Source organism: Strongylocentrotus purpuratus, unplaced genomic scaffold, assembly GCF_000002235.5.
Source record: "Strongylocentrotus purpuratus isolate Spur 01 unplaced genomic scaffold, Spur_5.0 spur5_scaffold_1, whole genome shotgun sequence".
Taxonomy (NCBI): domain Eukaryota; kingdom Metazoa; phylum Echinodermata; class Echinoidea; order Camarodonta; family Strongylocentrotidae; genus Strongylocentrotus; species Strongylocentrotus purpuratus.
The window spans coordinates 2,918,205-2,970,153 of NW_022145594.1; the positions used below are offsets into that span (position 1 = coordinate 2,918,205).

At 37.8% G+C, this 51,949-nt stretch overlaps 3 protein-coding genes and 1 long non-coding RNA gene across 4 annotated transcripts in view; all 4 read right to left on the reverse strand.

Moving 5' to 3' along the window:
• Window positions 1-10,541, reverse strand: part of LOC105440324 (protein NLRC5-like) — a 12,888-nt gene extending 2,347 nt beyond the window's left edge. Inside the window, exons 1-4 of the mRNA XM_030977726.1 lie at window positions 10,369-10,541; window positions 6,399-6,564; window positions 4,925-5,214; window positions 360-2,068 (exon numbers count right to left, since the gene is read on the reverse strand). Of these exons, the coding sequence (XP_030833586.1) occupies window positions 360-2,068; window positions 4,925-5,214; window positions 6,399-6,490 (2,091 nt within the window). The 5' untranslated portion in view covers window positions 6,491-6,564; window positions 10,369-10,541. The remainder of the gene's footprint in view (window positions 1-359; window positions 2,069-4,924; window positions 5,215-6,398; window positions 6,565-10,368) is intronic.
• A 10,594-nt stretch (window positions 10,542-21,135) lies between these two features.
• On the reverse strand, window positions 21,136-28,442 carry LOC105440325. Its single transcript, XR_004062569.1, has 3 exons — window positions 28,282-28,442; window positions 22,374-22,471; window positions 21,136-21,805 (listed from the first exon to the last, which is right to left on the reverse strand). It is a non-coding gene; the product is annotated as an uncharacterized LOC105440325 (long non-coding RNA).
• Window positions 28,443-43,577: 15,135 nt separating this feature from the next.
• On the reverse strand, window positions 43,578-49,123 carry LOC115920937 (protein NLRC5-like). Its single transcript, XM_030977729.1, has 3 exons — window positions 47,386-49,123; window positions 44,083-44,241; window positions 43,578-43,595 (listed from the first exon to the last, which is right to left on the reverse strand). Exons 1-3 carry the CDS (start codon window positions 49,078-49,080, stop codon window positions 43,578-43,580), a joined length of 1,872 nt encoding a protein of 623 aa, XP_030833589.1. The 5' UTR covers window positions 49,081-49,123.
• A 471-nt stretch (window positions 49,124-49,594) lies between these two features.
• On the reverse strand, window positions 49,595-51,706 carry LOC115920938. The gene is made up of 2 exons (XM_030977730.1): window positions 51,366-51,706; window positions 49,595-49,925 (listed from the first exon to the last, which is right to left on the reverse strand). The coding sequence occupies exons 1-2, from the start codon at window positions 51,542-51,544 to the stop codon at window positions 49,595-49,597; spliced, it is 510 nt and encodes a 169-aa protein (XP_030833590.1). The 5' UTR covers window positions 51,545-51,706.
• Between the last annotated feature and the right edge of the window lie 243 nt (window positions 51,707-51,949).

Genomic DNA, 51,949 nt, shown 5'->3' on the forward strand with positions numbered 1-51,949 from the left:
TCTACAATACTTAGTTTTCCAGGAACCTATAATATACAGGCACTGCTTTTTAATAGGTACCTCACATTCTAATTAATCTATTATATAAATTGAGAATCATTGAGACGTGCTCATTTATACTACATGTATTGTATAATTTTTTATTTAAATGTATGTCCATATTTTTGGGTAAAATGTGGAACAATAAAAACTTGAACTCAAAAACTTGAACTTGAACAAGTTTAACAATTGTTACTGTTTAAACCTCCTTGATGCATCCTTCCATAGTTATATTCTTGTCCTGTAAGAAAATTGCAAAAAGATGTAATGTAAGAAAATGGATGAACTGATTTTGTTTATCAAACTATGATCAAACTTACCACATGTGGTCCAACGAATGCATAACCAGCTACAGTGTGTGCTGTCATGTTTTTGTTTATGGTCAGCTTAATCTCCTCTGATGAAACTCTGTCCCTCACCAGGGCTGCTACATCTGGGTCCTGACTCTCAAAGGCTACATCAACAATGAAATCTATCTGTTCATGTGAAGCCCCTCTGTCCATGTATTTATCCTGAAGCATAGACTTCATTACATGGGTGGCAATACTTTTGTTCTGTGACACAGTGAAGTACAGGAGATACCTAAACCTCTCCTTCCATGGCAGCACTACTTGCTCAATCAGCCTGTTGAATTCATTATGATCTGATTCATACAGGGAAGCAAGATGGACTCCAGCCATGTACTCCTGAAACAGTTTGTGAGGGAAGAAGACTGGCAATTGCACATAAGAATTTCCCTGATGTATGTCCATGCTAGTGGTAATTCTGTCCTCCTGGGACAAAATCCCAACCCTACAGGCAGTGTCCTTGGATTCTGGGCATATTTTGAAATCATCTTCACCGAAAACCAAGGTATTTTCTAGCAGACCATTGAGGGCCTGTTTGGCAATTGGTCCAAGGAGCTCATTAATTTTTTTCAAAGAGGCAAGAAGTGAGGGGCTGCCTACTTTCTTCACCTCTTTCTGAGCATAATGTTCTTTTAGAAAGGCAATCATTGTTTTGAATATTTGAGAAAAAGTTTTCAGTGATTTCATTTCCCTTAGTTTTTGCTCACCAAGTTCTTTCCACATAAGACACAACATGGCTACATATATAGGATAGTGGGCCATGTTTTCAGATATGACATCATTCTCACGGGTGAACTGGAAAAGCTGATTTGCTTTATCCTCATTCTTTGGAAAGTATTTGTGAATGTAAGCTGACAAATTCTCTCTGTTGAAACCCTCAACATGAATGAATGTGTAGAGCTTCATTAGATCACCATCTGATCTAATCTCTACTGCTCTCCAAGGGCGAGTGGTAACCAAGACAGGGCAAGAGGCAAGTTGATCCGAACAAAGAATATCTACAAGTCCTATATCACCAGTCTCAGATGAGCTTCCATATGCCTCTGGAGAGTTGACACTTGGCTGTGATGGCTGAAGTTGCATTTGATCTGTAGACTGTGATTCACAAGATTTTGGCTTCATGATTTCGCCACTGACTTCGTCTAGCCCATCGAATGCGATGAATACCCTTTCAGGATTCGACTGGATATACTCAGTAATCTGAGAAACCGTTGCTGGATTGTTTTTGGCCAGATAAGACTTTACAATCTTGCCAATAGTATGTTGCTTAAATTCACGTAGAGGAACAATCAAGACCCACACAAAGTGACTGAAATACATCCCTTCAATCCAATCCCAGGCAATCTTAGCACAAAATGTAGTTTTTCCAGCCCCTGCCTCTCCCTGAACCATGATCCGCTTGGGGAACTCTCCATTGACTTTGAGATCAAGAAAATTGTTGTAATCTAATATTTGCTTGCCAGTTCCATCCTCTTCTTCCAATACAAGATTTGCGTATAGTTTTTCAAAACCCACAAGAGAAGAAGGCTTGAGAGGATCAGCTCTGATCTTACAGAGAGTTGACCTGTACTTGAACTTGAAATCATTTGCACACCGCTCAACCAGTTCAGGAGAAAGTGGTGTGTTCTGAGATTCAGCTGAAGGAGGTTTGTTCTGTGATTCGAGCAGTCTTGATGGCCCTCCTAAAGATACATAGATAATTCATATTAGCATGATTACATATAAACATATTTTGATACATCTGAAAGTATTGTTAAAGCCCGAGGCTAATAGTGTGACCTACGACTAGGTGCATTTACTCAAAGACACAAAGTCCTACATGTTTGTCTGAATTTGACTTGTATGAAGTCATGAAGTCAATTATGCAACCGTGGGCAGATGCATAATTAGAGTTATCATAATGAAATGATCAATGCAAAATAATATAATTTGTTTGTAGAACATGTAAACATAAAGAAAGCTGACAAACATTAAAATTCTGCTGTCACTCAAAGAACTTGTACTATACTGGTGTACAGAAAATATCTAAGATTAACAAAGTTAAATTAGTAACTTATAAAAACATTCATGGGGCCTGATAAAATTTGACACTTCTGTAAATTGTAGCAAATGTATAGAACACAGAGCAACACTTTCTCTATGACCCCATTCTCACTCACTATGAAAGTGGTCTTAGTTAGACCGCTCCAGAGGAACGGGTCTTGAGGAACGGTTTGCGAGCGTTCACACTCCGAGCAGTTTTTTATGGCTCAAACCGCTCCACGAGTCAAAGTGGTCTTGTTGCTATGGCAGCTCAGGTCAGCAGTTCAATTTTTTCGCGCGCGGAATACAAACCGTATGTACCGTACTACATGTTTCGCACGTACGGAACGTCACTAGCTCACTTCCGTTCAAAGTACGCTTCCGTTCACATTGCACGTTAGAGCGGTCCAAACCGCTCTTAATAAGACCCGTTCCTCAAGACCACCTCGGAAGGTGGTCTTCTGGAGCGGTCCAGAAGTCCACTTCCTGGACCACTTTGACCGTTCTCACTCACCTAAGAACCGCTCCTGAGGAACGGGTCTTAGTTAGACCGCTCCAACGAAGTGAGTGAGAACGGGGTCTATGATAAAAACTCATTTCACTTTTATGCATGGTTTCTATATCTTCAGCAAGAATACATGTAGGGCTGGGAATTTTGGGAATAGTTTTAATTTGGGTACCCGCCACCGTCGTCGTCACCAGAAAAGCGGCGCCTATCATCTCGCTTTTTGCTACGCAGGCGAGACAAAAACTGGGGTGAAAATAGAAAGAAAACACACAAGCCGCCATTTTGATTCATGCAGGATGAATGGCCTTACTGCGAGGTACTTGCATGTGTATATATTGTTTATGTTGATCACGAGGCGGATAGAATCCACTCTACTGCCCTCTGCGGTAAAAAGCAGTATAACAGTGGATTCGAGCGTAGTGATTAAATATGTTCAGCAGGCCCCTTCACTCCTCAAATATCACTATTTATGTGGCATTTCTTGGATAACTATTGAATTCTTTATCCGAGTTATGATCTACTTACGGTATAATTTTGAGTAGTTGTATCTTTCCCAGTGTGATCTCGTAGTTTTGAAAGATTTCTTCGTAAGATCATGTATATTTGTTTGAGTTTGTTTCGGCACACATTACAGCTAATTTAAGTGTACTGCGCATCTTTCCGTGACTAGTCCGAACTTGTCCTGCATTAACAGCAAGGAGTATCTAAATTGTTGTGATTACTAAGTAATTATCAGCCTTTAAACTAAGCATGCGATGTTAAGAATAAGAGAAAAAAAATCATTTTGTCTTTAGTTCATCATTTGATCAGTATTTCATGAAGAATTTTTTTTTAGAAAGCTGTTTTATTTATTATTATTTTTAGTCTGATTATTAAATCCTGCGTGAATCAAAATGGCGGCTTGAATGTTCTCTTTCTACTTTTACACCAGATTTTGACAATTAGAGGCAAGATATTAGCACTATATAAGCATCACCAAACATGGATGAAAATAAAGTCAATTGTTAAATATATACCGCCGATCTGAGCCGAAGTATGCATGTGTTCATTTATTTGATTGATAAATAAGGTCACTTTTAGTTTACGGGGCATATTTTTCATTGCAATCAAATTATCTGTTTGTTTGATTGTTTTTATTTTTTATATTTTTGATAATGCATTTCTCTTAAAGATACTATGTCCCTTTTGCAGCCAACATCAAATTCTGTAGAACTTTGCAGGAATTATGAATATGTCATGTATGTCCTATCTGTGAAATTGAATCGTTAGCAGTGTCCTAATATTCAAATTATGCAAGGAAACCCGTTTACTTGCTAGACTTCACTGTCAGACACTATTGAGTGACTGACTGGCTTTTTTTTTCTTTGGTAATAACATCCATGAAATGAGCTGTAAAGGGTACATGAGCACAGTGTCTACATCAATAACCCACTTCTTGTAATGGCCAAAATTAAACTGATTGAATCTTTGCGCAGCATAAAACATACGACCATTCGGTACAATGGTCTGAAAATCGGACTATTACTTACTGGCTCTATAGCTCTGAAGTCGATTTGACAACTAATAGTCGTTATTTTCCCACTTAAAGACATTTTCAACCCCCCTTTTTTAGGGAAGCTCTAAATTAGTATTATACTTCAAATGCCGTTGGAATTAACCTTTTCATTTTTTGGCCTGCAAATGGGACATAGTACCTTTAAAGGGTGGTAATATAGGGGATCAACCTTGACAGGCCAATGGCCTTTGTTGATTCCTCGCATCCACCACCTTCCATCCTTCTTTCACAGTACCATGTCAATGAATGTCTTTATATTTATATTGTTTAATTTATACTGATTTGTTGGTATATCTTTTGATGTATTTTTAAAGGGATGTGAAATAAAATTGAATTGAATTGAATTTTGGGAAAGGCATATCTAATTTGTTGACTCAGGACCCAAGGATCTTGGGCGTGGCCGGGTACCCGGTTTTGAGTCCCAGCCCTAAGCAAGAATTAGTATCTGTTTACCTGTGCTGTTAGGAATTAGAGGCTCATTGAGTAATCTGTCTGACAGGCCACCCAAGTCAATCTCTCGTAGTTTGTCTGCCAAAAGCTGCCGTTTGTTTGAGTGTGGTGGTTGCTGCTTGACATTCCATTTCATGAATACATCAAAAAATGCGTTGGTATGGCTATTTGACTTCTGAAACAGGATGTTCTCTAGCTGAGCATAAGGGAAACCTAGAGATGTCCCTACAGCGTTGTAGTAAGATGGTTGGATAGCCTGGGCCAGCTGCAGGAACTCCATGTCACTGACATTACTGTAAAATGAATAATAAATCAATTGAGTATGATAGGATATTAGTTAGAGAGCATCCTATTGCCTGAGAAGTTATCATGTGATACTCAACAATTTGTATTACATACGTGCTTGAGCATGCAATATATAACAGCCTAGGAATATCAGAATATAATGCCTGTGATATTAACAATTGAAACATAGTGCCCCAAGTTGCAGGTCAGGGCAATATTGTTCTGACAAGGGTAATTATTCGAAAAAAGCAGAGTTCGTCAGTAAATACAATAATGACGATGATGATAAAATAATAATGAGAAGAAAAGGATTACTATACCACTTGTCAAAATAATAATAATGTTTACATTTTTTTACATGTATTATCATTACTACAATAGATGATGATGATTATTATTATTATTATTATTATTATTATTTTTACAACTATCATCATCATCATCATCATCATTATTGTTATAATTCTCATTACTATTACCTTCATCATCAACATATGATAATATGTATCATGCATAATATATGTAATCATTATGTTTGTTCGATAACATGATGATTTCAAGTGTCACTGCATTGACTCATTCATGACAATTGACCACATTGAGTGGTTTGCCTTGTTTAAGAAGGTTGAGTTTTCGAAAAGGTGACAAAAAATTGTGAGCTTTTTCACACTTTTTATGTTAATTGTGGAAGAGTATCATAGAACGAAATCTTCCCTGAAAAAGACAGCTCTTCAATTGCCCTCATTTGTTTTAAATGACAAATATTTTGTTTTTGACCACATGCACTTTCCTGCCACCATGTTTGTGGAGTCACAAATACACATTTCTGTGTCAAGCTACTAGTGCATGTGACTTTTAGCAAGACTGGGAAAATTATAATTTTGACAACTCCAACACCTCACAGTAAACACCAATACTTATGTGCTACATGATCAACCTTTCCAATCGCTTCCACACTGTTGCCCTTGCAATGTAATCGCGTAACTATAGGTCCCTGTTTCATAAAAATTGTTATCAATCACAAATGATAAATTTCTATGACATTTCTGATCTCACAAGAGCAGATCAAATGCCACAATTTTAGTAGCTTATAACAGTTATTGTAACTTGTTATTGATAACAAGGTTTATGAAACAGGACCCAGAATTCAACTTCATTGTTAACCCTGAAGGTGCTACTAGTATGTGCATACCTTACTGCAGTGTTAGGACCTGGATTGGTTTCAACGTCACCGGATCTCATCAAGAGGATCAGGAGCAGATAGAGAAGGCAGAATCCATCCATGGTGTAAGATGTCCTTTGCACTCTACAGAGATTTAGTCCTCTGGAAAATGGTGATATGACACAGGCGACAATATCTGAAAACAATATATAAAAGTATAGATATTACGTACATAAAACAGATGGAATAACTATCCTTCAGAGTTTCAATTCACTACATCTATAATAATAATACGAGAAGCTCCATGGGTCCGATTGTGGGCGGTCCGATGACGTATTTCGCGTCGAAACGCGTCGATCTGCGTCACCTAACGAGGCTCCGGGCTCGACGTCGGGAGAGCTATCTCCTCCCGGACGACTGGTCGAGGGGGGACGGGACCCGACCCGGGGGACGAGGAATTCTTTTCTACGTGGACTCGGCCGGTTTTTTTACCCATTCTGTCCCGCCATCGACCGGGAAATCGTAAAAAAACGATGTGACACGCTCATGAATATTATGCATGACCTGTTGCATGCATGCATGAGCCTCGAACTGTTTCAATCCATTGCCCCTAAAAAATTGTTTTTATTCTAATTTGATATTATTTTTACTAAAAATATTCAACAAATTACGAATGTGTTATTATTCTGTTTATACAGTCAATAACAATTTGATAAAACGGAGATATACAATCACGCAAAAGCAACGACCTAGCTAAGGCTAGCTTATACTTTTGAGCAGCACGGTCCGACCTCGATCTATATGAATTGTCTGCCAAAATCAGAAATAAACATTTTGTGTTTGATTTTTTAGCAAATACATGATACGATAATAACAAATTATGGTGTTATATTTTTACAATCCTGATTAGATTTATATTGAAAGTTTCAATAGCGTAAATGGCAACCGATCAAAGGTAGGTACGTACGTACCATCTCTATACATGCATGGGCTTCGGCTGTTCTGTACATGCATTGTTCTAACAAGTGTGTGCGGGGTACGTACATGATAATGCTCAACATGACACACAAAAAGCGCTATTCATCTTCGCGTGTATGTATTAAACGTGTGTGCACGTGTGTTCATGTTCTACATTGCATTGTGCAGCGCATGTATACTATAGCGACTTTCATTCAACGTACTGATAGTTATACCTCGACTTGGTGAACCTCTTCTCGATTAAATAAAAGCACCTTAGACTACTCATTAATAATTGTTCGATAACACAAGTTTATTTTCTGCTTCAAACGCCCGCTTGCAGCTGATTTAAATAAGTAAAATTGTCTTATTACATTACATAACAGATTTCAGATTTCATGCAGCACCTAGACCAACATAATATATTTATAACTAACTCCATGCAAGGAGCTCAGCCGCCGCAAGCGTCAGCGAAGCTACCTGGGGTTACTGTATAACCATGGAGTTAACTCCATGGTATAACGTTATCATAAGATCATCAACGTGACAAAGGCGAAAAAAAGAGATGAGGGTCGGGTAGGGCAAAACATCGGGGCAAGCCAAATTCTGCCACCAAAATCTAATATGCATCTACATCAGTCTGCAGACTACAATTTTTGCATTTAGAAACTGAAGGGAATAAAAAAAAAAATGCCCTTGGCCTTGGTATTTGGTTAACTCTGATTATTAATAGAAACATTACTTCTCATGAGTTTAACTTCCGAGTCCGAATTCTAACGTTAAAGAAGAAGAGATCTACTTTTATTTTAATTAATCTAATATATTATTGATTCCACAATAATTGATTGATTGATTTCTATTCGACAAGCTTCCAACATACAACAATAAACAATAATAACAGATCAAAAATAAGTCAGCTTGAACAGGATAACCCACGAAAGCTCGAGAGCTTATTTCCAGTGGGGTCCCTTACAGACATGTATAAAATTAAAGATAAACTCCAGTTCTGGTAAAAAAAGAAAATTAATTCTCACAGAATCAAACGAAACTTACACTGAATGTTCAAGATTACAAATAAATGACATGTGCCAAACAATTTTGGAAGAAAATGTAAACTGGCTGAGTAATGAGCATAGAAAGACAAGGAAATCAAGGTAGTACCAGCCCCGACACCATTGTGTTGTCCCATATATAGCTTTCTGTGTCAGTGCTTGCTACTTTACCAAGACTCGGTCAAATTTATTATGATTTTGATGACTCCAGAACCTTGCAGTGCACACCAATACTTACATGCTACATGATCAACTGTTTCTGATCCTTTCCACACCTTTTCTTTCACAATGCAATCGCATTACCAGTACTAAAGTTTATCTTTAATAAGTTAAAATAGTAATATTTACAGAATTAAAGAATTAATCTATTCTAAGTAAACTAAAACTACATTTCCATTAATATAGTTGGATCTAAGTATGTAATGTTAACTTATGCATATTCACTTTTTACATAAAAGCAGTGAAGGGATGTTCCTTTGTCTACCTGAGGAACTGTTTATTTTGTCCGCTTTCTTTGTCAGTCATATTCATAGTGTCTGTTTTTTAATGACATCTGCAGCCGAAATTTGTGCGCCTATCTCCTTCTAAACCGTCCCCTTGGGGTACCGGTGCACGGTGCCATCAGCCGCCGGAGAGTCTACTCTATATCAAATTGGCTATGCTCCGCCCGATGTCCACCTCCGGGTGCCTTTACTTCAACGCCACAAACTTTTTCGCCCACGCCTCCTGAAACCCGTCCTTTGGAAGGAATGGCTGGGACCAGCCAAGAAGTTGTGCCTTGCAGGGTTAATATTCAAGAATTGCTGTATTTGGGCAGAAAACAATGATTTGGTGATTTTTGTTTTTGTAGTAGACAATCAGGGCACCCAGGTTTCTTTCCCAGCATGCAATGAGCATCATCATGTACTGCACCATATTTATAGAGATCCCAGGAGTGTATTCAAGGCTCCTCGGCCCAGCGGTGGCAAGAAGAGGCACAGGAATATGGAATCAAATTAATGCATAAATCTTTGTTAAGTGCCTCGTTACTAATTATTTCATTCACCCGTTACAAATAATTTTATTTCAATAATCAGAATGTGAATTACAAACATTAGTTCTGACGTGTTGCTACATGTAGGTAGGACAAATATTATTTCTTGTCCTAACTAACAACATGGAATACATGCAATTTGCATTCTGACTATCACTATGAACATGACGGACAAAGAAAGCGGACAAAATTTACAGTTCCTCATTCTACCTTCAACAATTGCTGTGGTAGACAAAGGGACATCCCTTCACTGCTATTAAGTAAAAGTAAGTAGCACGTACAGGTGAATATACATGTGACACCTGTTCTACACATTTTACATAATTAATTGTAGTGAAGGGATGTTCCTTTGTGTAGAATATGAGGAACTGTAGGGTCTATATTTTGTCTGCTTTCTTTGTCTGCTATGCATAGACCATACAATTATTTGTAACAGGTGAATGAAATGCTTCTAACAAAGATTTATGCATTAAATTTGCTTCCATTTAGGCCTAGATCTAGATCTAGATCTAATACGAAAAAATTGAGAAATTCTAAAAATAGATATTTGATGACGTCACACTTCACCACTCTCTATATACTATAACACAAGGAACAAGGTCAGTATAGATCTAGATCTATAGACTTTTTTCTAGGTCTATGTAGATCAATGTACATGAGAGTCACAACCCTTGCACGTTAAGAACCCATTGCACTAGGCCTATTCGTATAAGAGTAGATCTAACAAGTTAGGGGGAAACCCCGATGTAATGGTCCACTTACTCCCCTTGAAGTTAGACCTGGAAGCTTGGCAGCTGGAGACGGCTTTCTTCCAGAAGCTTTGGTATTCAAGGTATATTCATACCCCAACCAGGCCGAGTATACGGCATCTGCAAGAATCTTCAGTATTGAAGGAGGCAGATTATCTTGAAGAAGAAGAAGAAGAAGAAGAATGTAAATACATCACATGTACACTAACTTTGACCTTGTTTCACTTCAGCTCAGTCTGATTATGTTTGCAAAGGCAGCATTTCGTCGACAGACTTCAATCTATATCTACTGCAACTGAAGAAAGATCCTAAAATTTACTAAGATCAATCACTGAATCGAACTCGAAAGCTAAGCGAGGTGGCGTGGCAGTACTGTACAGGACGTGCACATGTGCACAAATCTGGCAGAAAAATGGCGACTGTACAGTATAGTTCGGTGGGTCACTGAGCGCGCGATGGGAATCCCCGGCTCTTTTCAGCAATGTTGTTGTTGGGGTTTAGATGGCGCTCTTCAATCTTGACAGATTATCTGCGCCACGGCGTTCCTTTTTTAATGCAGCATGTTCATCTTTTCGAACTTGATCTCATGGCTCACTTTTACTGGGGGGGGGGGGGGGGGGGGGGGGGTCTGTCTTTCCAGACTTCTGTTTTCGAGTCATGACTTGGCTCACCTGTCTCAGCGAAGTGCTACTGTGCAAGATTAATTATATTTAATTTCCCTTCACCATTAGTCGTGCAATTTAATCATAAGGATGTAGATTCTTAACCTTATGATTTTAATACTGATGATATTCAAACATTTCAATTTCAACAACAACAACAACAACTTTTCAGCAAGATATCTTCTACGCCTGCGCGGGTACACAGCTATAAAAGTATAGACAGTTCATTTCAGTTTGGTCTTCAGCTAGTGTGGTGTAGAACAACGCTGTAAATCACAATTATCATTGTTGTAATCATTATTGTTGCATCATATCAATTCCTTCGCGCTCCTTTTGGGAGATCAACCGACCCGCGCGCATTTTATATTACATGACATATGGTAAAATTCTCGACATCTTTTTACACTTTTCTTTACCATTAAAAATCGAAATTGAGAATAATATCCTCAATCGAGATATGAGAAGAAGGAAACATTTCCTTTACATTCCATGTAAAACCATGCCCTTACTTGAAAAAAAACCTCCGTCACTTTGACGTTGAACTTTACAATCCATTTAAAAAAAATTACTCTCTCATACACAATGTCAATGGATCGGTCGCACTGTGCTCGATTGCCATTCAATAAACCAATCTTTAACTTTGCAGCAACGCGTTTTGCGTCAAATTTGTAAATCCTCAATCACAGACAATGACATATGATACGTAAGCTTTTCATACATATAAATTTCATTTTGATTGATTCATTTTTAGCTCCGTCAATTTTCATGTCAAATCATGCTTCATGTCCCATTTTAGAAGCCCGACCCAGGGTTTTGTGCCAGCTAGCCCTGTATGCATGTACGTAATGTTATGCATACACATATAACTGAACATGCATAAGTACAGTACATGTACACGCAGCGCAGCGCGTACCAGCGCACTGCACTACATTTCATTGGGTCAGTACCATTATGAAAATAGGGGAACAATGAGTGGGATGGGTTTAGTGCCGTCACAATAAACTTGCGCATTACACGCGTACGTATAATTAGAGCAATTTATGCACCCCCAAGAAATAATGAATACAGCCCGACCTCTCTACACACAGAACTGCACAGATACCGCACAGTCCGGTCAAGGCGGTACGCGTAGCGTTAAACTGCCAAATTTACAGAAATTGTGAGGAGCGCTTTTGCTATGAAAGGAATTGATATGGATCTATAACCTACAAAAATTCTCTTTCATCAGAGCACTTCATCTGCACCGTCTCATACTAGGCTAGCTTTCCTTTTGTCTTTTCCTTTTTTTTTAGCTATAGATTGAAATCGGTCATTAGTAAGACAGTTTTCAGGGTCTCCAATAATAATTGTTGTCATGTCAGTGGCGGATCCAGGGGCGATTCGGCCATGCACTCCTTTTCGGCGGCCTGAAAAGGGGAAAGAGAGCGACGGAAGAAAAAAATAGAAAAGAAGGTTAAGAGGAGACTTGAAGAGATGAAAATGAAAGAGAGGTATAAAGAGAGAGAGAGAGAGAGAGACAGAGACAGAAAGAGAGGTATAAAGAGAGAGTGAGAGAGAGACAGAGAGAGGGAGGGAGAGAGAGAGAGAGAGAGAAATTAAATTTAAAAAAAACAAAACATACCCTATATGTAACGGGTCAGCAACGTATTGGATGGGATAGATACCCCACTCCATCGCAAGCTATTCGTAATGCATACGTAAATGTATAAATCAATGGCGGATCGAGGGATAGGGGTCGAATAGGCCGCGGCCCCATTTTTTTTTATCGCGGCCTTAAAGAGGGAAAAAAGAAAATCAGAGGGCGACGGAAGATAGAGGAGGAAAAGGAGAGATAGAGAGAGAGAGTGTGTGAGAGAGAATGAGAGAGAGAGAGAGAGAAAGAGTGAAAGAGAGAGTGAGAGAGAGGGAGAGAGAGAGAGGGAGAGAGAGAGAGAAATATTATTCAATTGAAAAAACCAAAAAACATTATATACCTCACTTAAGTAATCCAGCCATCTGATTGGTCGAAATTGCATTCATAAACTTCAACTGTTCCTGTAAAATTCCCGGTAACCATGCATAAAACATTTAATATTTTTAATAACCATGGTTATTAAAAAAATAGGTCAGCCTCCATGGTTACCCCATAGGTTTACATGTTAAAAAATGGTTTGAGCGATCGAGGATACCGTATGTGTGCGAAGGATTGGTCGGTAATTTCAATACAATTGAATCTCGATCGATCTTACCGACAATTTTATCTTGCATTGTTGACATGAAGACGAAAATAAACTTCCAAAAACAAAAAAACAACATCTGCCGATAGATCTTGATCTAAGTTCGTGCCAATATGCATTGCAAAAGTAAAAGAAGGGTCCGTTTAATGGAGCTTTTGCGAAGCATTCATCACGCCGAAGCCGGTTTCAATCCATTTTAATGTATATATTGTACAAAACTGTCAAGCACGTGAACAGCGCGTGATGGACGAGTGGTGTAAGGCGTTGGTGTATGTTTCATCACTCATTGTACGCAAGGGTTCGACTCTCACCTTCGACAAAAAAAAAAATTATTTATTATTTTTTATTTTTTAGTCTATTTTTTTTCGGCATATAAAAGTATTAATGACTGCTTTAATATTCGAGAAATAGTTGTTTTTATACGCTCTCGGGAAGGTTACAATTGGGCTATTCCCCTCGGCACGCCTCGGGTAATAGCACAATTCTAACCTTCCCTTGAGCTTATAAAAACAACTATTTCTCTCAAAGCAGTCATTAATACTATATTCTATACCACGGATTGGATGGGATGGATACCCCACCCCATCGCAAACATATGAAAACCTTTATTCTATAAAATTGTCCTTAAGGGAGTGTGAGTGAGAAAGAGAAATGATTTCAAATGAGATAAACTATAAGGGGCAGTGCAAATTCCAAGGAATATGAGAGTTTAGAGGCGGGTCTGGGTCTCCGGCTGGGGCTCTGCATGCCCTTGCGAGCCGAAAAGGGGCCCTGAAGCATGCCATTGGACCCCATCAGTAATAATAGAAGTGATACCCAAAATTCACAAGACAACAGCCGCTACTGTCACAAGCATTATGATAGTTGGCATCTGCATTTATCTTGATTCTTTGATTTACCTCCATTTTCAATTTTAAAATTATGTATATGTATTTAAGTTTGTTTTTGTATTTCAGTTGTCACATTTTATGTAAATCAACTTTATTTTATATCATTATTGTTAATTGTAGATTTTGTATTTGATTTTCAATAAATGCAGAAACATCTGCTTAAAAATGCTTTGTTGTATAAAACTGTCGTTAGGAGAGAGTGTGTGTTATTATCGCTCAAGACGGCTTACTAAAGGTTTCGAATTGCTAAAACTCGAGAACGTCTGAGGGATTCGCCCCCAGGACCCCCTCCCCCTGACTGGGGCCCTTAATTAAGAAGTGCCCTTGGACCCCACTTCTAAGGCGCCTAAAAATGGAAAGGGGTTAAGAAAGAGCGACGGGTGAAAAGGGATAATAGAAAGAGAAGAGAAGAGAGAGGGAGGGGAAAAGTAGGGATAAACCGAGATAGATATAGAGACAGGGAGACAGAGAGAGGGGAGAGAGAAAGAGAGAGAGAGAGAGATGGGGAGAGAAAAGAGAGAGAACAGGAAATACAAATATTAAACCTAAATTTACACATTCAGATTTCTGTTGAGTTTGCTGGACATGGGCCTACAAAGACTTCGGAGGAAAATAGAACTGTTACAGTACGAAAAGCAGTATTTAATCTAATTTATACACAATAGTTTTTTTACGAGAGAAAGAGAGATGATTTCTAAAATGAAAAGATAAAGGCTATGTTAATTCTAAGGAGAAAAGAACAATTTCTATCACTTTTGACGGCCATCTTTAAGGTTCTACAATCACTTTTAAAAACTGAAGAACTTCGGGGCTCCCTAGCAAAGGCTCGATCTGCCCCGGTATGGACTCTAAGGCGGGCCCCTGGACCCCAAAACAACCTTTTGTTCTCTAAAATTGTTGTTAGGAGAGAGTGTGTGTTTCTATCGCTCAAGACGGGTATCTTGAATGTTCTGAATAGCTAAAACTTAAGAGCGTCCGTGGGCTCCGCCCCTGGACCCCCGGGCTTGCCTCTGCAAGCTGACGGGGCCCTAAAACAGGTCTGTGGACCTCATCCGTATAAGTGGTTCCCAAGAAAAAACCTTCCTTCTATCAACTTGTCTTTAAGAGAGCATATAAAACACCCTTTTCAGTTTTAATGAACAGTAAGTCTCAGAAATAGGTGTTTATTGTTTGCCGGAACTACTGGGTTTTTTTGGAAAAAAATAATGATGGGGAATAAACTTAAGTGCTAGTTACTTTGTTTAGTTGCATAATGAATTGAAGTATTCATCAGTGCACTCTTAAAAAAAGCTAGTAGGTGTCTTGAGACTATACGCATTGGTTCTAAATAGAAACATATTAAAAGCGGTTCTAAAGGGGTTTGGGCTCAACCCCCACCCCTCCCCTAAGTTATCTTTCTGGTGGCAAGAGGCCTCATCCGCCCCTATGAAAAGATAGCCGTATATGCCCATGGCCGAGCTGCTCTTCTTCTTCTTCCAATTGTTCTGTTAATCTTCAAAGGGCTATGCAGCCTATATATCGTAGATTTATAGAAAGGTTACCAGTTAGTGAAATTTTCTATGAATAAAACCATTACAAAAATGCGTTTTTGAGGGTTAATGATGGAAGAAGAAATATAATGCTCATTGACAATGCCACTGGCCGCTTCTCTGTCTTTTCTAATGTTTTCTATCTCCCTTTCTATTTCTTTCTCTTTCACTATCTTTTACTCCAACCCCTCCCCCTCTCTCTTCCTGTATGTATTTTATCGATCTCTAATAATCTTTCTTACCCCCCCCCCCCTTCTCTCTCTCTCATTCCTCCACTATTCCGTTTATTTCTGTCCCGGTATGATTGTGTCTCCCTCATTTCTGCCGCCCCCCCCCCCCGATCCCCGCCCCTCTCTCTCACTTTCTTTCCGTCTCTATCGATCTATCTCTATTTCTATTATTTCTTAGTCTCTCAGCATGCATCCCTAGTATAATTAATTATATATCTATATATATATATATATATATATATATATATATTACCATCCCTTCCTTCTTTTATCCATTTATTTTTGTATCCGACATCTCTCTCTCTCTCTCTCTCTAATCCCCTTAATCTTCTATTCATTTTTTCTCCTGGTATCAGTCTCTCACTATTTTGTTCTCTCTCTCTCTCTCACTAAATTCCTCAGTCTACTCCCCTTTCCTCTCAGTCTATTTCAATAATAGATTTTTCGTATCTCTCTGTATCACCCTATTACCGTTTCTCCTGCTCGTTCTCTCTCAACCCCCACCCCCTCTCCCCATCATTCATCCCCATTATCACTCATTGCTACATGCATGCAGGTATCTCTCTCTCTCTATTTGCACCCCCACACCCCCCCCCCTCTTCCTTCATCATCCTTCTTCGTATCTCTCAACATTGCTCCCCCCCCCCCGCTCTATCTCCTTTGTGATCCTCCTCTCCTTTCTCTCTCTCTTTCTCTCACCATTTATCTATCTTCTCATTCAGTCTCCCTCCAAAGTCATCTAGCTATCACCGTTTCCCATGCTCTGTCCAAGGCTGCTTTCTTTTCAATACCCACTTTATAAAAAAACTACCCTCTCACTCATGTTTTTAAGTTTTCTAAGCATCTCGCTTTTCTGCACCTCTTTTTTGTTGTCTCTCTTACTCACTATAAAATAGTGTATCTGTTTCTCTCACCCCCCCCCCCCTCTCTCTCTCTCCTAGATTTCACATCAGACAAAGAGATCAGAGATACAGAAGGTATAGTTAAATCTTCCTTTTTTATTCAACTTATAATCATGACTTCTTTTGAAACAAGTATAGGTATAAGTATATAATTCATTGTCCATATCAGGAAATTTGATTTCCGCTGGTTGGTACAAGTAATACAACATACACATAATGAAACAAAATACATACATAACATACACAAATAGTTATATCGTCATCCTTACAATCAATTCCATCAGAAAGGTTGATAACAAAATGAGCTCACATTATTTGTCATCATAATTATTATCATCAGTATCGTTATTGTCATCATTGATAGTAGTTACTTACCTACTTACTTAATACTGCATCGTATTACTTATCCAATATCATTTATCAATATATTACATTCAGTGCCATTGATATAGTGTGGCTAGATCATGTTGTGTTCAGACAATCCAGTACATTATTATTTTGTGGCATAATTGATTATTGATAATTTAGATACAGTATGAAATCTATGTATTGGCAATGTATGTGCACAAGTAGGAATTTTAGCAAAGATACAGGGGAGAGAAGATAAAGAGAGATAGAGAAGAGAGAGAGAGAGAGATGGAGAGAGAGAGAGAGAGAGATGGAGAGAGAGAGAGAGAGAGGGGGAGGGGGAGGGGGAAAGAGAAAGTAGGGGGATATAGAACAAGAGAACGAGTAAACAGAGAGAGAGGGAGAGATGACAAATCTGTACTATTGGACATTTACAAGGTTACTTCATGATGGTGTAACTCGTCTTGCTTTGGAGTTAAACAGATGGATAAACAATAGACTTAGGGACAAAGGATTGTCTGAAACATCCCAGAAACATGCCCATTGAGTTTGCGGTGCACACAGGTGTGTTCCTGATCAGTTTACACTCAGTGGATGCGAGCTTGGGTCCTGCATTATCTGTATCACTTTTAGAAGGACATTATTCTGGTACAGATCTTCGATTGATGGTAAATCCACTGCAGCTATGATGCATTTCACTACCTTTCTTGGACGTTCTAACATATTCCTGGTATCAGTCAGATTAGGTTGAAGCGTAATACACTTTGTATCAGGGACTTAAAGAACAATGCAATCAAAATAATACACATCAATTATGAAGTATAAAATATTGGTGCAGCAGATATAGATTGCTAACCTACATCTATCAAAAATAGTTACATGTATTCAACCACTTTGACATTTTGATGAAAGTACTTGTAGCCTTCATCATTTTTTCTGAGAATGTAGGAAAACATGTGCTAGAATTTATGGACAAAAACAAGCAACAATGTATATCTAACCAAATGACAAAGGAAATTATCATATTATTACATCTTCATTCAGTAATCACATTTGCATAGATTAACAATCCGTACATATATATATATAAATTATGTACATGTATATGAACTGAAAAAATACAAAAATTCCTGAGCTATATTATAATTCACTGAGGCCATAGGCTGAGGTTGAAATAAAACGGCAAGAGGGGAATACTGAATTAGGAGATGAATACATATAACATTAAAGAATGAAATGCATGCAATATTGGTTATAAAAAATTGTTGGTATTTGCGAACCTTTGGTGTCGGACCATCTTGATTACTTTCAGGTTGCCTTCGCGTCACAATGCAAACAATGGATAACGCTAAGAGAACTAGAAGAGATGTGCGCAATCTAATTCACTATTTGCACGCGTTCTATCATAAAAAATAAGGTTGTCATCTTGCAAAATTGTGCGAATGCATGTATAAAAACATTTTGATTGTCACATGACACTGTTTCAGCTAATAGGATAGTCACTAAAAAATACACAATCATCAAACTACAACTTTATCAAAATGTTGAAATATCTACAGCATTGCAAACTTCATTTCAGTTATTCATAATTAACTACCATAGAAAGACCTGTTTAGTACATCCTTTTGAATGAACAAATCTGGATAAACTCGCAGATCCGAGCGATTCACATTGTCTATTATGAAGATCCGAGCGGATTATAAAAATGACATCACTTAATCAGAAGAGAACAGTGATCAAAAGGCAAGGTAACAGAATGCTCATGAGAGTACTATTTATGTTTGTATCTGATAAGCCAATCAGGAATGCAAACTTACTAAAATATAAAACTTATTTACAAGGCAAGTTTGGCAAACATATACAAGTTCAAAATATACATGTATGATACCATCGCATAATCATAATGGAATAATGCGAAGAAAAGCCTGGAATATATATCACCAACATTATTGAAATGCAGAACTGGATACAATTAGAATAAACATGTATGGTATGGTTTTAGCAGCATATTTACATATACACTGGAATGATATAGAAAAACTTGGTAAATATTTCCTCAATTAGATTTATTATATAGTACTGGTGGATGTAGCCTACATGTAGTTATAACTTGTATAAACAGTTATCCATGGCAAATCAAATATTACACTGATAACTCAGGCATGTTACATTAACAAAAGAGACAAGTATCTTAATAGTATAGCAGCGTATTTACATGTACAGTGGTATGACAATAAAAAAATCCAGGAAAATATTTCCTCAACTGAATTTATCATAATGCTGGTGAATGTAGCTAAACATGTACAAACAATAATCCATTTCAAATTAAATATTACACTGATAACTCAGGCATGTTTCATTGAAAAAAGAGACAAGTATCTTAATATAGTATAGCAGCATATTTAAATATACACTGGAGTGATGTAAATAGAATGCAGGAAACTATCTCTTCAACTGGATTTATTGTTAAGTTCTGGTGAATGTAGATAAACATATACAAACAATGATCTATGTGAAATTAAATATTACACTGATAACTCAGGCATGGTACGTTGACAAAGAGATATGTATCTTACAATTATAGCAGCATATTAACATATACACTGGAGTGATGTAAAGAAAGTCCTGGAAATATATTTCCTTAAATGAATTTTAGAATCTAGAAGTGGATGTATTTCTAAATTTAAAACAACAATCAATGTCGGATAAAATGTTACACTGATTACTCTGGCCTATGACATTCCACCCTTACCAGACAAAGCTAGTTCTCAAGTATACCAAGTTCTATCAAGTTTGCTGACATGATAACTAGAGCAATATAGCTCTTAACATCCGAGTCATTTCTGGTAATTAATTCACAAGTTCATTCAGATTCTACTTAATTATATTTGTTTTGAACATGTGTGCAATGGCATTGACAAATACAGTGAAATTTTAATAAGGCAATTTGAAATATTATATACATAACCTCATAACTCACTTTGGGAAAGTTGAGTTTTATTTCATACATTGCATACAAATCACCAAAAACAAATTGGTTAAACATCCTTGACAATTAAGGCATTAATCTACATTTGCCACTCTCCACCCAGGTACACATCAGCACACGATATGCCAAAGTGCTACATATTCAGCCGCCTAGGACCATTGTAATAATGTTTGAGTGTCATATGGTATAATGGCATGTGTACTATATCAGAAGCCATTGCTATTATCATTATAACAACTAGTTGTTGTCACCTTCTATACATGATCATAGCCAAGTCAAAAATGATTCCTATTTGGAGTATTTTCAAAACGTTTTCCACACAACATGGTCCCTTTCTGCAAAAAGTTTAATCTCAACCTCTTTTCCCCCAAAACGGTCAGTGTGGAGCCCTGTATCATTATATACACAAAGTCAAGATGAAGTGTTGCCACTGGGAAACTGTCTTACTCTACCGATATCATAGCAACTAGACCTCATACTTTGATTGCTTCTCTGGCATTTCAGGATCATCCTGTGGAGCTCTTGACTGAGTAGAAGGAACTTGCCTCTTGCAGGGCCTGCTCCGACTGCAGCTTCCCTCTCTGTGTGTCTGAGAGTATTGACATAGAGTATCTGATGTACTGCCAACATGCTGTTGAGAGTGGTCTGATGAAGGTAATGTCCATCTTGGGTAGTGTACATCACCCATGGGTTGCTGTTGAGGGTGGTCTGATAAAGGTAATGTCCATCTTGGGTAGTGTACATCACCCATGGGTTGCTGTTGAGGGTGGTCTGATAAAGGTAATGTTCTTCTTGGATAGTGTACATCACCCATGGGTTGATGTTGAGGGTGGTCTGATGAAGGTAATGTCCTTCTTGGAGAGTGTACATCACCCATGGGTTGCTGTTGAGGGTGGTCTGATGGTGGTAATGTTCTTCTTGGATAGTGTACATCACCCATGGGTTGCTGTTGAAGGTGGTATGATGGTGGTAATGTCCTTCTTGGAGAGTGTACATCACCCATGGGTTGCTGTTGAGGGTGGTCTGATGAAGGTAATGTTCTTCTTGGATAGTGTACATCAAACATGGGTTGCTGTTGAGAGTGGTCTGATGGTGGTAATGCCCTTCTTTGAGAGTGTACATCACCCATGGGTTGCTGTTGAGGGTGGTCTGATGAAGGTAATGTCCTTCTTTGAGAGTGTACATCACCCATGGATTGCTGTTGAGGTTGATCTGATGGTGGTAATGTCCTTCTTGGATAGTATACATCACCCATGGGTTGCTGTTGAGGGTGGTCTCTACCACTACTGCTTGTACTTTGGATTGGGAACAAAAAGTTGGTGGAATGTGATACCTGACTGGAAAAAGCTGGTCTACTTGTTCTTTCCCATGCAATTGGTGGATAATGGGAAGCTGAATGGAATCCTGTAGTGGATTGATTTTTACTAGGCGGAGGTCGGCTAGATCCTGACCGCTCTACAATCATTGGTTGATATGGTGCATCTGAAATGTGCCGTCTCGACATGGCAGGTTGATGATATCCAGAGACTGGAGGGTTACACGAAAGAGCAGAGCTGGATGGAGTGGCATGGGAGGATCGAGTGTAGGGATCCTGACTTGACCAAGGCATGACGGTATGTGTAGCACCTGTGCTCTCATGAACTGACGGTTGATACTGTTTTGGTGAAAGGTACCCTGCAAACATGGTAGGTTCATCATGTCTTGAGACTGGAGGGTTAGGAGATTGAGCAGAACTTGACATAGTGGGATGGTAGGTAGGATTGTAAGAAGCCTCTCTAAACCCAGGACTGCAATAATAACCACTGAATGGCTCAATTGGAGCAGGGGTGTGGTACGCAGCAGACATGCCTGATAGAAGATTGGAAAAATGGCGAAGTGACCTGAAATAAGGTTGATAAAGACAGTAATGAATGATGGTAAACAGAGTAACGTTTGAGTTGGCCAAGTCGGCTGAGCTATAAAGGAAACATATTTTTTCTTACTATTTGTTTGCAAGATGAGAAATAAAAAATCAACTATTATTGGTCTTATTGAAAGTACTAGTCTCAAGAAACATTTTGATCAGTGACTGAAGAAGAAAAAATAAATAAAAGAGACTTCAGCCCCCCTTCCCCCCCCCCCTCAAAAAAACAACAACAACATATGTATACAGTATATATAATGAACACAAAAATCAACAAAATTTAGGTTGACTGATTTCAATTTACAGTTGGAAATTTGTTCAATAAAGCTGTTTCTAAATATTCAGTACTGTAAGACATCTTCTTCTTTCTTTTTAAAGGTAAACAGTATCACTTTATCACATGCTCCCTGAAGAAGTATCAGCAATGCAGCTTTTCTTAGTATTCTACTAGAGGCTCTTAATTATTTATATATCGCACTATTCATGAAAAGTCTACATGCTGTTACCTGAATCTTAATTTTGTTTATCACATATACTGTACTGACCTTTGCAAACATGTGAGGGTGTCAAGAAATGAGTTCAAGTCATCTTGAGCATCTCCATTGAACCTGAAGTTTCCCTTCCTGATCTGAGGAAAACAACCCTGTAAAACGTAATAGCAAAATTGCTTGTAAACCTTGTATCAGTTTCAAGTAAGTGGATCTATTTCATTCTGGCATGTTATATTTTCTTGGGGAATACACACTCAACAGGTGAAGTTAATGAACATCCCTTAAACAGAATGTATGGAGAATTAAAAAAAGCTAAGAGTACCCGGTAAGACAAATTATGCACAAGAGATTTACATTAGTACTGGTAGTAGTATCCACTATATCAGTAGTAGTGGAATATGGTATCGGCAACAAGTAAATCCAAATCAACTACCCGTTAGACAAATCTTTCCACTTTTTCATACTATTAGGGGATACTTGGTACTTGGTTGGGTAATCCCTTTGGCAGCTCACTCAGGAAGCTATACTGGGATGGTAGGTGAGGCAAGTGACTACAAGGAGTGTCATGAATTGCTGGAATGGTGTGTGGACAAAGCACTTGTCAATTTACAGTAAAATATGCTAAGTCCAGTGCAAGTAAAAACCAAGCTAGTAAGCTTATATGATGTGAGAACCAACGGGGGGCTGCATCATTCTGATGGAGGGTAGAGCAGCCTCCTTGAAGTTGGTTATTCCTGTTGCATTGACTGCTGAGCCTGGCAGATGGTTCCAGATCCTTATTGCTCTTGGGTAGTATGAGAACTTGAAGGAGTCGATAGTTGCAACAGGAATTACATACTTCAGGTTGTGGTCATGTCTTCCGAAGTATGTAGCAGGGATAACAATAGTTGGTGCAGGTATGGGGACAAGTCGGTGATGGATCTTGTAGAGAAGGGTGCATTGGTCGAGGATTCGACGTGTGTGAAGCGTGTCCCACCCTAGAGCTGCCACAAGAGCTGATGGTGATGTGGTGTATCTGTAGTCACGGTACACAAAGCGAGCCGCTGTTCTTTGTACTTGCTCTAGCATTTTTGTGACCGTGACGCTGTGTGGGTTCCAAGCCTCCGAGGCATACTCCAATTGGGGGCGCACTAAGGCTGTGTAGGCCCTGGACTTTACATCCCTGGTACAGGGTGAGAGAGTCCTGCGAAGAAGACCTAGAGTACGGCTTGCTTTATGCCGGATGGTTTGGCAGTGCTTGTTCCAACGGAGATCAGCAGCAACCGTTACTCCAAGGTACTTGTACTCTTTCACTCTCGGAATCAGTCCATTTGACAGGTGGTATTCTCGGATGCTGGGAGTACGCTTCCGTGTGATGGTGAGGATAGCGCACTTTTTCACGTTGAAGTCCATCATCCAGTTTGAAGACCACCTGGACAGCTGTTGGAGATCGTCCTTTAGGATTTGATGGTCCTCAGGGCATCGAATCTCACGATAGAGGGTGCTGTCATCTGCGAAGAGACGCATTGTGGACTGGATGTTGTCTTGGATATCGTTGATATACAACAGAGCAGAAGAGCATTATGTTTAAGATTCAACCCTAAAATGGCTTGGGTTGGTGGAAGCTGTCTACTTTCTTGTAAGTAATGTGTTTGAGAATAATTTATTTCCAAGATCTGTCCTGACTTAATAGCCTAGAATCTTGTTGCGTCTTATTTTTTTGTAAGCAAGGTAGCCCAGCTTGCGAAGGAAACCTGAACATGCGCACTCGGGAAGGAAACCTGCGCATGCGCACATGGTAACCGTTAGGCCAAATAAAAAAAACAACATGTTTAGCGTACTGTTTTTTTGAAAAATAAGAAACAGGAGGCCCTTTTTTTTTTCTTTCAAAATGGCCGCTCAAAATGGCCACTCGGTACATTTTCCCTGACAGTCAGGCTATTTTTCAAGATGGCCGCCGACAATTTTTAATGATATTTTTTAATCAGAAATAGATCCATTTTAGCAGTGCTTTTCATGTTTTGTTTTGTTTTTTGTTTTTAATTAAAAAAAAAAAAAATAGGAGGCGACCACCAAAAGGAAACGGGCGGGGACGCTAAACATGTATATTTTTCGTAATGGCCTTAGGGTTAGTGATAGGGTTATAATAATCATGCAAACCCACCTTTCATCAACCCATCGTTAGCTCAATTGGTAGGGACAGGGTCATAAAACATAGGAGTTGTGGGTTCGAATCTCAGTTTTTATTCAGTTTTATTTATTGCCTTTATAAATAGTGAGTCAAAGCAATAAATAAGAAGAGCACTGAGCTTCTCATCCGAAAACTGCCATTCCAGCGTCTAGTGCGTGAGATTGCACAGGACTTCAAGACAGAGCTACTTGTATAATTGTTTGTGATCTCTTTCCAAGCTTTCGTAGCTTGTTATTGACAAGATTGACAAGATGTACGAAAATGAGTTCATACTGGAATCTCGGCTCGCTTGGTTACCCCAAAATAAGACGCTACCTGGTTGTCTGACATAGCAACTAGGCATGCAGTCAGGTGATAGATTGCTTTATCGTACCTATTATGTGATGCAAATGTTTTGTACTCGTGCACTATGCGTCTGGATTAACATGCCAGAAGAAACGATAAAAGGGCGCCTGGTGTATTGGCACGAGGCAGATAGACTAGGGCCTGTAGAGATGAGATGTACCAGTAGGGAGTGGCAAGATTGCCAATAGATTCTATTTTGTTTGATATTTTGCTTGGACATTAATAAAGCAGGATTTCAAACTGTATACACTTGAGCCTGCGTTCTTATTTTCTGGTTTCACTACAAGTACTTGAGCCAATATTAGTTTAACCCCTAATCAGGCAGGGGGCCATAATGCCGCCCCCTCCCCCCCCCCCCCTCCCCCCCCCCCCCCCCCCCCCCGAGTTTTTGCCCTGCGTCTTTACCACTTGAACTTCTTTATTTTTTCTTTCAAGTCTCCCGCACATTTTGATTCCAAATTTGTGCAATCCGGACCTACAGTAGGGGTGTCAAATGACAATTATTGATCACATGTCAATCAAAATGTGCATTTTCTCTATTTGCTAGTGTGTTAGCCTATTGAAGTATCGATGATCATTTCAAAATCAGTTGATCTTTGTCGTTGTTAAGAAGGTTTACACTCCTATTCCACCTATCTTGGGTTCATTCAACAAAAGAAAACATAGAATATGATAAACAAGATAAGAAATAGTTGGTGCTATATCTTACACAAGAAATAGTATATTGTCTTTTTCATCCTTTATTATTGGCCAATTTCCATATTCATGACAACTGAACTACTGTAATGTATTTTACTTAACTTCTGTTTTAAACAAACCATGTAGTTCATCAGTTGGAGTTTTTAAATATATAAAGCAACTAATTTTTCAACCATTTTACACTGTAAAACTGCAAAGTAGGTGTGTTTAGAAAAATTTGGAAAAAATTTGCATATTACATAAGAAATAAATAAATTTATAAGAAATGAAATTGAAAAACTATTGTTGTCTTGTTGTTCATTATACTTTATTCAATATGTGTACGAACTTTCATCTTCATAGAGCCAACCATAGCCGATATCTTAGGGGTGTCATAATCCCCCCCCCCCGTATTAGAAACCCTCGAAATACCCCGGGCTCATTAGGGTTAAAGTGTTTATATATCAATACATTTATGTGATTTTCACAACTTCATAGCCCTGTAACCTTTGACTTTTCACATCTCACCCCAAAATCTAATCCCTTGATCCTTGGCCGATTCTTTGCTGAATGTGTCCTTTTCTGTCCATGTGCTTACATACCACATAGATGAGGGGGAGGGGTGTATGTGGAGGGGGTTCCCACGGAAGGCACTATTTTAATTAGATTTACTTAAATTGTGATTTAGCGCAATAAACAAAATAGGAATTGAACGTTACCTTTTTAAATAATTAAACAAAATAGGATTGACAGGAGGAGCATCCTTCAAAATGAAGGGCACTAACAAAAAAAAAGGACAAGGTGGACTGGGTAACCGGGTCCTGCCCGAGAGCCTCGGGTCCAGGGTCAAAACATTAGGTACATGTTTCCCGAAATTGGATGGCGATGAAAAATAAGCCCCTTAAAATTTATGTTTGTCAGCAATGAAATAAATCGACACAAGAGTACCTTAGCACAGATTGGTATATTATTCCATTTGATATTATGTTCATAATATATGTGTTTGGCAATGTTAAGTACTAATATGATGCCTCTAAATGTTGAAATCTGATGTAAAATTAGAATTAGAATATGCAAGCCACCATTCTGATTTATTCAGGATGAAAGAATCATGCTAAAAAACAATGTTGGAATTACAAAAAAGGCTTTCTGAAAATTCTTTTTCTAATCAAATACATTTTTAAAGACTATTTGTTTTCTTCTTATTCTAAACACTGCATGCTTCTTTGAATAGCTGATGTAATCATAACAAGTTCCATTATTTATCACTGTTGCTAGGCAAGTTTGGATTAGTCATGAAAGGAACACTAGTACACAGCATTAGCTGTAATCAGAGCTGCCAACCTCCAGAACAGAAAATCAGTAATTTTAGGAATAAATCAATAATTCCCTATGCTGCGCTATTAATCTTAAAAAATGGCACTACAACACTACATGGCCGCCAAGAACGAAAATAAAATGCTGTAAAACTAATACCTAGCCTTTTTGGGGGGTGATTTTAGTCACACAATATTGCTAAACATTCAATTTTTAAGTCATCACAACACATCTCACGGAGATGGCGCTGCTCACATTTTTGTTTGTTTTTTTGTGTGTGGTCGTGTTTGCCGTAATTTTAGACAACATTCCATACTTTCGTAATGATTGTTAGTTTCTGTACCAATAAAGGGAAATCCGTACTAGTTGGTAGCTCTGTGTAATATGTGCCAAAACAAACCGTAACAAATATACCGGATCGTACTAAGATATCTTTCAAAATTATGAAAACACATCGGAAAAGACAACTACTCCAAATGATTGTAAGCAGATAGTCTTCCATGAAATGCCACAGAAATAGTTATATTCAAGGAGTTACTGGGTACATTTTTAATGAAATGCTCATCTATTGCTTAATAGTGCTAATCACTAAGCTCGAATCCATTGCTTTACTGATTTTTACCGCAGAGGGCAGTAGAGTGGATTCTCGCATAGTGATCAATATGAACAGGACATGTGTAAGAACCTCGCACCAAGCCCATACCGATACTAAATCTATCAATTAACTCCTGAAATATCACTATTTCTGTGACATTTCTTGGACACCTTTTGAATTCATGTACCTGCATGTTTACACTAATTTTGAGAGGTTGTCTTCATCATTATGCTTTCACATTTTTGGAAGATATCTCGGTACGATCACGTTTTTATTTAGGTTTGCAACAGCAATGAGTATCAAAACTTATTGTGATTACTAAGCAAAGATATAAGGTTTTAAAAGAAACTCAAGGTATTTAGACTAAAAGACGTAAAAGCACTACACAATGCCAAACATGGATGAAAATAGCTTCATATGAGATATATTCGGATATGAGCCTACCGGTAGGTATTCATGCTATGTATATTCAAAGGTATTTGGTTGCTAAAATGAAATTTCAGCATAGTAATGGGAACATTTAGATCTAACAACAGAAGTAGATCTAGCAATCGTTTTCTGTTGTATCATTTTCACGTTAAAAAAAATGTATATACATATGCAGCATATAACTATTATCGCTGTTTCTCTCTTTAAATGACCCTCCATGACATTAACATAAGGACACACATACCTGTACAGTTTGCTTTTATTCCATATTTCATGACTGTTCCAATATACCAAGTAAATGGCATTTAAAAAAGGGTGTTTGGAGAAGAAAAAAACATACATGTAACATATAACTATTACTGCTGTCTGCTCTTTCTTACATGCAATGACACTTTCCATAACAATTTACATTAGTACATGAATAGTACCTGTATGGATGAGGCCTTTGCTTTCAATGCAGAGTAAAAAATCCTATATCTGTTTGCATTGATACGTCCTACTCCTAACAACACTGAAATAAATAATACCCAGAAATCTGCATTTGTTATTACTATACTCGTTTTCCCAAATAGACTAGTGTTATAAAACCGTTAGGAAAATGCAGAATTTGATTTTGATTTCCAATCATCAATATCTTGATAATCTAACAAGCGATCGGCTTGAAAAAGTCATAGGGTTCCTGACTGACCTAAAGGTTTATAATTATAATTGCAGCATGCGCTAATCTGGGAATTTGTTTCAGAATCTGAGACAAAGTTACCCAATCCCTTTAACATAGTGAAGTTATTCATAACTCTGGTTTCATGTCACAAGAAAGCTAAGTCAAAAGGATGTGGTTATTGTACAGTTTTGGTAAATTCAAGCCTTTATCGAAATTAGAAACGGTTGGATATTGATTAGTGATCAAAATAATATTAATCTAATACACAATGGAATTTCAACTATATATGCTCTTCTATAGTTTGCTTTCATTCCATATTTCATGACTATTTAGACATTTTGGGTAAATGGATTATAATTTTAAAAAAGGTATTTGGAATTTTAAAAAGACATGTATACATAGACATCATATCATCAATACTACTCTTTCTTTTTTCAATGACCCTTTCCATGACATTCACATTAGGACAAACATACCTGAATGGATGGTGCCTTTGCTTTCAATGCAGAGTAGAACTCCTCAGTGAATGCCTCTCCAGCGAGTGTCAGGTCAGTCAGGTTTGGCATAGAACACAGTGCTTCTGCTAGGTGAGGTGATGAGGCTGGTGTGGGACACTGGGGATCTTGAAGCCAGAGAGTCTGGACCTGCATTGTTTGGCAAAGCAGTTAAGCAGCAAATCTATACATGCATTTGTTTTATTTACAAGTACTAATTTCTCATTGCATTCTCATAACTATCACCTAGGATATATATAACACAGCTGTATTCATATTTACATTCTTAACCTTAAGATAACTAAATAGATTTTTTTTAAAAATCAATTCTTGTATATTTAAACATTCAAGTTTCCTTCAGTAGGATGATTAAGTTATTTATTCTTTCATAAATATCCTATATCTGTTTGCATTGATACATCCTACTCCTAACACTGAAATAAATAATACCCAGAAATCTGCATTCGTTATTAAAGGCATCGTTTAACAACGTTAAATCTTAGATGAATGGCCCTACGTGTCATCAGTGTCTGTGATATGGTGTAATATAAAGCCCTAAAAAAATTGCGCTTCCAAATGATCATGAAGTGCCTCAAAAAGTAACTAGATGGAATTTCGACTGCGCGCAGTCGAAAATGATGCCTCCGCCATAGAGCAATTTAAACAAGTTTGGAGTTTAAATCTCCAGTGGTTCTTGAGATATCATGATAACAATCTCAATGTATGGAATTTCATAAGTTGACCTCTGTGACCCTTGGCCTTTGACCTACGTGCTCCAAAATCTAATCAGATTGTCTTCCTATGGTGATACACACTATCATTAAGTTTGAAGTTTAAATCTCCAGTGGTTCTTGAGATATTATGATATGGTGATACATACTATCATTAAGTTTGAAGTGAAAATTCTCCAGTGGTTCTTGAGATATCGCGATAACGATCTCAATGTATGGAATTTCATAAGTTGACCTCTGTGACCCTTGACCTTTGACCTACGTGCTCCAAAATCTTATCAGATTGTCTTCCTATGGTGATACACACTATCATTAAGTTTGAAGTTTAAATCTCCAGTGGTTCTTGAGATATTATGATAACAATCTCAATGTATGGAATTTCATAAGTTGACCTCTGTGACCCTTGACCTTTGACCTACGTGCTCCAAAATCTAATCAGATCGTCTTCCTATGGTGATACATACTATCCTTAAGTTTGAAGTTTTTACATCTCCAGTGGTTCTTGAGATATCATGATAACAATCTCAATGTATGGAATTTCATAAGTTGACCTCTATGACCCTTGACATTTGACCTACGTGCTCCAAAATGTAATCAGATTGTTTTCCTATAGTGATACACACTATCACTAAGTTTGGAGTTTAAATCTCCAGTGGTTCTTGAGATATCATGATAACAATCTCAATGTATGGAATTTCATAAGTTGACCTCTGTGACCCTTGACCTTTGACATACCTGCTCCAAAATCTAATCAGATCGTCTTCCTATGGTGATACATACTATCCTTAAGTTTGAAGTTTAAATCTCAAATGGTTCTTGAGAAATCGCGCTAACAAACTCAATACAAGGAATTTCATAAGTTGACCTCTGTGACCTGTGACCTTTGACCTACGTACTCCAAAATCTAATCAGATCGTCTTCCTATGGTGATAAATACTATTCCCGAGTCTTAAGTTTAAATCTTAAATGGTTCTTGAGATATTGTGATAACGGTCAAACGGGACGGACGTACGGACGGACAACCCGAAAACATGATGCCTCCGGCACCACCTTCGGTGGCGGAGGCATAAAAATCGTGGAGTGACTGGTTTTACCATACTTGTTTTCCAAAATAGACTGTAGTGTTATGAAAACTGTTAGGAAAACACAAAAATTTGATTTCGATTTCGAATCATAAATATATTGATAATCTAACAAGCGATCGACTTGTAAAAGTTATAGAGTTCCTGACTGACCTAAAGGTTTATAATTATAATTGCAGCATGCGCTAAATCTAGGAATTTGTTTCAGAATCTGAGACAAAGTTACCCAATCCCTTTAACATAGTGAAGGTATTCATAACTCTGGTTTCATGTCACAAGAAAGCTAAGTCAAAAGGATGTGGTTATTGTACAGTTTTGGTAAATTCAAGTCTTTATCGAAATTAGAACCGGTCGGATATTGATTAGTGATCAAAATAATATTAATCTAATACACAATGGAATTTCAAGTATCTATGCGATTCTACAGTTTGCTTTCATTCCATATTTCATGACTATTTAGACATTTTGGGTAAATGGATTATAATTTTTAAAAAAAGGTGTTTGGAATTTTAAAAAGACATGTATACATAGACATCATATCATCAATACTATTCTTTCCTTTTTCAATGACCCTTTCCATGACATTCACATTAGGACAAACATACCTGAATGGATGGTGCCTTTGCTTTCAATGCAGAGTAGAACTCCTCAGTGAATGCGTAATTAGCGAGTGTCAGGTCAGTCAGGTTTGGCATAGAACACAGTGCTTCTGCTAGGTGAAGTGATGACGCTGGTGTGAGACACTGGAGACGATAAAGCCTGACAGTCTGGACCTGCATTGTTTGACAATACAGTTAAGCAGCAAATCTATACATGCATTTGTTTTATTTACAAGTACTAATTTCTCATTGCATTCTCATAACTATCACCTAGGATATATATAACACAGCTGTATTCATATTTACATTCTTAACCTTAAGATAAATAAATAGATTTTTTTTTAAATCAATTCTTGTATATTTAAACATTCAAGTTTCTTTCAGTAGGATGATTAAGTTATTTATTCTTTCATAAATATCCTATATCTGTTTGCATTGATACATCCTACTCCTAACACTGAAATAAATAATACCCAGAAATCTGCATTCGTTATTAAAGGCATCGTTTAACAACGTTAAATCTTAGATGAATGGCCCTACGTGTCATCAGTGTCTGTGATATGGTGTAATATGAAGCCCTAAAAAGAATTGCGCTTCCAAATGATCATGAAGCGCCTCAAAAAAGTAAAAATCGTTAAGCAGCTAATCTATACATGCATTTGTTTTATTTACTAGTACTAATTTCTCATTGCAATCATATATCTATCACCTACGGCATGTATATAACACCTGTATTTATATTCACATTTCTTAACAAAAACAATTAAATAAATAAATGAATAAATAAATAAAAAATAAAATAAATAAAAATCATCAGAGGGAATATTTAAGTGGTCTTCTTCTTCTTCTGGAGTTGCTATGGTCAGTGCTTCCAGATCTTCTTGGGTGCAAGGGTCTTTGTGTTCAGGAGAATAAAACTTAACAAATTTTAAGTGATAGCCTTAATAAAACAAATTCAGAGCCGGTCAAAAATATCTTGAAATTACTCCTATTTGATTACTTAGCAAGGAAAAAAAATCTCTCCATATTCAGCAGTTTCCTTGCTTGCCATTCTCACTGAGGTCTATGAGAGTGTAGGCATATGGAGCCTGTGGCAAACAATAGCTCTTTATAAATTGTTATCAAGGCCTAAATGTTGTGAAGTTTGGAGAGCAAAATTGCCTATTTATACCATGATGTGATGGTTGTTAGTTTCTTGTCTTTCCTCTCTTAAAAATGCATACCATGTGCAGATCCTTCCCCCCCCCCCCCACCCTCCCCCTGGTTGTACTCAAAACTGTGTAGATAAACCTACACCATTAAACTGAGCACCACCGCCATCATTTTTTCGATCTATAGACCAAGGTTTCCTTAGTTTGCCCAAGGAAAATGCAAATTTAATATTATTAAGTTGTTCGACAGCATCACTCAGTCTGATCTCATTAAAGAAACATTGTTTCTAAAGACTGAGGCTTCCTTGGTTTCTTCGGGAAAATGCAAAATTAATTATGCTTAGTTGTTTGATATATCATCACCCAGTCTGATTGTATGTAAATGATATCTCTAGATAATAGTTTTAGTATCCATGTCATAAAGGGAATTTAATCATGAAGCTAGCTAGATTAACCAAAATTGTCCATTGAGAAATAATTTGATAGCCAGGTAGACAATCGTGTTAGCCTCCAAGAAAGGGGTTCTAGCTAGGACATCATTTAAAGTACGTCTCTGCTCACTGATGTAAAAGTTTGCTCTCAAATATTATTCTTTCAAAATAGTTTGATTGTCAATCAATTTGGAACCTCTATGTGTGAGTCTACATCAAATTCTTACTGATATTAAGACTATATAGCCTTTACAATGTTTTCATTAACCACTTGACTGCTATTGGCTTAATACGCTTTCATACCCCGTGCTACTCGCACTATCATTTGTGGGACTGAAACATCACTGCCGGATCTTTTTTTTTTTTGGAAGAGCGCCAGCTACTGTTCAAGACCTGTATAACGTCATTGCAGTGCTAATTACACAGTAGGGCTAGGCATAATATGCAGTGCTTCGGTCTTGAAAGTGCAATGCACTAAGCACGTACATGTACGTCACTGTTGGCCAACCTTTTAAAGCTCGCGGGCCACAGCTAACGATTGGCATAACTTGGCGGGCCATAGGTAATGTTCTCCTCTCCCCCCACACACACTCATGCAATACGTGTACACATCTGCAATTTTGCAAAAACTAATAATCAAATAACAAAATCAGTGGAAAAAAAATCAGGTTTACTTTTTTAGTGTGATTTCTAAGGGGGGATTTGATGGACAAGTTTCAGGAAGTTAGACTGGTTACTAATTTGTCAGGTCTTTGTTTTCTAGCCTCACCCTGTAACTCTCCATAATTTGCTAGATGCAGCATGTCATAATGTCTTGCTATGTTGTTAACCTTCATTACATTCACACTCTGGTGACAAATGAGGCAAAGTGGGTTACCTTTCTCTTCTATGAAGAAATACTTCAGAGATCAATCTGATTTAAAGTTTCTGCCTTCATCAGAAACCTTTCTTTTCTTCGTAGGTCTCGAAGTTGATGCCATATGTTGGTTGTTATTTTAAACAAAATCAAGGACACAGCAGAAAAAATATCCTAACCTTTATTAGTTGTACAATATCCTAACCTTTATTAGTTGTACAATGTACATCTCATTGAGCGCGGTTTAAAGGGAAGGGGACTATCCAGTTTACGATTAAGATTCATGAGAAAATTCAACGGTGGGAGAAAAGGGTTGTAAGTTTGAAGACAAGTATGGCATTTCAAACATGGCATTTCGATTCACAACATTTGTATATTTACAAACGTTACTGCGTGCGGAAATTACAAACTTAAATTAACACGGCGAGTGATGTTAATGTCATTAATGTTATGGAACGAGAGGAAATTTGAGGAGTTTTGTATCAACCAAGTAGTCAATAGGCGGTGTCACAGGAAAAATCACAACCAATCTTGAATAAACCAGATTTTAGAAATCTAGTTTTTTCATTTACATCGGTGACAGACTGGTGACAGGCTACGAATAATCTGGATAACTAAAATGCAGATTTTTAATGGCCCATTGCCATTGTGACATCACATGTTCAATCAAAAGTAATGCGCAATTAATGCGTCTCATTAAATCCGTGCTTATTTAATTGTGCCAAAGTTATGATAGCGCGTATGCCAGCCAATCATTAAGTCAGACCTTACACTGACCTTAAAGGGGATTATTTCAACATTGGTGTCAGACAGAAAAATCCCTTGGAAAATCCTTTCAAGGGAGAATTATCTTGTTTCGTTAGAGGATTTTTCGAGGGATTTTTTAAAGTTGATATTCTAAGCAAATAAATATCCTTATACAGTACCTACGGCAAGCATATATTATTTATAAGTTTTTCAATTACATATAATATCACAAAAACATTCTGGCTACTCAAAATCCTCAATTGAAATGTTGAAAATATCTGCCTCTCTTTGCATAGAAAATCAGTCACGGCGCTGGTCTACTATTTATGACATCACGTCCGGGAAAGAGTATATTCAAGTACCCGGATGTTCCATAGAAAGCATGTGCAGAGAGATACGATTTTCTGCTTATTTTGTTTCAAAGGCTGAAAAGTCTAATACATCATAATTCTATGTAAAATTCTTTACCTTCCCTTAATATTTCATAGTACTAATATCTATACCCCTTTTAAAAATTATGACATATACATGCCAACGATGTGCTATTAGTCGATATTTTCACCATGTAATTAGGTGGTCTGTCGATGACAGATCCCCTATTGATTTCGCTAGAATTTTCTTTCTTTCTTTATTCTTTATTCTTTATTTTTATTTCTTCCGTACACTTTTTTGTGCACACGTTTACTCGAAATCGACATGGTCAATTTCCTTTGAATTTCTGTCAGTCATCAAGCCCTATGATTTCAAGTCTAATTAACTTTTTCAAGTTCATGGGGTCATCGTGACGTCATCCAGGCGCCATTTTGTAAAAATCAGGTCATTATCGTATCTCAATAATGAGTCATCAAAAATGAACCAAATTTGGTATACATCAACTTCAGGTCAAAGGTCAACTAAAAATGTTGACAAATTTTGCGCGCGCACCTCGACGCGCACGTACGCACGCATCAAATTTTTAAAATGCTCTAATTCGTTTCAAATTTTTTTTGCACACGTTTCAGGCCATTGTAAGCATTTTCAAAATTTGCGCGCGCGTTTCCGCGCGTATCCGCGCGTCCTGGCATTTTGCAACATAGAATCGCCAAATTTTTTCTGTTATCATATTTATTACATTTTTCCAAGCATTTTGATACCTTGTTTACCTTTTTCCGACCAGTAATAACGCAATTAGCGGCTGTCAAAGTTGAACGCACGCACCGACCTGCGCTATCTGTATCCACAATACATGGGCAAAAACATGCCTATACAAAATTCATTTTAACTCTTCAGAATGGATATATACCCCCCAATTTCTTTCATATTTAAATAGATTATGAGTTGGAGATATGATTTCATGTCTCATTTGACCCTCAATTAACTCATGACGTCATCATAATGGCCTCCGAACTCAAAATTTCAATTTGCATATTATGACGTCAGCAGATTTTTAGAAAATTGATTGTATCTCTGTGAATATTGATTAATTTTCTTTCAAATTTTGATATGTTCTACCTGAGAATATTCTCTACAAATGCAGTAACCACGATATTTCATTTTGACAATGGCATCATGGCGTATTTTTGAGATTAAAGGAGGCATGTCAATTTTTCACATTTTGCGTGTATTCTCTATGGGACATGACTTTTTCTCAAAACTGGATTCTACATTCTTGTCTTTCGCGAGCAATATCTCCGTCGTTTGATCTTCGTTTAAGCTGAGCTTTGAGTATGTTGTAGCTGAGAAAATATGCTATCTTAAGTGTGCCCTTTATTTTTCGATCAGATGCCGGGATCATGCTCATATTTCACTTACAAAGTGGGATTTGAGATTTCCATTTTTCGTTTACTTGTAATCTCTATGGGAAATGTTTTGGTATATCGGTAACGCACTTGACTTCCGACCTCGAGGTCCCTGGTTCGAGTCCGGGCGTCTCCAACAATTTTTTTCTTCACTTTTTTTTCTTTTTAACCTTTCACTGTACCATCTCCTTTGAATATTAAAACACGTACAATCGCAAATAATGTAATAAACAACCATATTTCCTTTATTATTCCCCTATTATCACTTGATCCATTACTTTTCGCGTGTAATCCTTATAGGAGATGACTTTTTCTCAAATCTGGATTCTACATTCTTGTCTTTTGCAAGCAATATCGCCGTTATTTCGGCTTGATTTTTGTTGATTTTTGAGTATGTTGTAGCTGAGACTATATGCTATCTAAATGTTCTCTCATTTTTTTCAGTCTGTCATCATGGTCTGTTGATGATAATCATCAACATCATCATGATCATCATCATCATCATCGTCATCACAATTACTATCAAGATCATCATCATCATGATCATCATGACGATCATCATTGTTTACATGTCTATATAACTTCTCCCTTTCTCAAGATAGTAAATATTATAATCTATCATAAGACTTGAAGACAGACCACCTTATTCGTCCTCGTGACGAATTAATTTATTTTTATTTCTTCCGTACACTTTTTTTGTGTATACGTTTACACAAAATCGACTTGGTCAATTTCCTTCAAATTTCTGATAGTCATTAGGCCCTATAATATCAAGTTCCCGAAACCTTTTTCAAGTTCATGGGGTCATCGTGACGTCATCCAGGCGCCATTTTGTAAAAATCAGGTCATTATCATATCTCGATAACGAGTCATAAAAAATAAACCATATTTGGTATACATCAACTTCAGGTCAAAGGTCAACTAAAAATGTAAACAAATTTTGCGCGCGCACCTCGACGCGCACGTACGTGCGCATTAAAATTTTAAAATGCTCAAATTCGTTCCAAATTAATTTTACATACGTTTCAGGCAATTTTAAGCATTTTGCAAAAAAACGCGCGCACGCCCATGCGTGCACGTTTTCGCCCGTACTCGCATTTTGCAACGTAGAATCGCCAAATTTTCTCTGTCATCATATTTGGCACATTTATTCAAGCATTTTGATACCTTGTTCACCTTTTTCTGACCATTAATAACGGAATGAGCGTCCGTTAAGATACGCATCCGTGCGTGCGAGCTCTTGTAATACATAACATACATGTGCAAAAACATGCCTATACAAAATTCATTGTAACTCTTCAGAATGGACAGATACCCCCAATTTTCTTTCATATTTAGATAGATTATGAGTCGGAGATATGATTTCATGTCTCATTTGACCCTCAATTAACTCATGACGTCATCATAATGGCCTCCGAACTCAAAATTTCAATTTGCATATTATGACGTCAGCAGATTTTTGGAAAATTGATTGTATCTCGGTAAATATTCACCATTTTTCTTTCGAATTTTGATATGTTCTACCTAAGAATATTCTCTACAAATGTAGTCCCCACGATATTTCATTTTGACAATGGTATCATGGCGTATTTTTGCGATTAAAGGAGGCATGTCAATTTTTTACATTTTGCGTGTATTCTCTATGGGACATGACTTTTTCTCAAAACTGGATTCTACATTCTCGTATTTCGCGAGCAATATCTCCGTCGTTTTATCTTTGTTTACGCTGAGCTTTGAGTATGTTGTAGCTGAGACAATAAGCTATCACAAATGTGACATTTATTTCTCGATCAGATGCCGGGATCATGCTCATATTTCAGACCACCTTAATCGTCCTCGTGACGATTTAAATTCTAGTTTTTGTTTTGGTGTTGAAATCGACCCAGGCACGGAGTGAACAGTAGCTGTCTGGTAAGTGGACCCATGCACAGTTCATTACCATACAGCGATCTCCCGATGGTATCTTCTTCCTTTTTCCCATGTCTCTCGCCTTCCTTGGCCCTGAAGATCCTTCATCTTCTTCCATGCAGTGCATTGTGCGATCTACCAATTTAATTCTGACACCAGTAGTCACTGAGGAGCAGGTCTCTGAGGCTGTTCACACCGGCAGAGATCTGTGCGGTGTGGAAGGTACAACGTCGTTTCAGTCCGCCCAACAGCGAGCCACGGCGAGCCAAAACCGCGTGCCACTGGAGTACCTCTTGGTCTAGCGCTTGCTAGACCGCGCTATTTTTGCCGGTGTAAACCCGAGCTACGATAGCACGCCGGAAGTCATCGTTCTACACGCAGGGAATTTTATACTCATTCTATTTTGGTGCAATCTGAATCTGAATCGGTACAACTCAACACTCCTAGTTCGTAATAGCGCGCAAAATCTTTGACCGCTCTGACCTCATGACGTCATGGCAACAGGACCTCTCAAAAAAGGGGGTGCTACGATAGACCGCGCTATCTCACTGCGGTGTGGATCCGGCGAATGCCAATGGGCGGACTGTGGGTCGCGCTACGATAGAGGAAGCGCGCTTGCATGATCTCGTTCAAGTTTGATATTTTACAACATAAAATGTTAAACTGGTACAGTATCCTTTTTCGAGGCAGTTACACACATCTATGGGCATGTTCACACCGCAAGGGGTGACAGTGAGTTGTACCGATTCAGATTCAGATCGCACCAAAATAGAATGAGTATAAAATTCCCCGCGTGTAGAACAATGACTTCCGGCGTGCTATCGTAGCTCGGGTTCACACCGGCAGAGATAGGGCGGTCTAGCGCGCGCTAAGACCGCGCTATTTCTCGTGTACCGCCCCCAAGAGGTGCTCCAGTGGCACGCCGTTTTGGCTCACCGTGGCTCGCTGTTGGGCGGACCGAAACGACGTTGTACCTTCCACACCGCAGAGATAGCGCGGTCTAGCGCGCGCTAGACCGCGCTATCTCTGCAGGTGTGAACAGCCTCTATGATAAGTACTATCATAGTTCTAGGCCTATTCGTTTTTACAAAACTGCTCCAGGTTGACAAGATAATGCATCCACCTATTCATACGTGCATGATTTAACCCTGTTTCCCAAGCAGTAAACTCGTCTTAAATCTCTACCAAACAGGTAAATATGAGGATATAAAAATAAATCAGAGACTGGAAAATGTTGCTTCGTTATTCTTCATTCAAATGAAAACAGAAAATCCATCAAATATACTCATTAACAACAACAAATCTAAGCTCTGACAGGATTGCATTTACGTAGGGATATCACTGCCATTCACTCTCACTGAGCCCTGAGTCCCGTTCGTGACGTCATGGATAGAGGCCCGACTCTACATGCACTTCCGGGTTTCAGACTTAGATATTTTGGTAGAGTTTGCTCGCATAAATTCACCATTCTAAACTTGTTTTTGTCAGTTGGACACCATTTAGTGTTATTCTGGGGGTTAAAAGCTTTATATTGATGTAATTATCTCAATATTTGAGATTGTCTTAGAATATCAACTTTAAGGGATTTTTTAAAGGATTTTTTAAGGAATAATTGATGACAGACGGCCAATTAAGAGGATAACTAAAATCCAGATTTTCGGCCTCTGTGTGACACCGCCTAATAAGTTGTGAATGATAAAAACAAATTATGGAAATAGAGATAGCTGTGTGTAAATGTGTTACCCTATTTCATCGCTGCTATGCGGGCCGCATTTATGAGCTATTTTTATAATTACTTTTTCAAAGCTCCGCGGGCCGCACAGAAAGAGCTCGATGTACGTGGTACGCACAGGGAAGCGAGAGCGAGAACACATACATTGTACGTGGTCCGCAGTCAAGTGGTTAAAGGGACTTGGTAACATTGTGCAGATGAGATAAAATGGTGCTAACATAGTGATTCCACTGCTAGATGTACAATTAGAGATAAACTGATCTGATCAATTCCTGAATTCTCCCAACTATATTATTATAAATTAATTAAATTTAGGTCAATATAAACCGTCACAAAGCAATGAATTGGCTCTCCAAATGTACCATTCCAAACATTAATATGTGGAACGATTGTTTAAAGCCTGTTTGGTGTCTTATTTTCATGGAAAATTGGGTGGGAAAATTCAAAATTTGGTTGGGAGAATTTACTGTTAGTGGGTGTTGCACAGTGACGCCTTCAGAGAAAACCATAAATATCTTTATTTGAGAGTTTTTTTCAGGATTTTTGGCATTTTAGAGGGTTAGTACGGTAGAAGGAATATAATAACTAACATTTGCTTTAAAAAAATACGCTGTTTTTCCATCAATCTTCAACAATGTAATACAGAGTCACTTTAATATAGGAAGGAAAAGGAGAAAGAGGGCGTGCAGGAATACATGTACATTCTACTCATTTAAAACAAAAATCAAGGCAAGAACAATAAAGAGTGAATTCATGGTCTCATCAAATAATCCAGTATTGAAATATCATTATGATGAGAGAAGATGGGGAGAAGAGGTAGAGAAAAAAAGACATAGAGAGAGAGACAGAGAGACAGAGAGAGAAAGGACGAAGGTATAGAAGTAAATTGTTTGAAAGTTTTAACAGAAATACTTGACAATTCATTACATAGTGCAGGCAAGAGAAGTAACAATAAAACCGATGGTAATCACAACGAAATCTAATATTCATAGAGGATGGATTATTTTTCAATATTTAATAGTTATGAGTTTAAATATCAATGAAACAATTAAGTTGGCATCAAAACATCTTCTACCTATCTTCTAGATAAATTCAAGCATTTCAAATGTATGTCTAACTGATCATACACATCCTAATAATCTGGGAGTGCCTTGTTTAGTTCGGATACAAGAATTTAAAAAAAATCACTTCATGGTTTGACAAAATCAATGTCAGTAGTGATTCCATAGACAGAATCACTTGAAGGTTTGATTCCATGGACAAAATCACTATGTGAGATTGATTTTGTGATGAAATCATACATGTGTCACGTACATAGCGCCCCACATTGCATAGTTAAAAGTAGAAGAGGGGGGGGGGGGGTGGTGACATGGACATTTTGACATCTAGTGCAGTGATCTTTGTTGGATTAGTATGCTTAATTCACAGTACCTTTATAATTGACCTAGGAAAATAATATGTGAAAGCAAAATAGAAACAGATCAAACTTGATTGATAAGCAGAATTTTCACCTCATTTTTGTTATAGCCCTGGCATTTTACCTCTGATATGTACCTCTCACACTTTTACACCAAATAAATTGTCCTTGGTAGTTGCCAGGGAGGGGGGTAAATTTTCCAAGGGGTATAATGCAGTTGTCCAGATACAGTCCATGGAAGTGATTTAAATTGTGCAAACCCAGGCGCGTAGCCAGGGGGGGAGGTGGGGGCGGTCGCCCCCCGCCAAAACGCTGGCCGAAAAAAATAAAAAGAGAGAGAAAGAGAAGAAAAAAAGTAAGAAGACGTAGGAAGAAAAAGGGAAAGGAGTCGAGAACGGTACAACGAATCGTCTTCTTTCTCTAATAATTTAATGAAATGTCAAAGCTTCCGTGCTTCGAAAGAGGGGGACTAAATACATATAAGGATTAAGGGTCGGGAAAGGTACAATCGTCTTCTTTGTCTAATAATACGTCAAAGCTTCCGCGCTTCGCGCAGGAGGAGGGGGGAGGGACTGAATTCAGACAAGGATTAAGAGTCGAGAACGGTACTTCGAGTCGTCTTCTTTCTCTAATAAATTAATGGAACGTCAAAACTTCCGCGCTTCGCGCGTGAGGGGGACTGAATACAGATAAGAATTAAGGGTCGAGAAAGGTACAACGAATCGTCTTCTTTCTCTAATAATTTAATGAAACGTCAAAGCTTCCGCGCTTCGAAAGAGGGGGACTGAATACATATAAGGATTAAGGGTCGGGAAAGGTACAACAAATCGTCTTCTTTGTCTAATAATACGTCAAAGCTTCCGCGCTTCGCGCAGGAGGAGGGGGGAGGACTGAATTCAGACAAAGATTAAGAGTCGAGAACGGTACTTCGAGTCGTCTTCTTTCTCTAATAAATTAATGGAAGGTCAAAACTTCCGCGCTTCACGCGTGAGGGGGACTGAATACAGATAAGAATTAAGGGTCGAGAAAGGTACAACGAATCGTCTTCTTTGTCTAATAATACGTCAAAGCTTCCGCGCTATGCGCAGGAAGGGCGGACTGAATTCAGACAAGGATTAGGAGTCGAGAAAGGTACAACGAATCGTCTTCTTTCAAAGCTTCCGCGCTTCGCGTGCTCACTACAGCCCCCCCCCCCTAAAATGAAATCCTGGCTACGCGCTTGTGCAAACCCTGCTACCCATGGACACTAATAATATACTCCTCTGTATTTATCTAATTATTGTATATCTTTTAATTGTATCTTGTGTTATGTGATGTAAAATTTAACATCTTCCATTTTGTAAATTCCATAGAGGGGCCAGAATCTACTAGCAAATACATGTGCTATTTTCTGGAATTTCATAAGTTGACCTTTGTGAAACTGACCTTTGACCTATTTACTCCAAATTCTGATGAGATTGTCTTCCTATAGTGATATATACTATCATGAAGTTTAAAGTTCACATCTCAAGTGGTTCTTGAGATATCACGTTAACAAGAAAGTGGGTCGGACGGACGGACAGACCCAAAACAAAAAGCCTCCGGCAGCACCTTTGGTGATAATGATAATAATAAACGCTTAACTTTCACCAAGATAACATTTCTAAAATTAAGAAATACATATACATATGACTTTCAGTACATGCCAAAAACATGTTCCTCAATCCTAAGTTGTAAGGATGATGCAAATTCTCTTCTTGCAAATGCGAATGTGACCAATACTAAAAGGCATCAGAGTCCAAAAAAAAAAAGGCAAGAATCACTCTCCCTTCTTATTTCTTCCCATTGATTGTAGCCTACAATGAGATTTTGTATTCATCTAAAAAATAGTTTATTATTGTTATCTACCCTATGTTTTACTACATGTGCTTTCTATTTTTTTCTTTCATAAAGCTCAATGAAAAACAAATCGGCAACTCTGTGACGTATCTTGCAAAGTCCCCTCCCTTTGACCCTGTAATAAAATACTTTTAAAAATTTATGATTTCCCGTATGAAATGTTTCAATCATACAATCATCCTAAATGTAAATACTACAAATAACTTGTTATGCAACCCCTGTATAAACAAATCTATTCCGTCATCAATAACTAAGGAAATTAAGGTTTGTGAATTTTCTGCAAAGAGCAAATTGTAGAGGAGCTTACAAGATACATCACAGTATTGCAAATATGTGTTCTACTGATGACAACATAAAAATGTATAACTTTCAAATCTTTAATCAGATATCGTTCAAACTTTCACTTATATGTTTCTCTTATTTTTCTGCTTTTATTAAAATCAACTTAATATCAAGGTGGACTTCCCCTTTAAGAATGTTGTTATCTTCCTACAAAATTTATGTGAGTTTATTTTCGCATTCAAGTTGTATATTAAAGAAAACAACTATTTACATGGTGCTTCATGCTAACCCGCTAAGTTTCCACGGTTAGTATTCACACTAAAAAGCTTTTGTTAACACTGCTGCCGCCTTCGTGAAAAGATCATCTTCAAAGGAATTAAAGAAAAGTGAAATTAAGATTAGAAAGGGAAGAGATGGTAATTATGGAATGAAATTAAATTCAAATCACACACATACATCAAACTTGTGAGTGAACTGCTCACCTTTGATTCTTTTCCTCTCCTTGCAAGTGTTTCAAAAAAATGAAGATGTAATTTGGAATCAAAAACAGAAACTTCCTTCAAGGCTGGCATGGAGCATATCATCTCTGCCACATCAAGTGACATAGTAGGTCCACAATTTCTCTTAATATGGAGTTCAACCTGGAAAATAATGACAAAGTGATAACTAATGGGATGCAGAATATAGATGTTCACTTGGATGTAAGCCATACATGAGTAACCTACATGAGCGGTTGCCCTAAATCATTATGTGCTGCTAGAACTACAGAGAGTGAGAGGGAAATGTGAATAACTAAGGGCACAGACTGAAGAAGTACTGCCATGACATTTCAAATTCAAAATTTATTGTCCAATGATTGGAAATTTGTTCCGTTTGCATGTAGTACAAGATTACAGATTATAAACATCAATAAGATACAAATGGATACAGAATAGTACATTTGTCTTGAACATACATGTAGGTAACACCAAAAAACACCAACCCGTCCCCCAACAAATTTGATAGGTCAACATGCAGACTAAAATTTGATTCATAATTTAGAATAAGTAACTAAATTGAATTCATATCAAATTCTTATTTTTGCGACAGTAGGAATATCTCATCTTAGTTTACCATGTAATAAACAGAGAATCCTTAAACAAAATCTAATACCCCTTTCAAACTGGCCTGATTTTCATTGGATGCATCCGATGAAATGGCCACTATGAATGCTACAGAGGAGAAAAAGCCGATAAAAAGAAGAGAAATAGGCGATTAAATTCTCCTGCTCAAGAGCAGGACAAATTCTCATTCTATCCGTGTGAAACCGATGAAACAGCCACTGTGAATGCGTTCGGGAGAAAACAGCGATTAAAACAGCGATTAAAATGGCCTAACGTCGCAGAGTACGCGCGCTTTATTGTAACCAGCTGTGTTTGTTGACTTTTTGTTGAACATGCTGCATGCCAGCTAGATGGGGCACAGGCTTAATAATTACGTAATACTTCTTCACTTCCAGGAAGGGCCCGCCACAGCGAGTGTATTTCACCGGCAGTATGAAAGCGACAGCAGGGAAAACGGCGGTTTCACCTTTGTTAATTACATCAGGAAAATTAAATCAGTATTTTCATCGGTGTGACTCCGATAGAAGCCAGTTTGAAAGAAGTATCAGAACAGGTTTCAAAGGAGATTATTTTAAAAGTCAACATCATCTGGTGCCTCCATCAAACCTTAATCATTTATATATGTTAATAGAAACACGATTACTAAATTGAAAGGGTGGATACAGAGCAAAAATCTTGGCTAGCAAAGGAGAAAAGAAGAACGAATGTTGATACCCCCTGCATGAGCACATACATGCATTCAGTTTTACCAAGGGAGAGTGAAGCAGGAGATAGGATGAATTGGTCAAAATTAATCATGTACATTTATGTTAAGAGTTGCAATATCAATAACAACAATTTTACACAGGGCCAAGAATATCAAAAAGATTCCTTTGTGCCCTTTTAAACATTTATAAATCAAGAATTGTGATTTCAATTAGACAAGAGATATTTTTTTGGAAGGGATGAAAATGTGCAAACTATTTATGAAGTTTCCTGTCCCCAAATCTTATCTCATCTAAAAGGTATAGATGCAATGTGTATGCATGTGCCAGTACATACAGTATTACATAATAATGTAATTGAATTGACGTCCTCGTCATTGTCCGATATCAATTTGCGTGTTCTGAAATCTTTTTCTTATTCCTCTTCCACCCAAATCACATTGTTTTGCATGCAGCTAGTGCTTGTTATTCCTAATTAGGTCCTTTTCTCTATCCCAATTCCTTTTAGATTTTGTATGCAGCTTTACCATCTCACCGTCTGCACTAGCTGCTGAACTTCGTCCAGGCGCCATTTTGACCGTTTCAGGACTGTTTACATGCCTTTCTTTCAGCCTCCCTATCTCCCCTGTCCTAGATGCTACAGACTTCTAACAAATTACTCTAAACAGTGCAAGAGTTGCTCTCAATCTTAAATATACAATTGGTCCTTCAAAATGCAATCTTCATACGCTCAATATAAGGCCGAAATCCACTTTTTCAACAATCGCCTCGATGGTGCCTCGATCATACATGTACCTTAATCATTTATAAATGTTATTAGGAATACGATCACTAAATTAATATGGTGGATTTCTGTCTGAATTTTTTACAGCATCTTTATCTTTGCATTGCACATATTTCTGCTGAATTTCACACAACAATATAGTAATGCATGATATGAATAGCATCCTCTAAAGTTCTGACAATGGATGTTTATAGGGCCATACATGTACCTTTATCATGCCTAGCTTTATCAGTACCCTTTTTTGGATTTAGATACTTCAAGATAAACAATTTTCAGCAAAAAAAAAAAATTGTCCTACCACTGACCGACTTGAGAAAAATTGCTCTCGAAAACCATACTTTTCAGGATAATTCCTTAAAAACTTCAACATAATATATATATATATGTGTGCAATTTGCGAACTTTATACCTAGGTCTATGAAACTTAGCAGACATGTGTAATCGTGTATCAAACTACTTGACAACCGGATGCCAACTCAGTTGGTAAAATTTCATGACGTCGATCATCACTAGTAAAATGCTGAATTTGCTATGCATCACATAACAATGCGTGAAATGCTTGTAGTACCACAATGGAATGCCCCATCAAATGGTTCTATACACATGCAGTATAGTTTCACTAAGAACATTTTGAGTAAATCGAAATTGGGAGCAAGTTACAATTGGGATTACGCAGGGTTTCGGCTATGACATCAATTTTCAGACTGATTTTCGCCCCTTTTCGGTTTTTTCTTTATCTTGAAATTGTATTGACAAGAATTTTCTGGGTGGCCAGACTCGGGGCATATCTCATAGCCCAATTTCGAAAATCTGTCAAGCAGTACGTTTTAGATGCCATTTTATATCCTGCATTACAATGTATCGCTCTACATGTATGCGTCATGTAATTGGTATGGAAAACAATATGTGGGTAATGACATATGCCTTGTTGCGTGTTGTGTTCATTGTACATAGGATCATCGTTCTAATTGCTCAGTTTATTTATCTGCTCAAAGAAATAGAAATACAGTCATCAATGCATACATGTATATCATCACTGATTGCAGTTTAAGTTTTAAAATTATCACTGTGTAAACCTCCTTGATGCACCCTTCCATAATTATATTCTAGTACAGTATTAAGAAAATTGCAAAAAGATGTAATGTAAGGAAATGGATGAACTAATTTTGTTCATCAAACTGTGATCAAACTTACCACATGTGGTCCAATGAATGCATAACCAGCTACAGTGTGTGCTGTCGTCAATGTGTCTATGGTCAGCTTAATCTCCTCTGATGAAACCCTGTCCTTCACCACGGCCGCTACATCTCGGTCCTGACTCTCAAAGGCTACATCAACAATGAAAGGTAACTCTTTACCTATGGCCAATGAATCCCTGTTTTTTCCCTGAAGCATAGACTTCATTACATGGGTTGCAATACTTTTGTTCTGTGACACAGTGAAGTACAGTAGATACCTAAACTCCCCCTTCCTTGGCAGCACTACTTGCTCAATCAGCCTCTTGAATTCATTACGATCTGATTCATACAGGGAAGCAAGATGGACTCCAGCCATGTACTCCTGAAACAGTTTGTGAGGGAAGAAGACTGGCAATTGCACATAAGAATTCCCTTTATGCATGTCCATGCTAGGGGTAATTCTGTCCTCCTGAGACAAAATCCCAACCCTACAGGCAGTGTCCTTGGATTCTGGGCATATTTCGAAATCATCTGTACCGAAAACTAAGGTATTTTCTAGCAGACCATTGAGGGCCTGTTTGGCAATTGGTATAAGGAGCTCATCAATTTTTTTCAAAAAGGCAAGAAGTGAGGGGCTGCCTACTTTCTTCACCTCTTTCTGAGCATAATGTTCTTTTAGAAAGGCAATCATTGTTTTGAATATTTGGGAAAAAGTTTTCAGTGATTTCATTTCCTTTAGTTTTTGCTCACCAAGTTCTTTCCACATAAGACACAACATGGCTACATATATAGGAAAGTGGGCCATGTTTTCATATATGACATCATTCTCACGGGTGAACTGGATAAGCTGATTTGCTTTATCCTCATTCTTTGGAAAGTATTTGTGAATGTAAACTGACAAATTCTCTCGGTTGAAACCCTCAACATGAATGAATGTGTAGAGCTTCATTAGATCACCATCTGATCTAATCTCTACTGCTCTCCATGGGCGAGTGGTAACCAAGACAGGGCAAGAGGCAAGTTGATCGGAACAAAGAATATCTACAAGTCCAATATCACCAGTCTCAGATAAGCTTCCACATGCCTCTGAAGATTTGACACTTGGCTGTGATGGCTGAAGTTGCATTTGATCAGTAGACTGTGATTCGCAGGATTTTGACTTCATGATTTCGCCACTGACTTCGTCTAGCCCATCAAATGCGATGAATACCTTGTCAGGATTTGACTGGATATACTCAGTAATCTGAGAAACCGTTGCTGGATTGTCTTTGGCCAGATAAGACTTTACAATCTTGCCAATAGTGTGTTGCTTGAATTCACGTAGAGGAACAATCAAGACCCACACAAAGTGACTGAAATGCCTCCCTTCAATCCAGTCCCAGGCAATCTTAGCACAAAATGTAGTTTTTCCAGCCCCTGCCTCTCCCTGAACCATGATCCGCTTGGGGAACTCTCCATTGACTTTGAGATCAAGGATATCATTGTAATCTAGCATTCGTTTCTCTGTCCTATGTTCTTCTAGTAAGACAAGATTAGTATACATGTCTTGAAACTGCACAGTGGAAGCAGGATTGAGAGGATCAGCTCTGATCTTACAGACAGTTGACCTGTACTTGAACTTGAAATCATTTGCACACCGCTCAACCAGTTCAGGAGAAAGTGGTTTGGTCTGAGATCCAGCTGAAGGAGGTTTGGTCTGTGATTCGAGCATTCTTGATGGCCCTCCTAAAAATACATAGATAATCCATATTCACATGATTACACATAAACATGTATTTTGATACATCTGAAAAGATTTTAAAGACATGAGGCCAATAGTGTGACCTACAACTAGGTGCATGCACTCATGTAAAGAAAGTCCTACATGTTTGTCTGGATTTGTATGAAGTCATGAAGTCAACTATGCATCCGTGCATGGGCAGATGCATAATTATAGTTATCATAATGAGATGACTCAAAAGAATATAATTTGTTTGTAGATCATGTACACATAAAGAAAGCTGACAAACATTAAATTCTGCCGTCATTCAAAGAACTTGTACTATACTGGTGTACAGAAAATATCTAAAATTAACAAAGTTAAATTAGTAAATTATAAAAACATACATGGGGCCTGAAATATTTGACACTTCTGTAAATTGTGGCAAATGTACATGTATAGAACACAGAACATCATTCACTTTATCTAGATGGTAAAAACTGACTTTACTTTCATGCATGGTTTTCTATATCTTCTGTTGACATAGCAAGACTGCAATAATTAGTATCTGTTTACCTGTGCTTTTTGGTTCATTGAGTAATCTGTCTGATAAGCCACCCAAGTCAATCTCTCGTAGTTTGTCTGCCAAAAGCTGCCGTTTGTTTGAGTGTGGAGGTTGCTGCATGACATTCCATTTCATGAATACATCAAAAAATGCGTTGGTATGGCTATTTGACTTCTGAATCAGGATGTTCTCTAGCTGAGCATAGGAGAAACCTAGAGATGTCCCTACAGCGTTGTAGTAAGATGGTTGGATATCCTTGGCCAGCTTCAGGAACTCCATGTCACTGACAGTACTGTAAAATGAGTAATAAATCAATTGGGTACAATAGGATATTAGTTAGAGAAATTGCCTGAGAAAATATAATGTGATACTCAACAATTTGTATTACATACGTGCTCGAGCATGCAATATAAAACAGCCTAGGGATATTAGAATATAATGCCTGTGATATTAACATTTGAAACATATTGCCCCAAGTTGCAGGTCAGGGCAGTATTGTTCTGACAAGGGTAATCATTTTTTTTTTAAAGCAGAGTTAGGCAGTATCGGTACATACAATAATGATATGATGATAATAATAAGAAGAAAAGGATAACTACTACACGTACTTGTCAAAATAATGATGTTTACATGTATTATCATCACAACAATTGATGATGATGATTATGATTATTATTATCATCATCATTATTGTTATTATTCTCATTATTATTACCTTCATCATCATAATCTATATCATGCAGAATCACTATAAGTTTGTTCTATAACATGATGATTTTAAGTGTCACATTGACTCATTCATGACAATTGACCACGTTGTGTGGTTTGCCTTGTTTAAGAAGGTTGAGTTCTGGGAAAGGTGAAGAAAAAAATTGTGAGTTTTTTCACATTTTTATGTTAGTATGGAAGAGTATCATAGAACAAAATCTTCCCTGAAAAAAACAGCTCTTCAAATGCCCTCATTATTAAAAAATGACAAATATTTTGTTTTTGACCACATGCACTTTCCTGCCGCCATGTTTGTGGAGTCCCAAATACGGTACACATTTCTGTGTCCAGCTAGTACATATGACTTTTAGCAAGACTGGGCAAAATTATCATTCTGACAACTCCAATACCTCAAAGTATACTTATGTGCTACATGATCAACCTTTCCTATCGCTTCCACACCATTTCTTTTGCAAAGCAATCATGGACCTATAGGTCCCTGTTTCATAAAACTTGTTATCAATCAAAAATGCTAAATTTCTATGACATTCCTGATCTTAGGCTCTCAGCAGAACAAATGCCACAATAGACCAGTTCACGGTTAGCACATCTCTGCAATGGCCCCGAATATCCACAGATCTTCAAAACATGAAGAGGTCCCACGTACTTTGTACATTTTGAAATAATCACTCCTACAGCGATGGAGGTGCTACATAAATAGCCTTTGTTTCCCCCTTTTTAAAAGAATAATTCCACCTGTGTATCCTGGAGTGCACTGCTTGTGCATGAATGAATAATGATTACATAATTTCATGAGCACATATCCGGTATTTCGTCTCCGTATTTTTCACAATTTATTCTGCAATGACATTTATCTGCTCATGCTCAGACTGCAACCGTGAACTGGCTTATTCTAGTAGCTTATAACAGTTATTGTAACTTGTTATGATAACAAGATTAATGAAACAGGGCCCAGAACTCAACGTCATTGTTAACCCTGAAGGTGCTACTAGTATATGCATACCTTGCTGCAGTGTTAGGACCTGGATTGGTTTCAACGTCACCAGATCTCATCAAGAGGATCAGGAGCAGATAGAGAAGGCAGAATCCATCCATGGTGTAAGATATCCTTCTCACTCGACAGAGATTTAGTCCTCTGGAAAATGGTGATATCACATGGACGACAGTATCTGAAAAAAACATTCAAAAATATAAATATTAGGTATACAAAACAGATGGAATAACTATCCCTGAGAGTTTCAATTCACTACATCTATAATAGCTTAAGGTTTTGGGTGCTTTACTTCAACACCATAAACTTTTTCGCCCATGCCTCCTGAAACCCGTCCTTTGGAATGAATGGCTGGGACCAGCCAAGAAGCTGTGCCTCGCAGGGTTAATATTCACGAAATGCTATATTTGGGCAGAAAACAATGATGTTGTGATTTTGTTTTTTAGTAGACAATCAGGGCACACATGCAGGTTTCTTTCCGAGCATGCAATGAGCAACATCATGTATTGCACCATATTTATAGAGATCCCAGGAGTGCATTCAAGGCCCCTCGGCCCAGCAGCTGCAAGAAGAGGCACAGGAATGGAATCAAATTA

What these genes read in the sequence shown, in the direction of transcription:
- LOC115920937 (XM_030977729.1), bottom strand. Translation starts at nt 49,080, where the DNA reads ATGCTCGAATCACAGACCAAACCTCCTTCAGCTGGATCTCAGACCAAA. An exon ending in CATTCATTGGACCACATGTG is followed by an intron (nt 44,242 to 47,385) that starts GTAAGTTTGATC and finishes ATTATTTTCCAG; the next exon opens with GTTGAACTCCATATTAAGAG.
- LOC115920938 (XM_030977730.1), bottom strand. Translation starts at nt 51,544, where the DNA reads ATGTTTTTTTCAGATACTGTCGTCCATGTGATATCACCATTTTCCAGA. An exon ending in GGTCCTAACACTGCAGCAAG is followed by an intron (nt 49,926 to 51,365) that starts GTATGCATATAC and finishes CTCATTTTACAG; the next exon opens with TACTGTCAGTGACATGGAGT.